The following is a 72089-nucleotide window of genomic DNA, read 5'->3' as shown; positions in this document are numbered from 1 at the left end:
GAGATTAATTGTCCACCAGGTACCAGGATTTTAAAAAGACTCAGCTTTCCCGTGGTTCAGATAGACTAACAGCTGTGCCTGTACTATGATGATTTGCACAGTATAAAAACCTAAATAGAACAATACTGAGAGCACCAGCAGAGCACAGGGAAGAAGTTCCTTTTTGACTCTTGCACAGAAAATACCAACAGCAATGAAGTTCGCACCTGCTTTCACCAGATCTGACTCTGACCCCATGCCTGTAGTAGCAGATGCTAGTAAACCTGGAATCCCAGACTCTCTTAGTTATGTTGCTACCCTCCTCCGCAAGGAAGAAGCGACATGGGGGCCCCAATGAGGTGATCATAACATGAGCCAGACGTTCCAGCTGCTTTTGAATAGCCGCAATAATGTTCATTTAAGGTAAATGGGTTACTCTGAAACGCAGCCATCTTCTATAATGTGCTGCTTGCACGGCTTTGCCTAGTCGCTGAGGCAGTGAAATGCTGAAACCAGGTGCAGGAGCTCTGCCAAAAAGCGATCTCTCCCACCGTTTTCAGACTCGCCCAGTGCGCCATTCAAGAGAAACGGTTTCATTGTTGGCTGCTTATCCACAAGTCAGCTGAAAGCCTTGTACATTTCTCCTTGGCATTTTTTTAGCACATCGCCGATATGTTCGATAAACACAAGGCAGCGACGACGGAGTCCAGCAGAATCCTTGGCTCCGTCGTTGCTGCCTTGCGGAGGGGGTGGCAGGCTCTGGAGTCTGGGTTTAAACGTCTTTAAAGCACACTGTTTTGTTCACCAAATGTATTGGTGCACCACTGGCAGACTGACGCGGGTTGCTTTTAATAGCTGGCCCTCGCTTTAGGACCTCTTTTAACAGCATCCCTCTCAGCTTGCTTAGCCTGCCCTCTAACCAGCTGTTATTTAGAGTCCTGTAAAAGTATTGGCTGGCTCGCAGGCGGCCAGTCAGAGGGCAGCACCATAGCTAAATCTACTCCAGAGCTGGCTTCAGTCTAGCCTTCTCCTGTCTCCTTTCTTTCCCCAGTTTTTCTGGTTACCCAGCAGAGAAGATGGCATTTTGAAAGCCCTTGGCTGCCCCATCATCCTATTGAGCCTTGGAACAGCCTAACTATAGTCAGTAAGTTAGTATACCTTGGAAACGCTTAAATTGTATTGCTTCCCCTCCCGCCTCTGCTCCGTGGCAGGGCCATGTCTCTGTTCAAGGAGTGGGCATGTTCCTGTCAAGGAAGGAATAACGTGGCTCAGCATGCGGATACCAGTGGCATGGCATAGACATAGATGTTGCTGTCTGAATCAAAGCAGAAGGAAGCCCTCTTTCCTTAGCTGCTGGTGCTGCTCCTCTGTTGATCAGCGGGGGTGCCTGCATTGCTTGTGAAGAAGCAGAACCTAAACTTTGGGCTGGATCATGTGAGTGCTGAAGGTGTCTCCTCATAGCTGTGCACTACCCAGAGTTACCCCCTTTCCCTTCTTTGTGTGTGTGTGTGTGTGTTTTGCAGTGAACAAACTCCCTGAGAGAAATCGTCCCAGGGCATGAGAGTGCTTCCTTCAGAGAAAGACTGCTGGTTCTGTGGAGATGGGAGGAGCTTGGTTTTGTGTGTGGACAGGAGGCAAGTAGAAGTAGACCGGGTGCTTGCGCCAGAACAGCCTGAGGGAATTGCCCCCTGTGACTTGTCAATCTGGTTTAGCGTCCCTGCCATAAGTGCTACCGCTAGTGCTGTTTGCCAGGCCAGTTGGTGGAGTTTCACAGTGTCCCCAGTGTGTCACTCTCCACTCCCTCACGTGAAAACAATGGGCACCTGGATGCTGATATGCATGCCACCTCTGTCAGGTAGTAGCGTGTTTATTGCTCTGAACAGAACTGGCTCGGAAATGGAGTTCTGCCTGTCTGCTCCCATGCCCCTCAGAAAACCACAGCTAATAAATAACTGGCTGCCTTGAGGTATAAGTAGTGATTTCTCCCTCTTCCACAGACTTTGCAGCCTGCTGTCCTTTAAGCAAAGTCTGTTCTGTCTCCTTTTATCACGCTTACTCTGCCCGTATCTCTCAGATGAAAATGACAGTGTCTCTATTTCCCACCTACAGTATGAACAGACCCCAGCCCTAGATCACAGCTCTTGGCCAGGGTTAAAGTATCTCCATTAGAACAGTTGCTTTGTCATCAGTGTGCACGTTTACAGTAGTTATGAAGCAGAGTTTCCAGCCTTGCTCTGAAATACTGGGGGAAATGCCGGTCTTGCGGTATGTTCCTTGTGGGATTTTTGACTTGGACAAAACCGTTCAGGATGCTCAAAAATCTGGAGAGAGAGTTCATTCTCATGAGATTTCAAGCTCCATTTGCAGCGGTGTGCCTTTCAGCTTTCCATTTGCAGGCAGGGAAGAAAGCCCTCTGAACTAGGCTGTAAGAACCATGTTCCTCTTTCCACAGTGGCAAGAAAAATGGTATTAAGCCACTGATACCCCTAAGTTCGGTAAGGACACAGGTCTTGAAGTGTAGATAGATCCATAATGCTGTGTCTTTCCCGCTTACCTACATAGGACCAAATTCATTGGTACACCGAGCATTGGAGGTGCTGTCGGGGCCAGTTTGGACCTGGTGCAGCATGGAGCAGCCTTTGGGTTGCTCCAACTTGCACCTGAGTGCCCATGGCCTCTCTGGTCTATTCCAGAACCCAGGAGTTGTCCCTGGCATGTCCCCAATTTGCCTCTTGCACTGGTGTTCCTGTAAGGGTCGGCAAAGAGCTGGTTTTGCCAATTGTGCATAGGCCCTCTATGTGTGGGGGAATTCTCCAGGGAGTCCTTTGTGCAGAACTGGCCTACGAGGGGCATGAGGCACCATGATTAACCCAGTGCCTCCAGTTGCAGGACCCCTGCTATCAAAACAAGTACTTCTCAGTCCTCCCTTTCTTCTCCAGAATAGAAAAGCAGCTTCGCCAGGAGTTTTCAAGCATTAAATGGGTCAAAAAATATCACAAGAAAAATACGCTGAGGCTGTTGTTGTTTCAGCAGGTAACTGGGATTTGCTCTCACATGCTGGCCGCAGAGCTACAGCTGCCCACCCATGTGGAAAGGTGCCAAACCACACAACATGAGCAGAGGGTGGGGTTCCTGCTTCTCTCCCCTATTGCTCCTGCTGAGGTGCTGTTAAAGGCCACTCTCCTCCTTTACGGGGGGTACATATGATGGGAAATGAAAATCATGGGCCTGCTGACTCCCCTGCATTCACCTCTCCCCTAGTTTGCCTGTTTCCTAGTTGCTGCTGTTTGTAGCAGGCCTCTTCGCATTTTATTCTGCACTGCTATGGTGATGTCACATCAGATGAGATGAACAATTCTTATCTGCTGATGTCAGCACTAAAGGAAGAGAAGGAAATGGTCTTTTTGCCTAAACTATTGTAAATCAGGCCCAGTAAACCAGACTATACATTATGCTTTTCTACACTGAGAGTTAAATTACAAGGAAATGAATGGTGCATAATAATTCCCTGTGTCACTGATTTCCCTGCTTCTCAGCAAAATGTTCTCTCCCACAAACAGGTTTACAGTACTGGCCTTATCACTGTGGAAGAGGCGCTATCTAGTGGCTATGATCTGCAAAAGAACTGCTGGGTGTGGGGGGGAGGAACAGCTAGAAATGGATAGATGTAAATGGGAGTAGGGTATTATGAAGGGAAGATATGTTCAGATGGGGCATATTACCTCAGTCCTAGATTTATTATTGTGTTAAAGGCAACATAATGTGCTCTGAAGACAACTCAGGGCCTGACTTTTCTGACACATCAGTTTTATACTGGTGTAATGCCATGGCCATTCCTATGCCATGGCGCCCCAGGCAAGAAGTGTCCTATTTTTTTTTTATTGCATTTGTAGCCCATTTCATGCCTTTGATGCACGATTTGCATGCATGATTTATCCTTGTCATATAAGACGATAACTTTGCACACTATAATCTGTAAATCTGTATTTATTCATGCCATGTATAAGCAAAATGTAATTCTCAGAAAATCTGGAAGGTTCCATGAGATTCTACAAAGGTCCAGAAAACACTAGGAGGTTAGTGAAAAATGAAACCACATATGGAACACCTGAAACATTTTAGTTCAGACTTTCTATCTTCCCTTTTATCACTAACAACCTAAACAGCACCCCAAGTTCAGAACACCCCACCCCCCCGCAACCTGGCACCCTAGGCCATTGCCTGGGTCGCCTGCCCCTAAATCCTGCTGTGTGTAATACTATTGAGATCAATGGAGTTACTTCTGATTTAGAGTGATCTAAGTAATAGGAGACTCGTGCTAAATATCTCTCCTATTTATTTAATACATTATTAACCTTAAAATAAGCTCTCATGTATGTTAAGTTTTTTACAGCTGTATTCCAGCTGGGATCAAGTACTAGCCAGTAATTCCATTTGTGAGGGGTAATGTTACATTCATTTAATCTTCCGCTTGCATCAAGTGATTCAAATAAACATGTAGAAGCATCAATTCTTTTAGAGCCCCATTTTCTTCAGCAGGGCTTGATGATTTGAAGATTGCAGAATTAATTTGTATAGCCAGTTGCCTACTGGATCTTTAACAGATGAAATTGAATAATGAACTAAAACAAAGCACTGTAATACACTGCTTGAAGTAAACCAGTAAACACTCTACGTTCAAGCACCACATGTCCATGTCTGTTTGTATCAACATGTACACACACACACACACACACACACACACACACACACACACACACACACACACACACACACACACACACACACAGATGTAAGCAAACATATCCTCTATGCCAGAATTTGTCAATGGACATGCCCATAATTCAGTGCAGATTTATGGGGATCTTTATCTGAATACTGATCCTTGAGGTTATCTAATAGTAAATGTCATGAGACAATAGCTGAGCCCAGCAGGTGAGGCTTGGTCTACACTAAACCCCCAAATCGAACTAAGGTACGCAACTTCAGCTACATGAATAACGTAGCTGAAGTCGACGTACCTTAGTTCGAACTTACCGCCGTCCAGACCCGGCAGGCAGGCTCCCCCGTCAACTCCGCGTACTCCTCACGGCGAGCAGGATTACCGGAGTCGACGGGGAGCACTTCTGAGTTCGATTTATCGCGTCCAGCCTAGACGCGATAAATCGAACCCAGAAGTTCGATTGCCTGCCGCCGAACCAGCGCGGTAAGTATAGACAAGCCCTGAGAGGGGGAAGAGATGCTCTGTGCATGGTTCTCCCTCCTTCAATGCAGAAAGAGCACTCAGCCAGTGTCAGGCCTCACTTCAGGTCCAGGGCCTGTGCTGGGCAAGGAGAGAGAAACTGGCCTGCTGGAGGAAGGAGTGAGCAGACTGAGCAGAGCTAAGGGGGGAGGATACATATTGTTCCCTTTTCAATTTACAGAGCTTAGTCCAAAGAGGCCGACTAGGGTCTGGGGATGTATTATCTTTTTCTGTGGAAACCCCTTCTCATATATTGGTCCTGAAGGGCAGTGGGGCCAGGGGGATGAGGGGAGCAGGGGGAAACTCCCTGTACTGCCAGGGACTTGGGGGAAGGGGGAGGAGGAGTTCTGTTGGACAGAGCTAATGTAAAGGCCTTGTGCTTCTACATGGATGGCCCTAGCATCCTGCATCTTGCCTAGGATCTGTCAGGCTTCGGGCTAGCCCTCGTGGCGTCTTTGTGGGTGGGAAGAGACAACCCCATATGGGTTTGTGTATTGTGATCTGGGCAAGAGGATCCCTCACCCACCCACCCACCCCCTGCCCCCTGGATTTTGCTGCATGGAGGACGATCTGGTTTGCAGCATCTCCTCAATATAGGGTGAAGTCCTTCAGCCCCACTGCAGTCAATGGGGTCCCAATGCTCACAGCGGAGAGCAGAATTTAGCCCTCTGTATGTGACAAGGGGATTCCTAGGAGGACTATCATAGCAGATCACACTGTTAGGGGTGAAGCTGCTCAGGGCAGAGTGGAAACACCTTGATCTCTCATGGATCCTTCCAGTGTCCCACCATTTTGAGGAGAGATCAAAGTTAGACTGGTTGTTCCCCTCGGTGCCATCTCATTGTAACTGAATGTGTCCTGTCACAAGGGTCTGGTGAAACAATTTATATATGCAAGCTAAGAAAAAGGGGAAACAATTGAAAGTTTGGGAACACTATTTCCATAGGAAAACAAGAGACAATGGAAATAATAAACACTAATATTTTAGGAAAATGTGACTGCACTTCTACCTTTGTCTAAGTAACTGCTTGAGCAAAGAGATTAACTCTTCATTTTCTCCATACCAAGTCAACAGTGAGCGCTAGCCCTCTCCCCTTCTCCTACTCTCCTTCTATCACATCGGTGAATGCTAAACTTCACTCTGTTACGAAGCTCCTTCCATGAGTTCCAAGCCCCAAAACACAATTCTACCTCCACCTTTTGAGCTGTAAGCACACGCAGTTGCTCTGGTTTGTCTTATCTCTGGACATCCCATCATTTAAAACTCCTGCAGAACTTCACACCAGTGGAACACTTTGTTGTTACATACCTACAGCAATCATAGGTCATCAGCAAGGTTTGAACCTGAAAAACTAGCTGTAAGAAACTGGCAATTAGAGCTGCAAGGCCCAACTACTTGAGTCACCTGATCCCAAGCATTAGACCAGTGGATTATACCTGCATCCTGGTGTTATACCTTAATAAGCCCATAATGTCAGTTTTCTAGAAAAGCCCTGCTTTGTAGATTTTTAATTGCAAGCCACTAATAACAGCACAGGAAAAAAATCAGCCTACCTATGGGGGAGGGAGGGGGTGCATGTCTCTTAGCACCTTCCTGGCAGTATAAAATCTCTCAAATCTATTATTTTCATTGTACAGAGATGTATACTTTGATACTAAATAAACACCTGGGAGGAAATGAGAGGAGAAGAGATGCTGCTGTAGAAAGAACTGAATGTCCAAGCTTCAAAACAGAGAGAGATGGCTCTTCATTTGAAAACATTTTTTCCTCTTATAAACACTGCAAAAGATCATTTCATAATTACAAACTAATGTATGTGGCTTTTTTAACCAAAAAAAAAAAACATTGTTTCTCAGAGGCACCATATGTATCACATGCTGCAGTTGCTATGGTAATTACTCGTGTTTTATTGAATAGCACTGCAAGGGGTTATACAGAAATGAACTAAATGGCCCAAATGCTTGTTAGAATGAATATGCCCAGTTATTTATAAAAGGTGCCATGAAGCACTCAAAGAAAATAAGAGGAAGGGAGGGGAAGGAAGCACTTTTATAAAGCCAAGACTGCCATTGTTCAGCCATTTTCCCTTTATTGGAGGAGGCATTCTGTGACCCTTGCAGTTAAAAGGAAAGCTAGTATGTCCGTCTGGGGCTGGTAGAAGTGTATTTCATGTTTTTGCTTTGCTGGACCATACCAAGTGGAGCCAATTATAAATAAATGAATTGGAGAAGAGCCAAAATTAGGACCCTTAATCTTCCCTTCAGATTTCAAGGGGTAGGTTAAAATCGCCAGATCTGAATATGCTCCGACCATTTGAGTTCCAAGCTGGATCAAAGAACAGAAGGGGCCTGTTTCCCTGTTCAAATCTGGTTTTGGCCAGATCTCTCAAGCAGAGCAATTTGCTTGAGATGGCAGAAATCTCGTGAGAGCAACTCACTTGTGAGCTTGCAGCTCCCAGGATTTCTGTGCTGGCCAGCGCTGATTTGGCCTCAGCTCCTGGCCTAAACATGATCTGCATCTGAACACTGCCTCCTTGGCACATTTTTGAAACCGAATATAGCAATTAGCAAAGCTATCCATCCAAGGAATGTTTCTATGCAGTGTAAATAAATTAACAGGAATTAATTAATTCAGCTAATTAATTTGATTGCGGCAAATTGATAAAATTTTACCAAATGCACAACATAAATTATTTGTCTGTATGTTATCTGTATGGAGATCATTAGTTCTTTATGATATCCAGGTCACAGATGAAATCCAAGACCTCACTGTTCTGTGAAATAAAGGGAAATATACTTTTCCAATGACCTATGACATGGTGACCTTCAATGCCAAATAGTTTAGGAGTTTATGTAGTTCAGCATTCAGAATGACCAAATTGTATAGAGTGAATATACTTCACTTAATTGGGAAGAATAGTCATGGATGTGTTGGGTCTGGCCCTTTAATTAAGTTTGACACCTTTGCTGAATGGGGCCAAATGAGATTCTATCATGATTTGGCAGGCTGGGCCCCTTCAAAGTAAATGGAACTCAGCATGGGAAACAAGGTTCCCACGCCCAGGGGATTCTGTCAGGTCTCTGTTAATGATTTCTAGCATAGAAGAGAGAGAGAGAGAGAGTGTGTGTGTGTGTGTGTGTGTGTGTGTGTGTGTGTGTGTGTGTGTGTAAAAATAAGGTTGCAGCTATGGATTGTTACTTTACTTGTAAGCTCTTTGGGTAAGGATCATCCTTTTGTTCTGTGTTTGTACAGCTCCGAGTACAATGGGATCCTGGTCCATGACTAGAGATCTTAGGCTCTTCTGCAATACAAATAATAATACCTTATTTTGTCTAATTGTGCACCCACTCAAACTTCCTAGGTATGAAACTTGACTCAGACTCTGTTATTGGGTTTACTCTTCTCCTAGGAGAGACGCTGGCAAAAGAAGAGAGAAAAAAATCCATAAGTGAAAAATGGAGGTCTGAGCAGGGGAGAGACTCATTGAAAAATGGTGCGTGTATGCTGAATAGAGGGCACTATATTGGGCCACCCTAGCTCTTGAGGAATTATAAGGGCTTTCGTCTAACTAACAAGATGGAGTTGTTTTTAAATTGAATCTGACTGAAAAGAACCACATTGCTTAATGACAGATTATAAAATTGTGCAAACTCATTGGTATAGCAAACGCTTTGTCTTGACTATTGGGCTGAGAGGTCCACACACTGTCAAACCTCACAAGGTCAACCCATCCCTAGCTCTCATTTTGGTGTCCTGGCACCTCCCAGATCCACAGATGCAGGGGCCCTTTGGTGCAGGGATCTCTCAGTCCTGTGCAGAAATAGAGGGGTCAGTTGCCCTTGCAGCACCTACCCTGAACCCAGCTAAGGCCTCTCCTTGGCTGTGATGATCCACCCTAGTTAAGTAAGCAGCAGGCTTAGGAGAAATGGACAGGCTGAGTGGAGGGAACACAGCACCACAAAGCTGCCAAAGAAAAAGAAAAAGACCCAGCCTGGGTCTATAACCTTTTTGCAAAGTTCTCTTTGGGGTGGAGGGGGACCCCAGGAATATTTCAGGGAATCTCAAGTAGCCTAGCTCCATTGGAAGGAGGTCTCTGGGGGCCAGAGTCCATGCAAAGGAATAAGAGCCTCCGAGGGGTCCCTGTGGTACTGTGGTGATTCTAGGGAGGTTCTGCAGTGGGACAGACTCTAACTCCCTCTGGTGAAGCGATGGGTGGGAATCTCTGTGAAGAACCACTCTGCTGTGGGTTTTCCCAGGAGAGAGAGTGATCCATCTCATGCTTGGGCTCCATCCACACGGGCTAGCCACACTGCATCAGAACTTGATCTGATCACCACGGTGGTTAATATGCAGAGCAGTCCAGTTAGCCAGGCTGCCTGAAAGGACTATAGAGATGGAACTTTATTGGGATGTCTCCCAGGGAACAGATTTAGCTCGATGACAGTGAACCGACTCTTCTCTTAATCAGCAAAGTTGCTTTAACGAGCTGTCCACGGGGGTGCCTCAATTAAGAGGGCTCTCCTGGATGAAGCGTTTGTACTCAGTTAGGTTTGATTTCACAGTGATTTCCTTCCCCTGTTTGTTAAGCACTTCCCTTTTGTGCTGTGGAAGACGTGTTTTGTCTGGTCTGGGGATTTGGTCTGCCACCTCGGAGTTGCATCCTCTAACCAGATGGAAGCGGGACACTGTCTCCAGCCCCTGCAGTCAGAAACAGCGATGCTTTTTAGCTGGCAAGCAAGCAGCTTCTTTTGCATGGAAGGCTGTGTCCATCTCTCCACCAACTCACACTAATTATGTCAGCTTGATTTTTTTCACCCAACCTCCACTTGCTTCTTTTTCTATGCCCACATCTGTGACTACCAATTAACACAGCAGTGAGTTGCTGCAGCACCCCCGAGCAGACCAGCCTAGCCTTAATGGTTTTCAAATACTGTTTTGACCTGAATGGATTCCCTTTGTTGGACAATTATAGCCTTATATAGGCTATAATTACAATGGGAGGCTAGGCCTGTAGATACCAGTGAGCAGTGATGTATTGAGAACAAACAGTATTACAAGCCTGTCAATATGCCCAAATACTCTCATTTAGATCATTTTAAAATGTTTAAGAAATCATTAGAGCTCAAACCAAATGCACGAAGTGTGATTATCTACTCGCTGCTAACAGGAAAGCTTGTCACTTCTGTTATGCGAAGCAGACAGCACAGCAGCCGAATTTATTTTTAAGCCGCGTGTGACATAAATAGCAATCTTAAAGGGTTTTGCCATTAAAAACACCACCGGAGACTCAGCTGCAGTCCAAAGGACTTTGAGAAGCAATGTTTCGAGAAGAGATTGCAGTGGAACCCATAAAATATTTAGCTGAGGCTCTAAAGACATTGTGCTTGGCTTCCCAGAACGACACCAGGGCACCCGCCAATGCATTATTAACAGCTTGAGAGTTGAGCCGTGGGAGGGGAGTGCAGCGACAGAGACGGATGTGGGGCAACAACAGTTTGTAGGAATCACTCCAAAGCCTAGCCATTACCCTACCGGTGGAGAGTACCTGGTGGTAGTTACTCATGTATGCTGAGGGCTGTCAAGAGAAAAGGATGCATGAGAGATCAAGTGATTGAAGGAATTAGAAGTAGGGAACATCACACTGCTTGTTGCAACCAAGTAATTATTACCCCAAGAAGGCAGTTCGGGGGCTTATGGTGGGTTTGGTCCATTTCCTAATATTCACATTCGAAATATCAGCAGAGAGGCCAGAGACTAAGGGCTTGTTGGGGCTAGAGGCTGGCCCTAATCCAGAAAAGAACTTAAGCACACACTTAAAATTAAGCAGGTGAGTTGTCCCATCGACGTCAGTGGAATGACTCACTTGCATAAAGCTAAACACGTTTAAGTGCATCGCTAGACTGGGATCAGAATGCTCAGCCTGTTGTAAGATCAAGCCCTGAATAGGGTTGGAGATGGAGTTACCTAGGCCCCCCGAGCGGTATAAGGATTGAAGCATGGAGGAGACTTGCACTGCCACTTTGGATCCAGTACCTATGCTGAGGATGGAGGACGTCTGTCTCCAGGGCTGTCAACCCAGCAGCTTTTGTGAACACTTAATATACTTTTAAAGATAAATCTATATCCTTATTTCCTAAGTCTGTCTGAATTAATGTCCCAGAAAGATTGCATGAGTTTTATGTGTTGGTATCATGTGAAAGCCATTGACCTGGAGACATGCAATATCTTTTTGATTAGGTAAATGTGTGATCAGCTGACCTCTAAAATCAAAATGGCAAAAATACCTTCTCCAGGCTTTTAAAGGGAAACGCAAAAGTTTAATTGATTTAAAGTTCATCGCACATGTAAACTTAGCCTAGAGGTAAATCATTAACTTCCCCCTGAAAGAGCATAATTGCATGGGTACATGTTCATGAAAGCGAAGTGCAGAATGGAGAGAAATTCTGCTTGTCACTGGATAGCCTATATGCACGACATTTAGACTAGATGCAAAATTTGAATCCAGAATTCAAAGTTGTTTGCATGCAGGTTTTTGGCTGCATCCACACTACAAAATGACAGTGGGACTTAGGCTCTGACCCACCTCTTAGGACCTAGGTCCAGAGTGATTACTTATGGGAATCAGACAGATTCGTATGTGCATGGGAGAGGGGCTTTGGCCCAAGCTTGGTGTGCAGTGTAGGGATACACACAGTGAGCTCTGCGTCAAAGATTATGCCCAAGTTACAGGCCTGACTGACAGGATGTTGAGTCCACAGCGATCAAGAAAGGAGATAGCAGCGAGGTCTTGGAGTGGGAGATTAAGATCTGTGTTTTAGCCACATTGAGCTTGAGCTGATGGCTAGATATCCGTGACTAGATGTCAGAAAGAAAGGCTGAGATTCTAGTCTGGGCAGCAGGTCTGTTGAGGTAGATCTGTGAGCCATCAACATTGAAAAGGTAGTTTAATTACTGTTTGAGGACCAGATTGCCCAGAGATAAGGTGTAGAGGGAGAAGAGAAAGGGACCCAGAGCCCTTTGGGAATCTCCTCCCCCCCAACAGAAAGTTAGAGGGGGGAAAGAGCAGGATCCTCCAAAAGACCCACCGAAGGAGCCTTTAGAGAGGTAGGAGGAGAACCACAAGAGGATGGAGTTCTGGTTGCCAAGATTTCAAGAAGAAGAACCTGGTCGATGCTGTCAATAGCAGCTGACAGGTGAAGGAGGATGAGGATGAAGTACTGCTTCTGAGCTTTGGCCAGGAAGAGGTCCTTAGAAACTCTGGTGAGAGTGGTTTCAGGGGAGTGGAAGATGGATTGGAAAGGGTCTAGGATGGAGTTGGAGGAGTGGAACTCCAGACAGCAGTTGTAAACAGCGGGTGTAATGAGTTTAAAGAAGAGAGGGAGAAAGGAGATGGGGCAGCATTTGGAGAGGCAAGTGGGGTCAAGGGTGGATTTTTGTTAGGATGGAAGCGACTACACCATGTTTGCAATGTGATGGGGAAGAGCAAGAGACGACTGAGAGGTTAAGCAGAAGACTGCGGGAAGGGATGAGAATGGGTGCCAGGGAGATAGGATGGGATGGGGTCACTGGGGCAAGTGGAGGGGTTAGAGGAGGAGAGAAGATGAGAAACTTCTGCATCTGTGACAGGAGAGAGGGAGGAGAGAGTTGTAGGAGTGGAAAGAGGCTAAGGGGAAGATGAAGTCCCTGTCCTCCCAGAAGCCTGCCCCTTTCTCCTCATTGCTCCTACCCTACCACACTCACCAGAAGTCACTTGTGCCCCTGTCCTTCCCTTTTCCAGAAATAACAATTTGTTTGCTCCCTGTTTTCCCTCTCGGCCTTCCTCCCACCCAGGGCCGGCTCCAGGCACCAGCTGAGCAAGCTGGTGCTTGGGGCAGCAGATTGTTGGAGGTGGCATTCTGCCCAATCCTAGGGCGGCACGGCCGCTTTTTTTATTTATTTATTTTATTTGTGTTCTTGTTCCGCTCTGGCTGCCCTGTAGGGGGCGGCGGCGCGGAGAACCAGAGCACCCTGCAGGGCAGTCCTCTTCCTTCCCTCCCCGCTGACCGGAGCGGAGCCCTTGCGGCAGGCGGCAAGTGGCGGCGCAGTGGGAGGGGCCGCGTGGCAGCGCTCCTGCTGTAGCGCTGGCCGCCCCCTTCTCTCTCTCTCTCTCCAGCCCACTCCACCCCCCCCCCCAGCCTCCACCCCCCCCCCAGCCGGTCTCCCTGCACCCACGCTCCGGCCGCGCCGCAGGTGGGTTTTTTTTTTTTTTTTTTTTTGCTTGGGGCGGCCAAAAAGCCAGAGCTGGCCCTGCTCCCACCGCAAAAATTTCTGTCTTTGGCTTAAACATTTCCTGGTGCCTCTGTGCATCTACATTACACTTATCAATGAGTTCTTGTGTCTGGCTTCCCAACCTGCTCCAACTCTGTGGTGTGGGACCAGTAAGATAGTTTCTCAAAAGGTTTTTAAACTTCCCATCCAGTTGAATCTCTTCCCCTTTCAGATTTCAAGGCTTCATGATAGCAAACTCACCCTTGCTCCCAGAATACTTTTTCTGCTGGTGCTTCTCTTCCTGGTGTTGTTTTATGTCAGTTATCCTGAAGGTTTACACTGCTTACAATGAACTGAGCTGTGCTTCCATCTTCTGCCCGTTATATTCAGACAAAGAAGGGCAGGGGGATATGGTTCATGAATGGTGTGTGAGCCAGGGTTCAAAGGACAAGAGCTTAGTTACTTAAAACTCCTCTCCCATGGTCTGTCTCTCACCTATATATTTAAATGCAGTCTGCAATCCTTGATTGCGAGATTTAGTTTTAGAAGAAGTTTCTTCTGAAAGTAATAAGGGAAATGTAAATCAGTTGTTTGTTTTTTGTTTATGCTCCTGGACAGTAAGAACATAGGCAATTGTTATTCCAAGTATTTCACGGAATATATAAACTCTTGCTTTTCAGAGAGGATTTGTTTAACTAAAGATTATCCAGCTTGCAAAGAATTATTTTGTAGGAAATGAAATCTCTGTAGCTCTTTCAGTTCATGCCAATGCTTGCCAGCTGCCCAACCCAGCTCCCTCTCCCTAGTCACAATGCCCATAAATATCTGGGAAACTGTCCATTATAGCCAAAGTTTCCATCCGATACTTGAAACCAGAGGAAAAACACATGTTTGCTGTGGGGAATCTGTTCACGTCCATTATCTCTGACGGTCCCTGATAAACATGTGGTACCGTGCTAGCAGAAGCGTGCTGCACACAATGGAAATATTGCCTGCTTTCAGAAATTACGATTCCCCAGATGGAGGCCTTTGAAAGTAATTTAGTGTTGCCCGACTCCCTGCTTTCAACAGTGTGTACAATCTGGTACCATCTTGCCACTATGTCTGACTGGGAGCGAGGATCCCATTATAAATGCCTAACAAAAGGATCTCCCCGTCCTCGCTCTGTTTTTACTAAACTAATTACTTCATTTTTGAAAGGGGAAAAGGGTTCTCGCTGCATCAGTCAGCACTCACCCTCCCACCCCCCTTTGCTGATTTGATCCTAAAGTGCATCATGCTTCTATGGTGAACAAGAAGGTAATATTTTTCTTTTGCTTTCCAGTTGTAATTTGAAGCTGGATTTTCAGACTGAGCAAACATTCGTCCTTTGCCACCAGTGGAGAGTCAAATGGCATTGGGTGAAAGTGAGAAAACTTAACAAAAAAAAAAAATCAATGCAGCAATACTGTTTGAAGCACTGTTATAATCAGGGACTGGTAGTGCCCACTGCAGTTAGGTCTGAAAATTCTGGATATAGTCTCCTGATAGGGAAAGCATCATATAATCATCTGATGCAACACTTGATCATTGCAATATTTGTATCATTGTGCACTGTTATCATCATGGATTTTGGACACCTTAATGCTCCTGACAGCTGGCACAGATTGTCCCCTCACCACTGGGACTACCCTAAGGAAGCTTGCAGCCCAATATGGGTTTTTTCCCCCTTTAAAAATAACAGTGTCTCTGATCTTGTTGAGGCGTCTGCAGGTCTTCCTCGCACCACTGCCTGGCTTACCAATGACCTCATCTGGTGCAGGAGAGAGGAACATCTTCTTACGTTGTTCCCAGAAGAGCTGCCTCTCTGAGACAATATTCTAAGGAATAAAACAACAGGAGCAGCAGCAGTCGACTCAGTGATGGCTTATGCACCAGTGTTGTTTCTGGAAAGCACTGCATCTTCTCGAACCAATGTGTGTGTCCTTTGTGTATGGTATCCAGCCCGGCTTGAATTAAGGGAGAATTTAGGATAGAGGGTGTGGGGGAGAAAGCAATCCCCGTCATTTGAATAAAAATCTGAAATCTTAGGTAACAAACAAATACAGTAAATCACATTTTCTTAACATCAAAGCAAACATTTTAATAACAATTCATATGTTGGCCCAAACCTGACGGAACTTGGGGATGTGCTTGGAGTCCAAACCCAGATCTGGATTTCGTGGCTTGTCCATTTCTTTAGAATGGGCTGAATCAAACCTCTAGATGCTAACACCCTGGACTTTGGGAGTTATGTTTTGAAAACCAGTTCATTTGCTGTCACACCCTCTTTCTAATAACAAAGGGCTCTGTGTCTTTTAGACGTGCTTGAACAATCTGGATTACATTTACACCATGAGGCAGGTCTGTCACAAAAAGGAACAGATGTTCAGGATGTATTATAAATGCACAAACTATGTCCCACCCATAATTTGTCATCATTTTACCCACAATGGTCTGATCTTGCAATTATTGTTATTTTTTAAACCTCTCACTGGACTAGGAGTTTTGAGCATGCAGTGACTGCAGGGTGAGGTCCCGAAATGTTGACTCTGCACATTCCCCAGTTACTGCCGCTTTTAAAACTGTGACTAAAGGTAGTATCCTTTGACACAGCATCCTTTGATGAACAAACAGCTACTTGATAATGCTCAGAAAATGTATTTACTGAGCTCCATTTTGCAGCCAAACAGATATCCTTTATTGTTCCTTTTGGCACTCTGCCCACAATGTTGATCCATTCTCAGCCTTAACCCTGATAGACCGCGCTCCCCCCCCCACACACACTTTATATACTTCATCAACACAGCTGGATATCCATCTAGCTACTATACCCTTTGCTGTCTTCTTTCTGCCCTTTCTTCCTTGGACCGCATAAACCCAGTCTGTCAGAAGCTCTAAAATTACTTGTTCTGTGAAGTTAAATCTTCAAAGTCCTTTGGAAATCTAGTGTTTGAAAACTCGGTCCCTTTATCACATTTAGGATTAGCACAAAAAAAATGGCAACACAGTTTTTGCAGTCCTAAGAAAATTGCTATTAACCTTCAGAATAAAAGCAGGGACTGTCATAATGGTTAACTTCCCCAAGGAAGGTGGAAGCCAGGACAAAGCAGAGACCTCACCAGCAAGTCTCAGAGAAGCAATGGCTACAAAAAGAAAGAAAGAAAGCTCCTCTGTACTTAGAAAGGAGAGTATTAAGGTTGGACCTGAAGCAGAATTCCAGCTTCAAACATCTCCCTATTTTGGATGCATCATAATTCCAAAACTGGATCTGTAATTTGCAAATGGCCCCTAACTTTATCATGGGCTAAACCAAAATTCCAGTTCTAGAGCTTCAGGGTTCACCATCTGCTTCCAAATGTTGTGGCTTAAATCCATGTCTAAGTGAAACAGATACTCATGGCCTGAAAAGTGATTGAAGCTTCAAGATGCTAGTGATTAGCCTTTGGAATAAAAGTGTATTGTAGGCCTTAACTTTGCTGTATTTATACATTTCAGAACACGGTTGGGCTGCTTAGAAGTCTCAAGAGGCCAAAAGTAGATGGCAATAAAATAACAGATTATTTGTTTGCATAACAATAACATACCTTGTCTGGGTACTTTGAAAATCTCAGCGGGGATGCTCACATTGGGGGGAGAAAAAACCTTTGCATTTCTAGAATTGAGTGTCTGTTCCCTGAGCCTCTTTACTCCCGGTGCATAGACAATTCATGGGAAATAGTGAAAATAATAAATGTAATGTTTGTCAAAAATCACCCAACCATTGTACATCACCATGAGATTTATTTACCTCATCTTATGCCTCTATAGCACTAATTATTGAAAGCTGTGAGTGTGACTTATAACTTAGTGAAGCTTTTAGATTATTAACTCGTCAAAGATGAACTCACATATCAATGTCTTACTTCTTTTATCTTACAATGTGATTGATTAAGCTCTTGCCAAACCACTCAGCCATCCAGCCTCTTTTCTGACCAAGAGGCTGAAATCAGGCATTACAGGCCCCAGTCTTGCAACCCTTTGAAGTTACTTTACTCCTGTGAACTTTCTATGGGATTACTCACATGATTAAAGTTACTCAGATGTTTTAAGTGTTTGCAGGATTGAGTTCCTGGTCAGTTTATTTTGGCCCTTGTCCTGCTCCCACTAGAGATAATGGTAAAACTCCTATTGACTTTACTGGTGCAGGATTTGAGCCCATGTTCCCTTAACTGATTAACATAAAGTATTAGGCATGTTCGACAGACACCTGTCAACGTGCTGACCGTGGTATGTTCCCATCTTTCCATGAGGAAACACACTACCAGAAGAGAGAGACTCTCTCGAGCGGCTGAGAAAGGGTGAAACCTTAGCAAAGCTGGAAGGAAATTAAATTTTTTCAATCATCCCTAATGGCTGTGTAAAATGCCCCATCATGTTAGTAAATGTGAAAACAGGGCCGCTCTTCCATTGCAATCTGTATCACCCTTTTCAGGGGATTCATTTAGTACAATTAGGCTGGAGATGCATTTTGTTTTGAGTCAATACAGGGCCACACAGACGCACTTACATATTTATCAGTTTTCATTAGCCTAGTTGTGGATTTAAATGACATATTTGCATCCATCTGCATGGGAACACGACACACATCCTAAGTTACACAGCCAAACTGCTCCCAATGCGCTGAGCCATACAGGAGAGCTTACTGTAGGTTTCTGCAGAAACTGTTATGTGATGATCTGTGTACCTCCTGGCTGACTTCAGTTAAGCGACTTGACAGCTCGGGTGGAATGAAAAACATGGTCAGCGGGGGCCGTGTTCCCTACACTCTGATTTTCCAGCAGACCAAAGAATGACAAATGATTTTGTCATTCCTGTTGATGAGGACATCACAGAAACTGCCCACTGATGTGCATTTTTTCCAAGACAAGGGGGAGGAGAGAGTGTTTTGAAATCAGAGTGTTTCATGTTTCCCTTTGCTTTCATCTGTCCACAACTGTCATTCACCACTTTAGAGAAAAGCCGAAATCAGTGCCGTCCCTGAGCAGCTTGGGTATATGCGTGCATGATGAGATCATACGATACTTGCTACTGCAGCCTGGACATGTTTTGCTTAACTAAGGGGCAGTCCCAAAGGGTATCTGGGTTGTTAAAATGACAGCCCCTAAAATGTGTATTAACACCCACAATGACTCCTCTTGGGCAGTAAACTGAATGGGATCCTAACTCAACAGTCTATCTGTGTACCCCAGAAAAACACACACACAGAGGCAAGCTCTTGGGTGTATGTAGACAAAATACCTGCTGGGTCCCAAGAGGCCTGGGGCAGCTAGCTTGTGGCCACACTATCCAAATAATGTATCTAATTCTTCAATTCTCAACCTGAAGATTCCACCCCCCAGGTTGGTTGTGACCAGGTTTCAGGGGGTTGACCCCTGCTGGTCTATATTTATGGTTAGAGAGAAGAGGGGTCCTGAAGCTTTGGTAACATGAGGTCACAGTATGGGAAAGGCTGAGAACCACTGATTCACTCTAGTCTATTTAGGTAAAAATATTTACATGTCCCTTAGCACCATAGCATTTGGCCAAGGCCAAAACCCCATTTTCCAGTCAGGTCTGCCAGGTTTGGAAGCAGACAGCAAAGGGTTAAGTGTCTGGGGAGTGGATGCAGCTGGAGTTTGTTAACCTATGAGGCCCAGCTGACATGTATAAAAAGAGGAAGAGGAAAGGCAGGGGCTCTTGGTGGAAAGGCTGTGTGCAGTGCAGGAAGGTACTTTGATGGCCTGCCGAGCAGTGAGAACTTTTATTAGGAAACCTGTTTATATCCCAGCAAGGCAGGACTCTTATTTGGACCCCAGGAAGGAAAGGAATTAGGCCCTTTTGTCTTCTGTTCTGGGAGTGGGCTATTTCCATGATTGGGGAGGGGGAGTCCATGCAGCCACAGTTCACTTTGATTCTTCCATATTGCTGTAGCAGCTTGTACCTAGCCCTATGCAAGACCATCTATGCTCATAGTTGTGGGTAAAGTCTAGAACAGGGCATCTGTGATTTGCCAGTTAACTTAACCCCTTCAAGTGGAATATTGTATGAGAAACTTTTGAATAAGATGAGTTCGGAGTCAACCTTCATGCACCTTCGAGGATGCTGGAGAGAGACCAGCCAAAAGAAGAATTTGTGATGGCTGCTCACTTGGAGTGTGATTGCCCAGGCTCCATGTGGCAGACAGAACAAAGGGCGGGGGCTGCTCCTGCTCGGTAGTAGTATCCAGGGTCTCAAACCCTTCTGAGAACGTACAGCTGCTCCCTTGTCTCATCACCTTCCTGAATCCTTGCACAAAATGCTCCTGCTGCAGCATGTGCTGCCACCTCTACCCTGTTGCAAGCTCTCTCCCTTCTCTTTTCAGGGGAGGCTAGCAGCCCTTTCCTATCATGTAGATGTAGGTGATACGGTTCTCTCTCCCCTCTGGTTCTTGGCTTGGGGATAGACTGTGATATCTTCTCCACTGCCGCGAGAACCCAGTACCTCCCCCGGCGAAGCCCTTCTGCTACATGTATCCATACATCGGCTGGAATTTGGGGGCTTCTCTTGAACTTTTGCCCCAGAAATAGCTAAGCCAGTAGGCAGCAGGGACTTCTGGCATCGTCTCTCTTGTTTGTTTATATCTTGGTATAAAAAAATCCTCCAACCTGCAAACTGTGCATGTAGCCAGTCTGCATAACCACACCTTCCTGTCACCGAGACACTCATCCCCCCTCCCCTCTCTATTTGTTCCATCAGTTTGTTGTTTTGGCTTAATTTAAATTGTAAGGTCTTTGGACCAGGCCTGCCTCTCACTATGTGCGTGTACAGTGCCTAGCACACGGCCTCTTCATCTGGGTGTAGGGTGACCAGACAGTAAATGTGAAAAATCGGGACAGAGGGTGGACGGTAATATGAGCCTATATAAGAAAAAGACCCCAAAATCAGGACGGTCCCTATAAAATCGGGACATCTGGTCACCCTATCTGGGTGCTCCTGTAATGAAAAGGATCCAGTCTGAAGGTTTGCAGGGTGGCAACTGAAAGAGCATCAGCCTGTCAGAAGCTGTCATGCCATCTGGTGCACGACTCTTAAGGAAGTCCCAGAGCATAGCTACGTTTGGGCAGAGACTCTGCCGTGATGCCGAGAGATTGGCAAGTCAGAGACCTGGGTTCAATTCCTGCCTCTGCCACAGACTTCTTCTGTGACCCTGGGCAAGTCATTACATCTGTGCCTCGCTCTGTGAAATGGAGACAGTAATCTTTCTTTCTCCCACCCCTTGTCTATTTTGCCCGGTAGCTCTTTGAGTCAGGGAGTGTCTCTTGTTATATGAACAGCACCTCGTACAGTGGGGTCCCAGATCTCAGTTGGGGTCTCTAGGTGTTAGCATAATACTACTACTAATAATAATTAGTAATGCAGGGGACTATTGCTACTGGAGATGATAGGAGAATCAATCCACCCCGCGTTACCTTCCCTGCCCCCCAGGATAAGACCTGCCATTGGAGGAGTGTGGGGCTGCCAAACTTCCTCTGAAAACAAGACCCACAGGCAGAAGTTCGATGAAAGGAAAGAAGCGACCATCAGAATCTGCCCACTTCCCCTGGAGGTGAGTGAGTAGCTGAACTTGAAGATAGGCTCAGTGTGGGGATGGGTGAAGATCTAGGATGGGCCTTTTGCCAGAAATGGTTTGCCCATCCTCCTCCATGTGTCTCTGAATACTGTGGCAATAGATGGCTGAATACTGCTAAAAAGTGCCAGCGAATGTTCATCTGAACATCACCCAGTCAATTCACTGTGCAGGCATTTGTGGTTCTTTTTATTCACTTTCCATGCATGCCCGAGCAAACTTTTGTTTGCAAGAATGTCCACACAAAGAGGGGACGTCTTGAATATTTAGCCAAATATGTATTTACATAGGAAGTTCTTAGTGGCCAACATAATGGATTGGGAGTCGGCTAGTAAAGAAGAAATACCACATGACATCAGTGACCAATCACACAGCATGAATAATGAATGTTTTAAGCACTAGCTGTGGCAAACAATTTGCAAGCTAACACATGGGCTGAAATATGTTTGCATAACCAATTTGGTAAATAATTTCAAACAAATTAAGAAAGTCTAAATCTATGTAGTCATTTCCAAATAAGAAAAGGGACTAAATTCATCAAATAAATTGCTTGCTGCAAGTACCTCACACAACATTAAAATTGTTGATTTGAAGCTGCTAATAAATTTAGCTATGTTGATATCGCCATTGTATACAGGCCAGTCTGTAGAAATCCACCTAAGAGTCAACCCATCAAAGGGCTTAGAAATTGCAACCAAAAATATGGAGCAGTTTTCGATACTTCAGTATTCTTCACAATACGCAATAGTTGCATTTGTTCATTCCCTCTGAGACTTGGGGAACGATGTGCAATTAAAGTAACATTTCCATAGCTAGACCTGTAAGATCCGGAAGAAAAAGATCCATGGGAATTCCCCTCCTTTGTTCTAGCCAAATATATTTGCTCAGGCCTGCTCTTCTGATCTGCTCCTCTCTTTCCACTCCAATGGGCTCACCTAAATATCTCCACCACTTGGCAAATGCAGATTTATGGCCCTGATTCTCAGCTCCCTGCCAAGGAAAGCAGCTCACCTTTGCACTTGTCCCAATCCCAGAGCCTCTCGGTTCCTGGCTCCCCTGCACAGGGTGCAGCAGGACTTGTGATTGAACCCTTCAGGAGTTATGAATTAAACTAATCTCTCATGGGGCCTATTCTGCCTCATTGCAATCAGGGCTGGCTCCAGGGTTTTTGCCCCCCCAAGCGGCGGGGGGGAAGCCACTTCGGCGGCAGCTCCACCGCGCCGCTTTCTACTTCGGCAGCACTTCACCGGCAGATCCTTCCCTCCGAGAGGGACCGAGGGACCCGCCACCGAAGAGCCGGACGTGCTGCCCCTTCCCCTTGGCCGCCCCAAGCACCTGCTTGCTGCGCTGGTGCCTGGAGCCAGCCCTGATTGCAATCAGCAGGAGTTTTGCCCTTAACTTCAGTGGCAGCAGAGTCTAGCAGTTTAGTATTTTATTATTTACCATGTCAGCTTTATCTCTGAATTACGTGCTGGTATGCTAATATTCGAATATTCTTTCCTTGAGCTCAGCATCTTGAGTTATAACATAGTACAATTTTCTAATCCAAACAGCCTACCTTCTGGAAAAGTATTTCCCCCAAATCACTGCAATTTGAAGATAATTTTGAAATTCTTTCTCCTGCCCGTCAATTGCTTTTTTCATGGCATTCGCTTCTTCTGGAAGGGAGTTGCGCATGTTTATTTGTTTCTCTCTCTTGGTCGCTTTTTTTGGCTTGCATTTCCCATTGTGATTATCCATGTACATTTCTAATTAGTTTTCAAGCACTGTTTATATTTGTCTTGATCTGTAGATATCTGCTCATGCATGTTCATAGCATTGTCTTGGTTTGTGTATCTGGCAGCTTTTCCACCAAGCTTCTATTAGCAATAGTCATCCTTGAGTAGGAAAGATAAGGTTAGCGGTTAAGGAAAGGGGTTTTTGGATGGTTCCTGGAAGACATGCTTGGTACGTCTTTCAGTATGGTTCTGTTTTTCTTTGTTTTGTTGCTTGCTTCTCTATAGACCTCTCCCTATGAAACCTTCTTTTTTCTTTTTCCAGGACACTTGTGCAAAACATTGTCTGATATTCCAGACACAGATCTGTGAATGGCTGCCAGCCACAGCCCAGGGTATTGACTTGGCTTCTCTGTGTGATCTGAAAAACAAATATGAAACTATTAACAGGAAAATAGGAAATGTTCTCACTACTTTCAGTATCCCGGAGGGGTTCTGTTTGGCATTTGACTACCTCCCAGTGGTCCCTTTTTCTGGATTCTAATTTCCCTCTGTCCCACAAAGGCCTGTTTTTGGCACAGGAACACACATTTAACTCCAAAATTGAGATACAAATTTTTAGTCCCATAAAATATTTTACTTAAAAAACAGAATTTGCCTCTTACACACTCCACACCTTCTTCCAACTCTCTTTTTCATTGTCACTGATCGGTGGCTCTATATTTGACTTGCAGGGAGTGGGGCCTAGTTGACAGCATCTTAGCTTGCTCTTAGCTTCTATTCCCAGCTCTGCCATTGGCCTGTTGGTGACACATCATTTCAGTAATCGGTGCCTCAGTTTCTTGAGCTGCAAAGTGGTAATTACCTCCTTTGGCAGTCTCTCAGAGCGCTACTGATAAAAAAAAGCACCTTATTTTAGAGCTATGAGGTAGTGTTGTTATTTATTATAATAATTATGCTGAGCGGGTTACACTCCAGTGATTGTAGAATTCTACACAAACTATAAAGACCATTTTACATTGTTGTTTTGTTTGTTTCCTAGTGACAGCTGGAAGGTTTTGTATTTTGTAGGGCTGGTTGAAAATTTTGGGCCATAAATTTTATCCATGATAAATTGGGTTTTCAACTAAATGACAATTTTCAAGGAAAATGGCTTCTTTGGTCAAAAATTTGTGACTTTTCCTCAGAAAACCCAAACTTTCAGCGAGGCTAGTGGTCATTCTTATTTTGTCTGGCTCCAACCCCTGTGAAGTTATGTTTCCCACAATATCCGCACCACCTCCGTCGTCCCACACTGTCATTGTTCTGGTGGAACAATGCTGGTAAGGGAGGGATATGGTCATGAGAGGAGTCAATCTCTGCAGTAGCCAGGTCAAATTCCATACAGGTCTTTGAAAATAAGGACAGAGACCTTGAACTCCCTGTGCTCAATAATATAGAGAGCAGTGAATAGGGGTGACATGTTCCCAGTGACCTGTGTTACTGGGTTGCTGCATTCTGAACTATCTGGAGCCTTTTCAGGGCATGGGGCTTCATTTCTAGATATATGTAGAGAATTGCAGTAGCCAAGCCTAGATGTTACAAATGCATGGACCTTTGTGACCAGATCTGAGTCCAACAGATTTGAGTGCCATCTTCTAGCCAGCCACAGATGGGAATGAACATTTTCTTTTTTGCCACTAAAGCACACTTGTCTGCGTGCACTGCAGTCTGTTAAATTAGTTAGAAGTCTTGGGGTCCTCAATCTGAGGGCAGGTCTTGCCAATAGATGGGGTTTTAGGGAGAAGATTTATTCAAAACACTTCCGTCTTCCTACCAGCATCACTTCAGTCTTGTCCCGGATCCAGCTTCCTCAGGCACTGATCTCAGCTAGGCATGAGAGCAGCTGTGAGATGGTACTTCTATTGCAGGATGAAAAGGAGAAGTCTAGCTGAATGTCATCTGCGTACTGCTGGCACTTCAGCCCTTGCTGTCTCACCAGAGCTTCCAATGCCTCCATATAAATGTTGAATGAGGAGGGGAGAGAACTGACCCTGTAAATGCAGGCACAGTTGTCCATAATGCTTTTTTGTTTCTGTCTGAGAGGAAGGAGTGGAGCCATTTCAGAGGCTTTTTCCATAGATAGGCCAAGTTTATTAGGTGTCAATTCAGTCTATAGTACTGAATTGTTCATCAGCAGTTATTTGTGCTTTGCTGTGTGGATCAGATATAAAACCTGCTGTATTTCTTCCTGGAACATCCCAAGATAGTAAACAAGGAAAAGCAGATGCGAGGCCTTTCCTGTGCAGCACTGGCTGCAGCGTCTGTGGTTTCTCACTTCTTCGTACATTCTTACCCTTGACCCCGGTGTGCTATCCAGTTCCCTCTGTGTCAGAGTCTCCTGAAAGTTGTGATTTCCTCTCCTGACAGGCAGCAGGAAGAAGAGAAAGCTGTTGGGCAACCTTTGCTCTGGGAGGACTGGAGGGTTATTAACAAAGGCACGGGCGTGACAGGCAGGGTTTGGGAAATACAGATAAGATCAGGAAGAGGGAGGAAAGCAAACAAGCCAGTAGCTAAGGGCATACGGACCATTCTGAAATTGACCCAGACACACAACTTTAAAATTTGCCCTTTCCCTTCATTGTCACATCCATAAAATGGGCACTGCAGACTGGATCACATCATTTCCATTAGCAGCGGATATGGACCCCAAGCCCTTCAGTGCGGATCCAGATCTGAGTTTGTCAAAAGTGTTTGGATTCAGGTTCTTGGTTCAGAAAATAATAATACCAAGCTCTTTCCATCCATAGATCTCAAAGCATCTCCATTATTTCTATAGATGGGCAAACTGAAGCACAGAGGGGAGAAGTGACTTGCCACATATTATGCAATAGGTTAATAGCAAAGCCAGGAATGGGAACCCATGCTACCCAATTCCAGTCTAATGATCTATCCACCAGACCACACTGCCTCTGGGAAGTCAGCCATGACATTCAGCTGGGGACCTTAACTTCCCCACAGCTCTGAGCTGTTCACAGCTAGGATTTTGATGTGGGCTATTTCTCATTATCAGTGACTGGCAGATCCAGGACAAGATCAGGGGTTTTTTTTGTTTTCATTTGGGGTTTTTTTGTTTTTTGCTTTCTTCTTCTTCTTTCTTCCCATCACACCAGTTATCAGATCTAATTTCCAATGCATCCCCAAATCAAAATACCAAAGTGGAATGTCACAGTCACATTTTCCTAGTGTCCTGATAAAATAACCCTCTTGCAACATCTCTCTACTAAGAGGGAGGCTTTTCTCGTCTTAATGTAACATGACAATGGCACCTCCATAAGGCTTGGTGTTGAGATTATATCTCTTACATCCCTGCAGTAACTGTTGTTTAGTATGGCTTGTCAGCCTGTCAGATAAAGGCACACAGCTTTCTATAAGGAATTATTAATGAAGATTCAGCTAGTTTTTCAGCTGGAAACGGATCACTTCATTCTTCATCTCACTGACTTTTTACATTAGAAAACTAAAAATAGCCCTGGGTTTATACAGAAAGACCTTCAATATCTGGCAGTTTTTGCCTTGCCGTTCAGTTTCTCGGGAGTGAGGCTAAGTACGCAAACCCTTTTTCTAACTGTAGACGGCTGAACATACCTGCACCATAAACATATATACAAGGTTATATCCCTGCATGCCGAGCACGTTCAATCCACCAACACCTTCCTTCACCCAAAGGCACAAAACTCTTATAAGTCACATTTTTGAAAAATGGATGAAGCAAGTGAAGTGCTAATAACACCAGCTAGAAATAAGTTCACTGCTGCCAAGAGCTGTGCAAATTTCCCTATTCTGCCTAGTTAAGGCCCCTCCGTCCATTTCTACAACAGGCCTGCTATTCCAGTGCCGGTCCTCTCCTGAGCAGAAGCTTACAACACAACGTATGGTGGTGTTATAAGCAGGGCCGATGTGGCGGGGGGTGGCGGAGGCCGGTACAAATTACCAGGGCTCGGCAGTCCGGAAGGGGGCCCAGGGCCCGGCTTCCCTCCACCCTCGTTGGCCCTGTTTAGCTGGTTGGCCCTTGCTGGGGGGCCCGAAAAAATTCCTGGCCCAGCTTCCCCGGCTTCCCCTCCACCCCCCGTCAGCCCTGTTTAGCTGGTCCGCCCTTGCTGGGGGGCCCGAAAATTTTTTTTTCACCGGAGCCCAATCCCGCTCTTGGCAGCCCTGGTTATAAGGTGGGCAGGTAAGGTTTGTGAGGTGGGCAATTGTCCACTAGTTGCTAGGTTGAGGCTAACAAACTCAGCTCTGCTGGTAACCCAGGCAGAGTTTGGATTCAGGTTTTTAGAGATGAAAGTAGGCCCGGTTGAAAGCAAGAAAGGTGACTCCAGGCCTGAAGTCAGGTTTATGAACTGACTCGGCCCCCAGAAGTTCTGGGTTTCAGATGCTGAGAGATGGAGTCTGAGCAGTGTCTGGTGGTAACTTTTTGTCAAGATAGTGGCCAGCTACTCAACTGGTGTCAATGAACTATCAAAGTCAGTGGAGTTACAACAATTTACATCACCTGAGGGTCTGGCCCAGTATATTACTAATTTTAATGAAGCAGATCAGTGGGTTTCCCCTTTCAACACGCACACAGTCATGTTCCCATTTCAAAGGCCATGTCTGAAATGCCCAGATGCTTGTTCTAAGGTTTCCCCTTAGTTTGTTAATGACATTTTGCTGAACTCATTTCCCCCATTCTCCCCTGGAGTATGTCGTAAGATTTGTGTTCAGTGAGCACACGTCTCAGATGTGGTTCTGCATTGCTCTACCTGCGGCTTCACTGGAATAATGGTTGCTGCTCTAGAAAGTCAAGAAAGGGAAAGCAGGCCAACCTCCAGTTCCTGCCAAAGAGCCTGAACGTGGTTCCACATGATTTAACAGAACTAACCGATTCTTTGGAGTTGTCAGGGCTGCACTTTACATTAAGTGCTTTCCAAAACCAAACCGAGACCACTGGTTTCTCTGCAGTATGAAGCAAAACAAAAACACACAAAAGTTCATGTGTTGTCACCAGACAAAAATTTGCTAAGAACCAGCAGAAATGAGGAGTTAATGGGTCCCATATGTGGCAGCTAACCTGGGTTTTATGAGGTTTTCAAGAGATTTCTGAAAAGATTTCTGTAGCAGCAAATGAGATCAAAAACCCATTTTCCTGTCAAACAGGACAACTAACATTCCAGGACAACTAACATTCAGGTCACATTTTCTCCCATATTTATGTCTATAAACACTGGAGAAAAACTTGGATATGATTCCCACTCTGTAAAGAGTAGATCTTAATATTTAGTGCCCCTCAGCAGTAATATATTTGAAGATTTAAACAGTTTCCTCTGAGGAAGATTAGGCCATGGCTTTAGATACTACTTAAATTTGAAAAAAAAAAAAACCCCCACCATTGTTTTTGCTGATATAGACTAACACGGCTACTACTCTGATACTTACATTTGAGTGCATCTTGGAGAGGTCTAAATGTTAACTGTCTGGTGAGATATTTGCCTATTCCAGAAACACTGTACCTTTCAAATAATATCTCATACCTAGCTTCTAGCACATCAATTGTTCAGATCAACTCAATTAACTTGAGTGGTGATGCAGTCACCAGACATTCCAGTTTCACCACTGCACCAGGATTTCAAAATGGTTACTGGCAGTGGATACACATGATATCTGGCCATCTAACCACACACAGAGTGAAGAGAGCTGTTATTTTCTTTATAACTGTGTTCTGAACACCAGGGACAAGAAACATCACTATTTTCATTTTCTGGCATTGCTTCTCTGAGAAAGGTCAAACCACTGGAATGCTAGTTAGCATTGTTGGAGAGAGTAAAAAAAACAGCCAAGAATGCATTTTGTATGGGTTCTCTGGGGTGCTGATGCGAAGTCAGGTTTTTCTAGCTTGGATAGAAAAGATTAGGGGCCCTTATCCTTGTGGGAGTAGTATTTAGAGAATTTGAGTTGGCTCTCATGTCACCAGACATGCAGTATAAAGGATTCAGTAGCATAGAATCAAGCTCTCTGAAGGACCATCTCTCTTTCAGAATCCTCAAGGCAGCTACCACTAATGGAACTCAAGGGAGCTGGAGTACAGAGCCGTTTCATTAGAGTGTTGTACCCACTAAAGAGATCTCTGTCCCAAAGAAGATTAGGAAGGGTCCTGCCCTGTCCACCTTCAGACCTCATTGCAAAACTCACCTCTTCAATAAAACTTTCCCCAAGAAAATCCAGCAGTGCGCTCCAGTGTAGGACCCAACAACGAAATCAAAGAGCAAGACAGATAATTGCTCTCCTTTTGGGACAGATCCCACTGTCCTCTTTCAGCTTTTCGTGGCACCCAGATACTATAAGGGATAGGTACTTTGGAAATACTAATAGATAATTTGTCACTTAGTCATCCTCATTCAATTTCCCCATCTCACAGGGATACTGGGAGGCTCAATTCATTGTTTATAATGCACTTTGTGATCTTCTGATGGAAGTGCTATAGAAATGCAAAGTATCATTAATATTAAGGTAGAGAAGGACAACGGAGAGGATGGGAATCCGGTAAGAAGCAGAGGAAGGTGGGAGGGCAAAGCATTGCAGGTGCATATGTGGGAAAACAGAATGACACTGCCAAACCATTTATCTAGCCAATTATGCGGAAACGGACAAAATTTCCTTTTCCCTGTGTCAAGGGTGAACTGTCCCTTTAAAAATGTTGGGGCTCAACTGTGTCTGTGCCAGACTATGGGGTTAGCTGCATGAACAGGTTGCAGCAAACTGAGGTGTGCATCTAACCCACACTAGCCTGCTGCAGACCGTCTGCATGGACCCTGCTGACGCAAATTAACAGTTCATCAGTGTGCTTTGATCGAGTCCTCTTTGAAAGTGCATTAATGAAATCTTAAAGTGTGTCAGCAGGAGCCACACAGACAGTTAGTCCAAGGCAGGCTAGCGAGGGGTAGAGTCACATTGCAGCTGCCATGAACTAAATGCTTGTGTAGATAATCACTTAGCTTACCTCTCCAGGTTTAGACATGAGCGACAAAGGGTCAGGTGACTAGGAACAGGCTGCTGGAAGAATCAGAGCAGCCTGTAATTCAGTAAGGGAGAGATGAACAGGTACAGAGGAGTTCTAGGAGGAAGAGAAGACCTGGGAGACTTCAGGGAGAGGAGACCTGGGCAGCCAGGAGGGCTGGAAGTAGCAAGGGCAGGGATTTGGGGCTTCAAGGGCTGGGAAGGGAACCAGTGAAGAAGGTGGGCATGGGATCCCTCTATACTGCCACATAGTTAGGGGGTGCAGGAAACCCTGTAGCTCTTCTGTGAAGGAGAAAACAGAGACTGTTTAGGCTGCTAGCTAGTGAAGTGATGCAGGAACCCCTCTGAATGAGGGGAGGGTGAAAACACTGACAAGAGCCCAGAAGAGGGGCAGTCTTGGAAGACTGTGTTGTGGAAGAGCAGATAGACTCTTGGGAAAGAAAACTTGTCTTGTGTTTATGTTTGGATTTGGTTTCTACTCTAAAAGAGGGGGGACTTTTTGTGACTTGGCCAGAGGACCAAGTCACCTCAGTGACCTAGGCCACTGGATGCCAGTGACTGACTGGAGAGAGGGAAAGTGTGGTGTAATAATGAGAGGGAAACTGAGGCACTGGACGGGCCCAGAGCCAGACTGGGTAGACGTGCTGCTCCCCAATAATTGGCCAACACACAAGGATCATCACTTCTAAGAGAATAGTGCCAGTAAACTGGGACATCTAGACCCCTAAAGGAGAGGCTACGACTGTTGATCTTTGACCCTTCTTTATTCTGCTTTTACTACATAATTATGCTCTTGCCAAATCTGTTGCCTCCTCATTTACAGTAACTCTAAAATACATCCTTTCCTTCCTGATCCCGACTGCTGAAGCCCTGGTTCATGGCTCGGTCAACTTACCCTTCATTCTTCTCCTATTGCTCATTCCATCACCTCTGTAGATGTCTTGCCTTCAGTACGACACTTCAGTACTACCCGAAGGCCTCTCCTTTCTAGTCTGTCCAAAACGCCATAGCTAACATCATCTTCCATCCTGGCTGAGTCTAACAATCTCTCCTGCTTCCCAAGAGCCTTCACTGGGTCCTTCTGCATCAAATCCAAAATCTTCCTCCTCCTCTTCAAGGCACTACACACAACTCTGCCCCCGTCTACATCTCAGCTCAGCTAGCATGATGTCGAGCATGATATAAACACCTAGACAGACAGATCAGTGGATTTCATCTTCAACTCCCATTAGCAAGATCTAGGGCTGGTCTACACTGGGGTGGGGGGATCGATCTAAGATACAAAGTCAAAGTATCTTAGATCGAATTACCTGGGGTCCACACGGTGCGGGATCGACGGCCGCGGCTCCCCCGTCGACTGCGTTACCGCCGCTCACTCTGGTGGAGTTCCAGAGTCGACGGTGAGCGCGTTCCGGGATTGATATATCGCGTCTTAATGAGACGCGATATATCGATCCCGGATAAATCGATTGCTACCCGCCGATACGGTGGGTAGTGAAGACGTACCCCTAGACTCGGAACTGTAGAATTCTAGCTAATTTTAAAAGCCTCAATCCTTCAAGATGCTGAGGAGCCTCAACTCCCATTCAGTGGAATGGAAATTGAGGAAGGTCAGTGCTTTGAAGAAAGTGCTCAGCATCGAGCTATTAAGGAATTAAGAATACAGGCAAAACTCCGTTCAGTCAGAGGCATGAAGTCAGCGGCGTTGTCTGTGTGTAACCGAGTGTCTATTTAACAGTGGAGATGCTTGAGAAATGGAGAAAATCTGCTCCATTCAAAACAAAGCCTCGTGTGCTCCCAGGCTGGCACACTGCCAATGAATCAGGACCAGTCAAGCTCAAGTTCCGGAGCAGCCTGAGGCCAGCTGGGGAAGAGGTTGACATGGAGGACGTGTGAAGAGTCAGCATGATCCAAGGTAGTAATGGAGAGTTCCGTCAGGAAAAGATAAGGGTCTGGCTAGGAGGGGAGACAGTAATTGATTTTAGCATAACAGATAAGAGATTAGGCCTCCCTTTTGCAATCTGCCACGCTAGAAACAGTAGCTTCCTGTGCCAATGCTAAATATTTAAATTGAAGAATGTAACTGTCCAACCTCTCTCCGCCGTCCATCCCTTGGGGGAAGGGCTGAATTTCCTCTCAGCGTAATTTAATTTTGAACTTAGAGACGTAGACAGTGACAATTTTGCCTTCTTCATCTGATCATTTCTACATAGACTGGCCGAGAACACCCCCCCCACCACCACCACCCCATATGGAGTATTCAGAGGCACGTCAGGCAATGAACGCCTGTGGAAAACTCACTCATTTGCCCTCCTTGGGGGTTCATCGTTGCATTATAAGGCATGCCTGGTGGGCTCTTCTTAATCCTCCCACACACTGGGGCAGACACAAAAGGGAGACAGGAGGGCAGATTACGGAGTTTCCTCTCTCTGGGAGACAAGCTTTGCTGTTGATTTGTTTATCTCCCCTGAAGCGCTATTACCAAGCAGGGGTTCAGAAGCACTGTTTGGCTCCCATTAAAGTTCTATTTGCAGTGTGGAAGGAGAGAGGTTGTAGGTATTAAATGAAAGCTAGTTTGTTTTTTTTCCAGGGGAAGCAAAGTACCAGGCCTTTTGTGTATCTTTACATCCACCTGATGAGTGGACCTGGTGACCTGGGACATATTAACCTCCCCCCAGGCTCTTCGACCCCCCCCCCACCTCACCCCAAACAACAAACACACCAACATGTACACCAGAATCAATACTCAAATGAGGCACAGAATTGAGTTATCTTTTCTATAGGAGGTGGATTTATTTCGTTTCCCCTGCTCCCCACAAGCATCCGCACCACTTTCACACACACCCCTCTCCACAGGCCCCTAACACTTATACACTGGAAAAACAGTAGTAACTAACATTTGTGCCTTTGGCAATAAAACCACAGGCCTCACAAACCCCAAATGGCAAAAAGACATTTCCATTCCAATCCCAGTTTTAAATTAAACTGTAATGAAAAATCAGCAGTGGCAGCTGGGACCAGAGACACTGATTGTGTCTAGGAACAAAAAGGGGGGAAAGGGAGAGCGACTGCAAGGGAAGCTTGGTCTGGTAATAAAGCAGCTGGTAAACCTTCAAGTAAAAAGAAATTAGAAAAACAAATCTAGTAGAGAGACAAGCAAAGATGCCTGCTCTTCCTCACGATCACAGAGAGGCCACAAATCAGCTTCTACTTTATGAATGGGTGCTGGGGGAGGGGAAGATATTATATAGTCCTGTGCTGACATCTGGATGAGAGAGATGGGACTATTGGGCCAAATCCATCTCTGATGTAACTCCATTGACTTCTGCAGAGTTACACTGAGGATGAGTTTTGCCTCCCCCCCCCTTTCTGCTGTGTTAGCATTTGATTTTTACTCATCCACAGTGGAAGTGGCTTCCCTAGAATTCTGGAAGGGGGAGATGAGGGAAATATTGATCCCACCCCTGGCCTTATCCTGCTGGCACATCCGGTCTGGCCAGCAAACACAGGCAGAGGTAAGCAGGAGAGCTGGTCAGAAATCTTTTTTTTTTTTTTCATTGAAAAACTGAACATTTTCAACTAGAAACAAGTCTTTTGTCTTTTGGCAGAAAAGTTTTTAGGCTTCAGTTTTTGGACAAGAAGTCCACATTTTCCATGGAAAGCTGACACTTTGTGCAGAAAAAATGTTTTGGCAAAACATTTTTGCCCCAGTAGGAAGTAACGAAAAAAGACCGCACATCTTTGAAAAACGAGAGGTCTGGGTCTAATGTGAATCTGTTTTTGTTTCTACACTGATTCAGTAAAAAAGAAGCACCTTTCCTTTGCGGTAGCCCTTCCTTGGGACACTTTAAAAATACAGTTATGTAAACTGCTCCAGTTAATCCTCTTTGACCAATAATTAATGTATACAACAGCCCAGCCCCATAGATCATATTTCAATCTTTCTTTTCTCCCACCCATAGTATTATTTAGTTTTATTATAAAAGCACCTAAATGATATTGGGGTACCAGTGTGCTAGGCAATTAATACCAGAGAATTCCTGTCCTGAGGAGTTTACAATGTAAATAGACAAGAAACACATAGCAGTACAGAAGGGAAGTGGCTTGCCTAACATCACCCAGCAGATCAGGGGAAGATCCAGGTGCCAGAACCCAGCTCTTTCAAGTCCTAGTCCAATGCCTTATCTACTGGATCACACAGATTCTCCTTGGCCTTAGCCACCAGGAAGAACAAATGGACCTTGCAGTGTTGGGTCATCTATGGTGACGTTTTACAACGCGTGTGTGTGTGTTATTGCATGTACGCAAATACATATATAACTGAGTGGCTAATTCACCTTAACAGCCATGATTGTACATGCTAACAGCAACAAACTTCTCATTTGCATGTGGAATTTCCCAGTTTGCATGCACAAATGCAGCAATCATGCATTCATTTTAGAGGTGGAAATGCACAACTGCATGCACACATTTTAGTAAATCAAGCCCACTTCGTAATAGACTGAATGTGGTCTTGGTGACAAAATACCGTTGTCGACAATAATTAGTGGTTCTTTGAGATGAAAATCATAAAAGTATTATTATTTACATGCAATATCTGATTTAAACAAATTCGTTATTTTTGTTTGCCCTGTGTTTTTATTTAACTTTCAGTGGTATCAAAAAGAGAACTGAGTTGTAGAAGTTTGCTGAATGCTCACTTTGGATTGCTTGTAAATTGTGTGATCAAAAAAGCTGCTTAAATTTAGGGCTGTGTCCATATTTAAGCACCCAAACAGCTGGCCTGACTTTGAAACTGCCCAGAACAGTTTACTTTGAAGTCTGGCAGATTCTCCTTCCTCAGCATATTTGAAAACTAGCCCAATTATTTAGGCGTTTAAATATGAATTTAGAAGCTTTATGTTTAGGCACTCGCATCTGAAAATCTCAGCCTGTATCTATGTCTCAGTTAGGTTATAAGGTTTTTGGTTTGGGTTTCAGTACATTTTTATAAAAACTCCACGCAGTCAAAATCTATTTGGCTACTGTATATAACTGTATGACTGTATATAAATGTTTTGTTTAGTTCCACATCTAAAATATTTTTACTTTTTGTGATTTATTGCTTTGGGAAAAGCTCCTGGGCATACTTGATTTGTCAAAGCAGCCAAGGGAGTTAGATGTCCAACTTCCATTGAATTTCAATGCACCTAACTTCCTTAGACGGATTTGAAAATCCCAGCCAAAAAAGAGACAGGGGAATTTTCAAAAGTGCCCAAGTGTCAAGTCAATGGGACTAGTCACTTAGATGCTTTTGAAAATTCCACTCATAGATCTACACTTGATACCTTGCCCTGCAGTCTAGATTTTAAGGAAGCTTCACACACACAACACCTCTGCTCTTCTCTTCCGTCTCCTTCATTCCTCCCACACATTCGTGCATACAGTAGTTTAATGGTTCCAAAAAAAAGTCCTTAAATGAGGCCCTGAGCACCAATCATCTTTCTATTGCGTTGATAGGTTTATAACAGATGTTTTAATTAGCCATGGTTGAACCCCTAAAGGTTCAGCGATTCAGGTTGGATGAGCACCCAATAGTTCAGGATGCTTATCTGAACTTTATCCAAATGATCCACCCCTCTTGCTCTGGCAAAACTGGGTAGTGCATTCTCAGGAGCATGCTTTCTCGCTGGATTTCTAGGGCGGGTACTTGCTATTTCTGAATTTCAGAGGAAGTTTTGACTCTGGTTGCTTCTTACTTTACCCAAGCCCATTGCGCCTTCACTAATTTTATTGTCACCGAGTCCAGAGATCAGGTTTTTTTTAAAGATTCAGCCAAGAGCAGAGAAATATTCCACAGCTGGGTTTCCCTCTTCAACACCCCCCCACCCCTCACTCCCCGGTTTTGTTTTTTTTGATAAGGCATGTTGGGATATTTGCATGACAATGTGCTTCATAAGTTGCTGCTGGATTGCACTGGGTCCTTTTGTTTGTACAGTTATTTGCTGCCTTTCACGCTTGTCTACTGGCTAAGGGCCAAATTCTGCCATCTATTGTGTGCCAGCAGCTTCCGTTGATTTCAAGACAATACTAGGAGCCAATGGGAGTTTCCGATGGCTTTGTGCATCTGGGGGCAGATCGTAAACCTCAATCAGTGACTCGCTAATTCTATACAGAGCTTCAAGCAATGTGCTTTCAGAAATCAAAATAAACTCATGCAAGCATTTCAGACTGATACAATCTGCACCGTGAACCTTTACTTTTCAGACCGAGTTGTTTGGATGGGTTAGGTTTAAAATGACTCAGGGAGACCACAACTAGCTCCTTTATAATTATTTTTGATTGTGTAACCTTTTGTTGAATATACAACTCTCTGTGCAATGTTTGTGAAGGGTTTACCGACTCTGAACCATAGCAAAGAAGTTTCTCAGTTTGCTTTACTGAGTTATTTAAATTATAGGAGGACATGTCTGTGTACATTACTTAAAAGATCTAGAGGGCAAAGTCTTTCATGCTGTGGAAACAACCCAGTGCACACACAAACATCCTCCCAGCTTTTGATCTGCGTACACCATTCAGACAGCAGGGCTCCTGTGAACTAAGAGTATGTGGAATATTAATATAACAGGATCTGATCCGGTTTCCATTGAGGTCAATAGCAAAAGTCCCACAGACTTCATTGAAAGCAGGTTCAGGCCTCAAAGGAGAACCCCATATGTCCTGCTTTGCTGCACATTTCTCATGTCCAGTGCTGTTGAGGAAGGGTGGTTCACTGGACTATGACTTGGAAGATCTAGGTCCAGTACCTGGCTCTGCCAAAGACTCCCTGCACCATCTTGGGCGAGTCATTTAATCTCTCAGTGCCTCAGTTTCCCATCTGTAAAATGGGGTTTATTGTACTTCCCTTCTTCCACCACCTTTTGTCCATTTAGACTGTAAGTTCTTTGGGACAGGAACTCTCTGTCACTGTGCGGATGTGCAGTGCCTAAAACGGTGGGGGCTGAGCTTTGGTTTGGGCATGTCAGTGCTACCGTAGTACACAACAATACTGTAACAAATAGCTTTTAAAACTGAAGCAAGGAATATTTGCGTATTTGACCAATTCTTAGCCCTTACTTTTCACCTTCAAAGCACTTTAAGACATTAACTGTTCAATCCTCACAATACTGCTGTGAGATAGGTAAGCGTTTTATCTACCAAGGCCATGGGGGGTAGGCGGGATGGGGGTCGGTATTAGAAGTGAGTTTTGATGACAGAGTTCCTGAATCCCTGGACTGCACCCAGATTAAATGGACTATGTCTTTCAAGACACTTTAGATTTTCCTGGCATAGGGGAATCCTTTATGTGGTATGGAACTGAGCACCCAGCTCCTATGCCACAAACATGTCCAGCACCCAGCATTGGCCTGTATCCATTGTATAGCCAAAGCACTGTGGCATTCCAGCCTTCCCCAGCCTCCGAACCAGCCTTCTAGGGCCATAGATATCTGGTGTAGTTTAAAGCAACCCTGAGGCTTCTGTTTAAACACACACACACATACACACACACACGCCCCAGTCCAGCTGATCAGAATTCTTTCCTGCCCATGGAAAAAACTGATTTTTCATTAGAAAAACAAAAGCCCCCCAAACCAAACATTTAACTCTCAAAAACTTCTAGCTGAAATTTGGCCAAAACTTTTAGGTTTTCGAATTTTCTGATTGGAAAATAGATATTTTTGTTGTGTTTGAGAAAAGCCGACAATTTCCACAAAAGTGTTAGTTTCACTGAAAACTCAACTTTACCCACACACAAAAAAAGGACAGTTTTCACCCGGCCCTAGAGTCAATGCTGGCGTAGGACTGGCCCAACTCCTTTGTGGCTACTGACCCCACCTAGCTGTGCCCTGTGCTTATTGGATGCAGTGGAGAACTGAGCCAATTACCTCAGAAGCAGGTACAGCACTAAGGCAACGATTTAGGAGCTTGGCAATAACTGCACACTCTTGCAAATCTGTTAGACAAAGGACTCCAGCTTGCCCAGTGCCATTCAAACACCTCTGGGTTCATGAACAGGAGAATTTGAAAGTCTAAAACACTACATATGAAACCCACCAAAACCTTTGTTGCTGTTCTGTTTCCTTAACTCATTTAATATTGTAAATTAGCAGACCAGAAGTACGTGGTATATCATTGGAGAGAGTGCGCTGTTACTGGTCAATTAAGGAACTGGCAGTCAGGACTCCTGGGTACTGTTACCAGCTCTGTCAGGCTTTCATACTCTTATTGCTGAGCAGCTATCACTTCAGTAGACCCATTGAACTAAATGGCCTACTTGTGAATAATCAGAATGAGTAAGAGGTTCAGAATTATGCCCCGGAGCCAATTTGGACCTAGCTGATCAGACAATGCAGTGGGGATAATAAAACGTACCCATCTCTCATGTAGTTGTGAGAATTAATTGATTCCTGAATGTGTACAAAATGCTTTGAGATCTTTGAATAAAAGGTATTTATGGAAGTTGAAAGTGTTAATAGTTTAATTAATCTCCTGCAGCAAGTTCCTTATTAAGATAAAATTGTATTCATTCTATAAAAACAGATCTTCTTTCCGTCTCAAAACTTACAATGGGTTAAAATCTCTTACATTCTTCCTTACGGCTCAAGAAATTCAGCCCCGTGTTTCTGAAGCAACATAAAGGTAACAACAACAAAACTCATCATTTTCTTGCTTTCTCTGCTTTTAGCAGCAGAAAATATAAGTCTCAGCTTTTACTGTTCTTGATCCTCTACTTCACAAGTCATTTCAAGTTCATTTTGAAAACTGACTCACTAGTGGGTTTTTTAAAGCTATAATTACAATGCATCTGTTTCATTCCCATTGGACGGAGTGGCCATCATTTAGCCGTTTTCTGTATTGGGAGGGGGGGGGGAATAATTTAACAGAAGCTGTAATCTGTTTGAGGAAGCCAGGGGCTGTTTGATATTAACACAGAGAAGATTAATCAAAGTTAGAGTGGTCAACCAGCAATAAATAAGGGCCGAGGTCTTTGGCGGGGCGAAACAGAGAAACAAGCATTGCCTAAAAATATATATATCAAGGTCATAGATAAATGGGGGAATGTTTGGAGTTTTCAGTCATATCATCTTACAGAGACATGGCCAGCATCACAAAACCTAAAACATATGGGCTAGCCCCTCAGCTGGTATGAAAGGAGGTGGGTGTTAGCATTATTAGATAATATTTAATATCTATTGAGCACCAAGTGTGCCTGGTTCTGCACAATTGCTCCAAAGAGCTCACTTAGAGATCGCAGCAGAGTCATAAATACGCCAGTTGGTCGAAGATGCTGCAGGGGTTTTTAGGATGTGGTTTTATGGTGGAGTATTGCTTCTGTGTTGGCTTGACAGAAGAAATGTGTGATTTGAATGATGAAGCTGCGCATTGGACAAGCATGGAGATGGGATAAGGCATAAGAGATAGCACAACAAGGAGAGCAGGAGAAGACTGTGTAGGGTGCAATTAGGTGGGAGGATTGGGTGGAACAAAGGAAGTGCCCTTGACAGCTGATTTTCCTTGAAGAACAAAGGTTTAGGATTACCTGATTTTTTTCATCTTACAAAACCTTACCAGTGCTAGCTGGGGGCAGTGAATTGTTATATGCATGGAAACATCTGATGGAGGGAGTTAGCATTTGCTCAGCATTCTCCAACTGGACAGTAGATACAGTCAGGACTCCTGAGTGCTGGGGTAGAGGAAATAAGCAGTCGCTGTTGTTTTTCAAGCACAGTTATTTAAAATCCTTTATCCATGCTCAGTCAGCATTCGCCACTCACATAAGCTGGGTTGGCAACCTGAGTGATCTGACCGGTTACTAGTTGTGTTCAGAGTTTACCACCCAGGGTCAGAAGCCATTTAGTTCACTGATAGATTAGGGACCTGAACCCTTCTCTCTCTTGGAGTCAATAGGATGTGACTTCAAAGGTTCCAGTCCTGCAGCTTAGATCTGTCCAGGTACTGAAGTCTGCACAAGGGCAGGAATCCACCCGCATGGATCTAGTTGCAGGACTGGGGAAAGGCAGGTAAACCATAAGCTACAACAGGGTGTGCATTAGCAGGCGACTGATGTATTCCTCAGATGTGTTACACTTGCAAGGCAAGGACTGAATGCTTCCAACTATCCAAGAAGCTCCCCAACATATATTAAATACAAAGCTAACTAAATTTGTAATAAAAAATCCCTACAAGTCAAACCAATGAGCAGCAATTGTTCTGTCTATTTTTAGTGTTGCCTCTTGCTTAAATCTCAGGGGCGTGACACAGCTTAGATGTGTGATAAAGGCAGGCCGCAAGAACGCTACCGTTCTTTGGTAGGGCTGTTTTTTGGTCAGCACTTTCCCCTGTGTCATCGGCACCTGAGGGTTTGAACCGTTTGTGGGAAAGTAGTTAAAATGCATTTCACAAAGAAGACTAGCTGAATACTTGAACTTAGCAGGCTTTTGATTTCTTTCCACGCTCTAGGAACCATTTTTAGTTCTAACGTGGGTGTAGTTTGGGAGTGTCCCCAGCATAGCAAGATGGATTCCTGGACTCTAGAGACGAGTCAAGAGGTTTAGCCTGTACTCCCACACAGTTGGTTTGAGATTAGACAAAGAGCCCAACCTGTCTGAGACTTTTATGTTTTTGGGAGGCGGAGATTTGCCAGTGCCTGTCTGCCTGCTGGCAGGCCTGGATTAACCAGTGTGCACTCGCTGCATTTGCGCAGGGCCCCTATCTCATGAGTCTGCCTCCAATCAGCAGAAAACCAAACAAACAACAAACCATGAGTGGCGCTGCAACTTGGCATGCCAGGTCACTGAGCCTCTCGTACGTGTGTAGCCTGGCCAACCCTCTGTTATGATGCGGGACGGCCAGGCCAAACCTGAGTGTGTGGCACTGTGATCTGGTGCTTGCCCCCCCCCCACTTCCACCATAACCACTGAACCATCAGAAGGCTCACCATGCTCTCCCCTCCCCCCCCCCAAAAAAAGTCTGATGCTTTCCCCAGGGGGTGCGTCCCTCTTTGCCCCTGGTGGAGGACCTCTCCTCTGGGTGGTAGGAGGAGGGCAGCACACTGAAGATGTACCTAGGGTGGCAGATTCTCTTGTATATCACATGCTCTGTCTAGTTCAAGGAAGGTCTTGGGAGAGGGATGGGGGAGAATTTTCATAGTCCACAGGGCCCACAATTTTTTAATTTGGGCCTGCCTGCTGGTCAGAGGCAGCAAGGTGCACAGGAGCAAAGGGCTCTCAGCATCCCCACCCCCTGAGGAGCTCAGCTCCTGGCAGGATCAGGCCTAAAACCAGCAGCCATGACCTAGGAGCACAAACTGGCACTCCTCTCCTCCATACAGGGGAGTAAATACCAGCCCACCTCTTCTACCAGTGCAGGATGATGCATGAAGTTTCCTTCCCCAGCCTTTCCTTGATTCCAGTAGGAGAGGAGAGATCTCGTGTCCACTGAGCTTCTGGTTCTCCTCTCCCCAACCCCTTTTTCCCCCCACCAACAAGCCCCAGGCTTTCACCACTGATGTATTCTGGGAGAGGGTGTCAGCAACCTATTCCCTTTCCCAGCTTCTATCTGTAAGGAGGCTGGCAAAGAGGCCAACCACCCCCTCCATCACAGGAAGCTATTCTGACAGCTGGCAGGAAGCCTGCCCAGGAACCCTTTATCTGGCAGCTGCTGGACTGGGGAAACACTCTTCCTGGTCGTGCTGCACTCTTGGTCAGTGCTATGCTAACCATAGTCCCCTGACGTAAGGGGAAAGCCTGAGCAGGCCCTTTCAGCCCTCATCTTAGGAGCAGGGAAACTCTCCCAAACTCAGCAAACCTTTTGCTTCTGGCCACACCTTGGTTGATGGTTTTGCCTTAACCCGGGGTGCTATGGGCAAGGCCCTGTGTACTCTGTGGGAAACTGGACCTAAACTGTGTGACAAGGTTGTCCGAATCCTCTGGCACCTTCAAGCGAATTAAAGGACATGGTGGTATGACTAGTGTGTCCGGTCCAGGGCAGCATCCTTCTACTGTTATGGGCTGTTGAACTGAATGTATTAGGCTCCCCCAAATGCTGGATGTTCCATTTGCCCTGTTGAAAAGTTGAGAGCCGGATAGGGTTGCCAACTTTCTAATTCCAGAAAACTGAACACCCTTGCTCCACTCCCTGCCTCGAGGCCCCGCCTCCTGCTTACTCCATCCCCCCTTCCTCTGTTGCTTGGTCATCCTAGCTACAGGGGCTGCAGCGCTGCTGTGCCCGGCATGAAGGTTGGGCCCCAGAGCGAAGGGGCCAGAGACTGGCCACCTGGCACTGAGGGGGCTCTGCTTTGCCTGGGCCCCAGGCTGCTGGCTCAGTTTCATTGTCTGGTTTTATTGCCTTTTTATTTTCTCTCTCTGATTATGATGGTGCCCGGGAGGACTCCACTCTTCCAAGGGCTGCCTAAATCACCCAGCTGGGAAGGGAGGAGGGTGGGCTGGAGGGGAAAAGAAGGGGAGGGGAGGTGGAGGAGAGAGGATGGGGAGGGAAAGAGGCCAAGGATGAGAGCAGGGTGGGCTGAGAGGGGGCAGTGGAGGAGAGAGGAGGGGGTATGTGGGGTGCATGGAGATGAAGTGATGGGGGTAAGGGTGCGGTGGGGTTGGGACGGAGAGGGATGCAGTGACGGGCGTGCGGGCCTGGCGAGGGAGGAGTTGCCCAGACTCTGGGCTGCTGGGGCCAGCAGCGGACTCAGAAGGAGTGTCCCAGGCTGGGGGGGGGGGGGGGGGGAGTTGCTGCTGGGGCAGAGGCAGTGCTGGGGTGCTGCTGCTGGGCCAGGCCCGCCCCCGACTCCCTGAGGTGGCCGGGCACTGGGTTCGTCTTGTTCTCCTCTCCTCCCCTCCCCTCCAGCACCCCTTTTTCCAGCACTCAGAGACAGGGATACATACCCCGAATTCCTGGGTGCCGGCGATGGGGCGACAGACCGTGGGGTCGCCCTAGGGGCACGCGCCGCAGCTTGAGCCCAGCCACAGGAGGCGCGCGAGGAGGAGAAGAGGGCTGGCAGCAGTGGGAGAGGCACAACTGCCTGCTGAATGCTCATGAGTCGCGCTAGTTCGTCTTTGGCCTGACCCGGCCAATGGGAGGTGCCCCTGCGGGCAGGGCAGCACGTGGACCCCCTGGCCGCTCCTAAGCCTAGGAGCTGGACAAGCCGGCTGCTTGGCACAGAGGCTAGCAGAGAGCCTAGAGCCGGACACTGTGGAAATGGGTGAGGGGACAAATGGGGCTTTTGGTGCCCTGGAAGTCAGGTGAGGCGTTTGACGCTGGAGAGAAGATACTCTCTTTTTCCTTCTGCTCTCTGGATAGATGTGACTTGATATGTTTTGAAAGGGGCTTGAATTCCACTCAAAGAACCCTTGAAGCAATCAACCCTATGACTCCAGAGTCTGCTAGAGCTGTTGTAGGAAGGAAGGTCAATATTGTGATATAGAAGACGAAGTACTGGGAGTTAGGAGACCTTAATTCTGTTCCAAGTCCTGCCATGGGCTTTCAGGGTGACTTTGAGCAAGTCACTTAAGGCCTGATTTTAAAAATTGCATGTGAGCAAAAAGGTGTGTGCAGTCATGGCGGATAGGTCCATCAATGACTAATAGCCAAGATGATCAGGGATGCAACTCCCATGCCAGGGCTGCCCGTGTGTGTGTGTGTGGCAAGTGGGGCAAATTGTCCCAGGCCCCCACGAGAGTTTTTCGGGGCCCCTGGAGCGGGGTCCTTCACTCGCTTCGTGGGCCCCGGAAAACTCTTGCGGGGCCCGGGCCCCTGGAACTTCTTCCGCTCCAGGTCTTCGGCGGCAGTTCGGCGGCGGGGGGTCCTTCCGCTCCGGGTCCCGCTGCCGAAGTGCCGGGTTTTCGGCGGCAAAGCCTCTCACTGCCATATGCTGGGACTAGATGACGGGGATGGATCATAATTGCCCTGTTCCGTTCTTTCCCTTTGAAGCATCTGGCATTGGCCACTGTCGGAAGACAGGATACTGGACTAAATGGACGATTGGTCTGACCCAGTGTGGCCATTCTTATGTTATGTGCCTAAATCACAGACTCAGTTACTGCCATCAGGCTTCCGAGAACAAATGGCCAGTCCCACCATCACTGTCCATTTTCATATGCAAACACCTAATTTGTGCTTGCAATCACAGCTGTGCTATTCATGCAACTATGTGTGCCCAGTTTTGGAACCCAGGCACTTGGGAAAAAAAACTTTGTGACTCAGTTTCCTCATGTGTAAAATAGAGATAATATTCCCCAGTTTCACAGGGGAGCCATGAGGCTTAATTCCTTGATATTTGTAAATTACCTTTAGCTTGCTGAAGGGAAAGTGCTATCAACACATACAGTGTTGTTATGACCTATACTAGTTAAAAGTAGCACTATCTGAGTATATGATGTACTTGAAAATACTGTTAGTGTTATAATGGCATCAGCCAGGGTAGCTGTGAAGAATTTGTTTTTATGTCTCTGCCTTTAATTTCATCAAGATTTTAAAAAATCCCCAGAGCGTGTTGCAGCTGCTCCCGCATTAACAGCCTTGAAATAGAATGTGTTACTTAGCAAAATGCAGCTGCACAGGAAAAAAAAATTGAATTGATTAATCCACCAAGATGGTGATTCGTATTTTAAATTCATATTGTTTAAACTCAAATATGTTTGCCTCCCAGCCATTTTTTAGTTATGTTCTTCCTAAAGTGGTGACAATTTTCAAGATCTGCATTAAAAATGAACACCGTCCAAGCCGCTCAACATCTCCTGCCGCTTGTCGGCTTCTGCTTGTTTCAGTGTCACAAGCTGTGCTTCTGAGATTGCTCCTTTGAGGCTCTTTATCCAGTATGATGTAAATAACTATTCCTAGCCTTAGGTTCTTCCACCATCTTTGATCATGTCATCATGAAACTGGCCCTTGCAATGAACAAGGGACTTCATACTAACGTTATTAGAGTGTGGCGGAACACATGGTATATTTGAGCACGTCAAGGAATACAAGCCCTGGGAGAGTAATAAGAGAAGTTCAAAAGTTTCCCAATTGATTATTGCCAGCTCAGACGCTGCCATTAAAGAGTATATTCCTGGTCCTTTGCCCTTGTAGTGTTGTAAAGTCATTGCTGCATCATGAATCTAAGCTGCTGAGTTCCTCGCGCTATGGCTCAGACATTAAAAAGCCAGTCTTGGCACTCAGATGGATGCATGCTACTCCCACTGATTTCACTGAGCCTCCAGTAAGGACAAAAGGGCCTTTCCAAATGCTGTCATTGGAGAAAGGGTTTGGCAAGGCTGCACTAAATGTTGTTTTGATTTGAACGGACATAACTATTTAAAATTCAAATTTTCTATCCACTGTCACTGCTGAGCCCAGGGCAAAGGGACAGACAGGCACACAGCCCCAGGATCAGTGGCGCATCCCCTTTCCATCCCCTATTTCTCAGTTGCACTCAGTGTTCCCCGGCCATAGCTGAGGGGCTGGCCCTGTACCTGTACCTCATGTATTCTGTTCCTGGTCCTAGCTATCAGCAGACTCGAATCAAGGCACTTAGGGCCAGATCTTCCCTTCAATATATTTTCCTGTGGAGGGCATGGAAACCAGCCCTTGCTGGAAGGGAGCCAATTTGGCATTCTCCCCCACATCTGACTCCCCGCAAGCCCTGATATGTGATCTCTGTGTTGTTTTAGTGGCTGGGAGGCAGATGGACCTAGGAGGAGACATTCTTAGTGGCATAGTCCCCTTTCAGACCTGCATGGATTTCCCTGCAGTATTATCTTATGAGGAATCTCACTTCATAACTCCCAACGTGCCAGGCAACCTGACTCCTGAGAGGCCTGTCCTGCCATAGGGGTGTGCTTGGGAGAGTAGCATGGATGCACTAGGCCACCAAGTCATTGCCCCAGCCCTCGTGCTCTGACATCCGTGTGATTCCCCCACACCTATTGACATATTCATGGATATGGAGGGCTAATACCTCCTTCCTGCTCCATGGGACTGAATGTCTAATTCATAGGAAACATAGGAAATTCATGGCAGGGCCACCCAGAGGATTCCGGGGGCCTGGGGTCTTCGGCGGCGGGTCCCGGAGCGTAAGGACCCCCCGCCGCAGGTCTTCGGGGCACTTCGGCAGTGGGTCCCGGAGCGGAGGGACCCCCCACCACCGAATTGCCGCCGAAGACCCGGAGCAGAAGAAGCTCCGGGGGCTGGGCCCCGCGAGAGTTTTCCGGGACCCCTGGAGCGAGTGAAGGACCCTGCTCCAGGGACCCCGAAAAACTCTTGTGGGGGCCTGGGGCAAATTGCCCCACTTCCCCCCCCCTCTGGGCGGTCCTGATTCATGGAGTTTCCGGACCCTCTCGCGGGTTTTTCCTGCTGCTGGAGTGATCTGACCTTATGATTTAGAGAGAGATCCACCTTTTGGTCAACTTATTGTAATGCAGCGTTTAAGGCTATTTACATCACTGACTCATACACACAGAAGCTGTTTGACACATCCACCCAAGTGGCTTTTCCCTCTGTTCCACCACTCACAGAAAACCCACTAGATTAATATTCTATTTCTCATTTTAAAAGAATGGCACAGGGCTATCTTATCCTGTCACCCACTGTTTTTCCCTCCCCCTAAATAATTTCCTCACCTTCACGTTGTTTCAACTTTTTATTTAGCGGCTCCCTTTTCTGCTCCTGCTAATTTATTCCCTGAAATGCTTCCTAAATCCTTTTAGTTTGTCTGCCCCTTGCTGATGACATTCTTGAGCCCGAGCTCAAGTGGGTCACAGCAACTTCGTTTCCTCTCTCAAAATCTTCACTGTACCTTAAGAAGGCCTTAATCTCCTGTTTTTGTAAAGAATACAGATTTGGTTTACCTAACCTTTCTAAAAATTGACGGGTGTCTGAGTCCTTTTTATTGCCCTCTGGTTCTGTCTCTAGTTCTGTAGTATCCTCTTTTATAAGTGACCAGAACTGCATTGAGACTGCCAAATGTGGCCTCCCAAGTACTTACCCAATGCTATAATAATTTCCTGAGACTTATATTTGATACCTCTATATTCATGTTTCCCAGGATTTTGCAGTGCATGGCCACTGAGGTTACATTCCTTTTCCTAGTTTGTTTTTTTTTCATCTCCCTAGTTTGGAGCTCCCACATATTGACCTACTTCCCCTACATGGAACTGCATAAACCAACTGTCTCCTTATACAAGTTTAGGCAAGACATTCTGAAGTACATTCCCTTCTCATCCTTTTGTATTGACTGGCCAATGGCCCCTCTTAGACATGTATCACTGATTGTGTCATGTGAAACTGTCAGGTTTGGGACATCAAAACTGATGTTAAGATTTTAAGTGGGACTAAAGTCCTACGTAGCGTATCTGCAGTCAAGTCAATTTCACTCACGTTGATTCTACACACATACAGTGTGAGCTAAAATGGTTTTGGTTTAATAGCTGGAGTTATTAGTTGTTTGTAACTGTTCCTGGAGTACCTCGGGCTGATCCAACTCCCACTGATTTAAAATGGGAGCCGGTCGGCCCATTGAGAAGGAATTCTGCAGGGTTATCCAGTAAGGGAAAGGAGTGAGATTTTAGCGAGTTTTGTTCAGGAGTTTACTAGCTGGTCTGGAAAGGAAACTGAAGGATGATGCTTTTCCCAAGAGTGTGTGTGGAATTCCTGTCCGTTCTTTGGCTACAAAATACATCAGAGTTTTTCAAATCTCTTTCCTTCTTCAAAGCCTCAAAAAACAGTGCTTTAAAAATACACAGTCAGAATCGACAAACCATTAATATTCCCTTTCCCAGCTTTTACAGTTCAAAATCAGGAGCTGATAGCACCCTAGGACTTGAAGGCAGATCTGAAATCTGGAGAAAGGGAATCTCCTTCAAGTTTATTGCACACATTGAGTTAGACTGAAGACTTTAGCCTCTGAGGGAATGTCTATATTGCAGTTAGACACCCGCGGCTGGCCCATGCCAGCTGACTTGGGCCACCTCACAGGGTCCTAGAGCCTAGGCTGCAGCCCAAGCCCAGATGTCTACATACAATTAAACAGCCCTGCAGCCCAAGCCCTGTGAGCCTGAGTCGGCTGGCATGGGCCAGCTGTGGGTTTTTAACTGCAGTGTAGACATACCCAGAGTGCTATTACCTACAAAGGGGGTCTGTGAGCACATAATAAGCCTTTCTAACCCTTACCCACACTACGTTACATAACATATATAAATGCAATTTGCATTGCCTTGCTATTGTCTTACAATGGTCTCCTAGAGTAATTCACTGTAACAGGGATGTCTCCCGCCTTATAAAGAGCGCACTGACTGGCTGGTTCCAGATCTATTAAGGTTTTGTTCTCATACAGTCTGTGCCATTGCATGGCAACAAGTCACAGAGCAACAGCACATATACAGGTGAAAATACGATTGTGAGTGGTGTGATCACAGCTCTGGGTCCATAATTGCTTCATCCCCATGTGCAATTGTTGAGGTGGGTGGACAAAGATACAGCATAGTGGACATTGTAGGTGTATGTATACAAGTCAGCTGGCCCTATTCAAAAGTCAGTAAGGATCACTCACTAATTAATTCCTTTGGAATGCCATGTTGATCTTATACTCAGATGATCAATCCAAGCCACCCAAATATATCAGTAGTAAGATAGGATGTGAATGAATCATATACTTCCTACTGTCTTAGACACTTCTAGCTATTTACTCGGGTGTCCCATGTCACCACAATATCTGAGCACCTCATCATTAATGGATTTTATCCTCACAGAGGCAGTATTATCAGGGGAACTGAGGCACCAGATAAATTAAATGACCTATCTAAAGTTACAGTAGAAGTCTATCGTTGAGCCAGGATTTGAAACCCATTCTGAATCCCAGTCCCAGTGGCCTGGCCGTGAGACTACGCAACTTACCCCTCCTTTCTAGGAAAGTGTGAACCTTGTGCAGTTCAATGCTTTGTGAACTTCTTGAACTGCTGTTTGGCTTTGCACAAGCAATTTGAGTTCGTGAACCTCTCGCCAATGGAAGTTGGTCCAATAAAGAAGCTGGGAATGAGCGACAGAGGATGGATCACTTGATGATTACCTGTTCTGTTCATTTCCTCTGGGGTACCTGGCACTGGCCACTGATGGAAGACAGGATACTGGGCTGGATGGACCCCTTGGTCTGACCCAGTAGGGCCATTCTTATGTTCTTATGTACCTCACCCACCTTGTCTCTAACATCCTGGCACAAACACAGCTACAACCGTGCTGCATAGCGCTCTTTCTATGATTTAGCCTCATGCTGTTGAGTTTTGTTCAAAGATTACTTGAGTTAGAAACACGTCTCCCTGACTATACACCAGGGAATAGAAGACTCACCCCCAAAAGCATGACTGGCACAAGTGGATGCCTTGTATACTGGGCCAGATCCTCAGCTGGAGTAAATTGGCAAAGCTCCAGTTACGTTGAAGGAGCGACGTGGATTTGCACCAGCTGAAGATTTGGATCACTCTGTACCAACTGTTTTGTTGTGATTTTTTTCCTCTTTCCCTCTTCTCTGCTTGTTTTTCACACACACTCTGTATTTGTTGCTCACCCTTCCCACAGGCTGGAGCATTTGCCAGCCAGGCCTTTCATTGGATTTCTTTGGCCACCTCCTTTCTTGGTGTCAGTCCTTGTGGTTCCATTGATTTCAGTTCAGTTTACGCATTAGAGTTGTAAAAGTCAATTGACTTCAGTTCAGTGGAGCTGTGCCCATTTATTCTAGCTGAGGATCTGGCCCTCTCTCTCCCCATCTCTTTTCTCACACTGTCTCTCTCCTTAGCACATATTTGAACATTCAAACACTATGATGTTCGCCCGCCACATATCCTCACAATTCACTAGTAGGTATTGTGAATGAGTGCCCTGTATTTGGCAAAGCCTAGAATTTACCAAACTGGCTTGGCCTACCCCATCCTGTCATTGGGCAAAATGTGACAGAGTTAAAACCCTCCATTTTTTCTACATTTCACCTCTTTCAGCCTTGCATGAGGATGGCTGTGTGTGATTTCTTAGCTCCTTTATGTAAGTGCTCTCATTTGAGTCTTAAAATAGCTTTTTTTAATTAAAGTTCTGGTTTTCATGAGAAATTAAAGGAATATTATCTTTTTAGCACCAAATCAGTATTTTAAAAGTCTAATAAGTGAATGTACTATTTCAAAATTAAATACAATATTTCATCTCTCTGACTACTAAGCTCATTAACTATTGAATCTAATTCCAAGCCCAGCTTTATTGTTGTCGGCATGGTGGAGGTGAAGGTGAATAGCACTGTGACGGGTTTGGTCACAGAGACTCCTTGGGACTGTCACCTTATGTGCTGAAACTACCTCTGAGCCCGTTTTCTTTGATGACTTGGGACTCCAGAACCCTGCCTTGTTGAACCAGACACACTAGCCTGCGGCAACACCCCCAAAGCTGCAGACTTAACCAAAACAGCTCAGCAAGTACTCCTGTCTCCAGCACCCAGACACCCAGCTCCCAATGGGATCCAAACTCCAAATAAATCTGGTTTACTCTGTATAAAGCTTATAGAGGGTAAACTCATAAACTGTCTGCCCTCTATAACACTGATAGAGAGATCTTCACAGCTCCCCCAGGTATTCATCACTTACTCTGGGTTAATTAATAAACAAAAGTGATTTTATTAAATATAAAAAGTAGGCTTTAAGTGGTTTCAAGTAATAACAGACAGAACAAAGTAAGTCACCAAGCAAAATAAAGCAAAAACACACAAGTCTAAGCCTAATACATTAAGAAACTGATACAGGTAATATCTCACCCTCAGAGATGTTCCAATAAGCTTCTTTCACAGACTAGACTCCTTCCTAGTCTGGGCCCAATCTTTTTCTCTGGTACAGTCCTTGTTAGTCCCAGCAGACAGCTTAGGTGGAAAGCAGGGGTATTCTCATGACTGCAGCCTCTTTTGTTCTGTTCCACCACCTTTTATAGCTTTGGCCCAAGGCAGGACTCTTTTGTCTCTCTGGGTCCCCACCTCTCCTTCTAAATGGAAAAGCACCAGGTTTAAGATGGATTCCAGTATCATGTGACATGGTCACATGTCACTATAAGATCTCATTCTTCATTACCCATGTCAGGTACACAGGAAGGCTTGCAGGTAAATAGACCCATTCACAACCAATTGTCCTAGTCAATGGGAGCCATCAAGATTCCAAGCCACCATTAATGGTCCCCACTCTTTGCATAATTACAATAGGACTTCAGAGTAATACTTCATATTTCTAGCTTCAGACACAAGAATGATACATTCACACAAATAGGTTGAACACACTCAGAAGATTATAAGCTTTATAATGGTCCCTTACAAGAGACCTTTTGCATAAAGCATATTCCAGTTACATTATATTCACACTCACAAGCATATTTCCATAAACATATGGAGTGCAACCTCACAAGCACACCTACCACTGTGCCTGGGAGCAGGGGACACTGTACTCAGAGCCCTAGGGCAGGGCAGTTTCAGAATTCCATCAGGCCCCCATAGGTTTGGTCTTGCCTTACCTCTAGCCAGCCCTATGCAGTCCCTGCAGGTGGAGTAAGGGTCGTGGACAGCCTTTGCCACTGTAGCACCTCTTTGGGTGAATGCTCTGTCTCCAGAGGTCTGCAGGCTGGGTTGACCCAATGAGTGAATCTGCTTTCTTTTTCCTGTTATGAGGAGTTGTTTTGTGCAGACAGTAGCCATGATTCTCAGTCACTGTACTCCTGCGCACAGGGCAAGAATGGAGGCTCTTGGGTGGTTCTCAATCACATTGGCACATTCCCCATATTCTGGGGCTGTTCAGAGCTTTGCCTGGCCTCGGGTGTAAGTCACAGCAGCCTTTGAGCTGGTCTAATTTATGCTCTGCCTCCTGTGGGCATTGGCAAGCAGAGAGTATCCACAGTCCAATGCATTCTGCCATGTGCCCTCTCCACCACTAGCAGACCCACTATGCCAGAGGCGGGAAGCAGGGCTGGTTTAGAGACCAAGCCAGTTCCATATCAGAAAGGGAAAGGCTGGTATTCTCAAGGGACCCTATGTGGCCCCTTTATGCTGCTAGGTTAGCATTTAAGGGGCCTTCGGGTAAGTGACCCTCAGACCCAGTATTTCTCTGTTGCATGTGTATCATCTGTCCAGCTCTGGGACCTGGACCACTGATGCAGTTAGCCATTTATTTCTATTAGCCGTTGTTCATTATCTAAACACCTTGCCCATGCTTAACAAATACGAAATAAAAATGATGGCTGCTCGTCAGAATGATGACGGCCATCTAGAGAAAGTAACAGAAACAGAATGAGATGCTAAATCATACAGCAGCTTGTGAGCTCACCTTCCACCTCTGGCAGCCTGGCTTTAATAGAAATCCATGGGGGGTGGGGTGGGAAATGTGACTTAAATCCCCCCCCCTTCGGAGTTCTGCACACACCTCCCGGCAATTGGCAGTCTGCTTTAGTGAGGGAGACACAGCTGAAAAGAACTGGTAAGCTCTTGCAGGTGTTGCAGCTTGCATAATGCTGCTCTTTATCAAGCATATAATATCCGTGCCTCCTGACCTCCAGGAATCCCAAACACAGCATTGGGCCTTCCAGGCACAGCTTCTGGGAAGGTGGGATACAAAGTCCTACCACCTGGTGGAAACTCCTGGAGGCCCGGTGTCTGAGTGGGGCCCCTTCCCCACCCTTTGACAGGATGCAGCAGGCACCTATATGCACAGACCAGCTCTGCTTTCCCAGTCTGTTTGGGGAGCTTACCGCCACCGTGGGCCTTAACCTCCTGCAGTCCTGCCACTTGGGGAGCAGATTCTGATTGTGCGAGACTAATGTGCAAAAGAACAAGGGAGGGAGGCTCCAGGGATCCTCTTTCCCACCCACCGCTTTACATCTGCACAGGCCTGGGTGCAATCTTGCCTTTATTGTTTATTTTCCATAGAACACACATGAGCGTAATGACTTTTATGAGCAGAAAAGCTTCTCTCCAGCCGTTGTTGCAGTGTCTGTCCTGCACGTTAAGAGACAGAACATACCAGTTACTTTCACTGAAACGGTGTTAGCGGATACACGGAACAAGCTTCCCCCACCCATGCATTATAAACCCACACACACAGCAGCAGCAACGGCAGCAGATGCTTTTGACTCATTGCTTGACACCATTTCCTCCACCCCATCTCTTTCTGTCATTCTCTAGTCATAGGTCCCTTTGTCAGATCGAGCCTGAAACATTGGCATCTCCCTCCCCTCTGCCAGCCTCGCTCTCCCATGCTCTCTCTTGGCTACCACTTGATCATTGCTTGTTTGGCCTGTCAGCTCTCCTTGTAGCCAAGTGACCTGCCCACAATCATTTCATGTTTTTTATTGTCTAACTCACATTGTTCTCCTGAGTGTATGGCCCAACTGCAAGAGGTGCTCTCTCTTTCAGCCTGAGTTATTCCAAGTATCAATCACTCCACAAGCACCTCTACTGCCATTAACCTTCTTCCTGTCTTCCAAATCAAAACCCATTTCTCACTTGCATATGTCAACACCAGCAACAAGCATCGATTAAATGTCTATCATTTTTAAAGCACACAGTCCTGCTCCTCCTGCTTGTATCTTAATGCCTCCCATATGCTCCTCATCAGAGTCTACATTTCCCTGTTTGCTTCCCCTGGAATGTCATTCTTCATTATAATAAGTTGCCCTAAGTAAATTTATTCATCATCTTTTTCTATGACAGCCACGTTCTTCCACTACGGGAAATTGAACACTCTACCATATGGTCAGGGCAGCAAACTTTAGTGCTTGCTTGCTCAATTGCTTTAACACATTGCCGCCTTCATACAACATTCTGTTTGCCACTAGTGTGTCGGGCTTCCACCGACATATGCATTAGACATGTTAATAGAAGGAGGAAATTAAGTGAAGCTGACAACATGAGGAAAGAGCAGTATGATCCCATTAAGTTCTACAGTTCACAATTTTTACTATTTTGCAAGGGGTGGAGAACCTGAAATTAATTCATCAGAACATGCTACATCATTAGCCTGCAGAGCCTCCATCTGACACCTTTCAAAACCGTAACCATGCAAGAATTCAGAAGTGTGAGGCCTGCAACTACAACTGCCACAGCTCTGCTCTGCTTGCGTGCTGCTGGTATCATTGTTAGCTCACCTCTCATACTGTGATCATTCCTAAGCCTGTGCTGGGTCTTGTCTAATTAATGCCGGACCATCAGCTGCTGTGAGAGGTTTAATTTTCTCTGTATCTGTATTAATAGCTCACTCTGCCAACCGAACCTCCTTGATACATTGAGCAAATTGCATTCAATAATCTGGGAGGAACCTAGTATTTCCTTGTCTGGAATCTCTTCCTATTTTGACTTCTTGCACATCCCCTGACATATATGGATCCCTTTTCATAAGACAGTTGATAGTTTATATATCCACTGTATCTATGGGTTGAAGTGCAGTGTCTTCATACAGTGTGTTGTTTCCACATTGTTTCCCTTGCCTGCAGTGATATGTAGTTCTTTCCTCCTGGTCACTGTTTGACTCCTTGGGCCAAATTCAAACCTGGTACAAACAGGTGCAACCCCACTGAAGTCAGTAGGATTGCATTTGTTTACAACAGGGCTGGATTTGGCCCCTTCTGTCCAAGTTTTCTTCTGTTCATTTACTTCTGTTGGGCCTACCTATATTCTCATTTTTAGGCTAGATTTACACCAGTGCACCTGATTTACATTGGATTATGGTCAGAATCAGACCCCTCTTTCACAGAATCACAGAATCATAGAACTGGAAGGGACCTTGAGAGGTCATCTAGTCCAATCCCCTGCACTCATGGCAGGACTAGACCATCCCTGACAGGTGTTTGTCTAACCTGCTCTTAAAAATCTCCAATGATGGCGATTCCACAACCTCCCTAGGCAATTTATTCCAGTGCTTAACCACTCTGACAGTTAGGATGTTTTTCCTAATTTCCAACTTAAATCGCCCTTGCTGCAATTTAAGCCCATTGCTTCTTATCCTAGCCTCAGAGGTTAAGAAGAACATTTTTTCTCCCTTCTCCTTGTAACAACCTTTTATGTACTTGAAAACTGTTACCATGTCCCCTCTCAGTCTTCTCTTTTCCAGACTAAATAAACCCAATTTTTTCAATCTTCCCTCATAGGTCATGTTTTCTAGACCTTTAATAATTTTTGTTGCTCTTCTCTGGACTTTCTGCAATTTAGCCACATCTTTTCTAAAATGCAGCACCCAGAAATGGACACAATACTCCAGTTGAGGCCTAATCAGCGCAGAATAGAGCAGAGGAATTACTTCTCATGTCTTGCTTACAACACTCCTGCTAATACATACCAGAATGATGTTTGCTTTTTTTGCAACGGTGTTACGCTGTTGACTCATATTTAGCTTATGGTCCACTATGAGCCCCAAATCCCTTTCCGCAGGACTCCTTCCTTGGCAGTTTAGGACTCTTCCATTGTTTGAACATGATTCTTCGGTCACTTACACCAGTATAAATTGGGAGCATTTCTGCTGAGGTCAGTGGGGTTACGCGGGTGGAGGGGAGAATTAGACTGATTGGAATCAGGGCCGGCTCCAGGCACCAGCTGAGCAAGCAGGTGCTTGGGGCGGCCAAGGGGAAGGGGCGGCACGTCGTGCTCTTTGGCGGCAATTCAGCGGAGGGTCCCTGTCCCTCTCGGAGGGAAGCACCTGCCGCCAAATTGCCGCCGAAGAAGAAAGCGGCACGGTGGAGCTGCCACCAATCGCGATCATGGCTTTTTTTTTTTTTTCCCGCCGCTTGGGGTGGCAAAAACCCTGGAGCTGGCCCTGATTGGAATAACAACAAAGGGTGTGTTCTTGTGAGTTTGTTTCAGTGGGGTATAAATTTCTGCTGGGAGCTTTCTGGGTATGGTTGTGTAAGTGTGTGTTGTGTGTCTCTACACTAGGCCTGCTCCATAGAGGATGTGAGTCTGTTACAGGTTACAGATTCAGCTCTTTAACTCAAGCTGTAAGATACTTTTAGCTCTAAAGGTTCCCCGTTTCAGTCCCCATTGTGTCAGTCATAATGGTGGCTGTCAAACTTGCACCTGCTCTAGCATATCACCAATTATACTGTAACCCACAAAATGAAATTCACAAGAATACAGTGGCACTCTCTGGGGATTCAAATGATCTTGGAGTGGGAGACGATCACAATGTCAATATTGCTAACAGCTTCCACACGGCAGTGCTGGTTGGACTCTGCCAAAGCTCAAGCATGCATTTTTCATAACAAACAGTGTTTAGATCATTTAAACCCTCACCATTTCGAGCTTTTCAAAACTTTATTGATTTTTAACTCATAAGCCTGAAAAAATATTAGCCTTCCCCCAGCATTACTCATGCACCAGAGAACACAGATTCACAGTCTCTCCCCCTCTCTCTCAATTCAATGTCACTGGATGGAGCCCGAACTTGGTCGCACTAGGATTAGTGGTGGTGGTTGTTACGCATTAACAATGTGCTCAGTGGTTTAGTTACAGGGGAAGGGTGTAATAAAACACTAAAAGGATAGTTCACATCCAGCATGGGGCTAGGGAAGGAGCCTGTAAATAACCCATGGTTTTAAGGAAAAATCAATGACAATTTCTCAAAGCTAGAGATTGGTTTTCCAAGCTGTCACCACAGGGTAAAAGGCTACAGGCTTATGCCCTCATGCTGCAGTAACCTTCATGTGGATGCCAGAATCTTCTCAAATAGAATCCCATCGAGTCCGCTGGGGCTGTGAATAGGTAGAAGCATCTGGCCACACAGACCCCTTTGCAGCACTATGGCCACTCTCTTTTTATAATGAAATCTGAGACGCTCCTATACATCACTCGTTCCCCTAACTCAGAGCAGGGAGGCCCTGGGTCTAGTACTCGGCCATGTACGGTAGCCTCCAGTGTAATGAATTTGCCCTTCAAAAGTATTTCCTAAACGTCAAGTAGTCGTGGTTTGACCCAGTGAACAGCTCCTATGCACCAGCAATAGGGTTAGTCCATTGCACCTACTATTCCAAACGTAGAGTACCTCCAGTAGGAATGTAGCTGGATTTAAGAGCAGTCACTGCCCTGTAATTTCTGAGACAACCAGTTTCAGAAGACAGGAATGATGATATCAGCACTGAAATTAGTTGTGGGATAACATTATTTTCACCTGAGTGCTCTCCATGTGTAAGGGAAAAGCTACTAAAATGTACGGGTCATGCTATTATTTTCAAATATACAGGGCAATCACTTTCTGACTGGCTCTAACAGCCATGTACTGTCAGAAGAAAAATCTGTTCCTGACCTGGAGTATAGCTCATTCTTATAATGTTAAAATCAGCTGAGCATTACCATAAAGGATGCCAATTTTTACAGATGTTTATAAAGATTTTAGTTAGGGTGGTCGATGTGAACACATGTACGCTTGGAATTTAGCTAGAGTTCATCTCGCGTGGGCCATCAAACAGTCGATCAGATAATAATGATTCCCAGCTCAAAAGAAAGTCAAACTAGCATAGATAAAATACGAACTGACCCAAATCTGTTAACTAAAATGTAGTGAACCAAACCAAGACCTCTTTATCACGGGGGCTTGAAAATGTTTAATTCTTTAGAATATTTTTTTACCCATCTTTGCTTTTTTGTTTTAGCAAGGCCAGCGATAGAAACGGCAACATTCTCCTTGAAGGGGATTAAGCCAAAAGCAAACTGAGGCCACTTTACTTCTTAATGGGAGCATCCACACTGGGGACTAATGGGTTTTAACTAATGCACTTTAACTTCCCACCTTTACTTAATTCAGCCTAACTTTCCTGAGTGTCCCTGTGTAGACAAGCCCTGAGGTTCATCAGTCACGGTTTACTGCTGACATGGCTGAATCTGAACTAGTGAACTAAAGTGTTAGTATTCATTTTGTTTTGGTGTCTAGACGGCCCAATCAAAATCGGGGACTTATTGAGCTGGCCACTGTACAAACACATAGTAAGCAGGGCCGGCTCCAGGCACCCAAGCACATGCTTGGGGCGGCACCTGGTAAGGGGCGGCGGGGGGAGCGCGGCGCAGCATTCTGCGGGGGTGGGCGCTCCGGCGGCGCGGCGCTGCGCTCGGCGGGCTCCGGCGCTTGGGCGGCGCTCTGGGGGGGGTTCCGGCGGCGCTCGGCGGGCTCCGGCGGGGGTGGGGGGCAGCGCAGGGCTCGGTGCTGGGTGGGGGGTCCGGCGGCACTCGGCACGGCGGGGGGGCGGGCTCCTGCGCGCGGCGCTCCACGGGGGGGCGGCGCTCTGGGGGGGGTTCCGGCGGTGCTCAGCGGGGGGCGGGCTCCGGCGCGGGGGGGGGCAGCGCGGGGCTCGGCGCTGGGGGGGGGGTCCGGCGGCGCTCGGCTCGGCGGGGGGGCGGCGCTCTGGGGGGGTTTCCGGCGGCGCAGCGCTCGGTTGGGGGGGCTCGGGGGGCGGCGCTCTTTTTTGCTGCTTGGGGCAGCAAAAAAGCTAGAGCCGGCCCTGATAGTAAGAGAGAGTCTCTTCCCTGAAAGGCTTATAGTCTAAATAGACAGGATATACAAAGGGCGGGAGAAAGGAAATAGTATTATGCCCGTTTTACAGATGGGAAACTGAAACCTACAGAGAGAAGTGATTTGCCCAAGGTGTCACAAGAAGTCTGCAGCAGAGCTGGGAATGAAACCTACATCTCCTGACACCCACTCTGGCACCTTAGCCACAAGACAGGCCGCCTTCCCATGCAAGACTCCATCATCCATCTCCTGAGCTCACAAGAAAGATAATTTTGTATAGCCTATGTTAATGTGATGGATCTCACATGATGGAGTCTGCCATAGATGATGGTGATGTTTCATGAGCAGGCAGGTGTCAGGTTTATCAGGAGAGACAGCGAGGAATCTTTATTTACCACGTGAGTACTCAGCTTGCTCCGAGTCTACTCAGGCTTTAACGCTGAGTTCACAAAGGGCGTGCTCAGAGGCTTAATACAGGTATGAGTATCCTGACGTTGCATACTAAGATCACATCATCTCATTTCACTTGCACAGTCACTCCCCAGTTAATAACCTGGGACCCGATCCAGTTTCCATTGACTTTAATGGATGAGCTGAGTTCCTCTAGGGCTGTAGTAAAGCTTCAGAGAGAGGAGGGAGAGAGTCAGATGGAGGTTCTCATCAGGAGTGATGGAAGCTCTCTAAAAGTGCGGGGACCATGGTCCATCCCCTCACAATGCCCCTTTTCCTGGAGCTTCTGCCCTCATGCTGCCCCTTCCCCCAAGGCCACACTCCTGCACCACCTCTTCCCCTGAGGCCCCACCCCCCTTACTTGCTCCTCTCTGCCCCCTACCCCGCATTGCTTGCCCTTACAGCCGATAAAAAGTGGGAGAGCATAGTTCTCCCATATTTAAAAGTGATGGAGCCATGGCCTCCTGCCCACCACCCCCCTGGGCCTCAGTCTTTTATTTAAACAATAAAACTTGCTTTGCAGCAAAAGGTCTCTGGGGGGTGTCTCTGCCCTCAGATGGCTATTTGAGGTTTCTTCAGTTCAGCAGGGCCCCATCCTCTGTTCATTTTGGAGCTGTCAGCTTGAAGAACTACTGCGTGTGCGTAGGGTCTCCCCTGACCTCACCCCCGGTGCCTGAATGCAGTTTGCCTACCAACCTCTCAGACTCTGCTCCTAGGAAGGAGGAAGAGCTGAGCTGGGAATGTAAACTGCAGGCGGGTTCCTGCCTAGTGATCTCTGAAAGCCTTTGTAAACTTGGGGCGCTGGCGAACTGTGCTGCTGCCCAGGGCTCAACGATGGCCCAGAACTGGACTCATTGTCAAGAAAATCTGTCCAATTAGCACAGCAGGGCTCCCCCGAATCCATCTTCCTGCCACAAAGTATACAGACCCGAAACCTCCTGCATCTCTCCTCCTGTGGTTTTCCTATGCAGAGTCCTGCTTAGGCACGACATCCCATTTTTAATCTCAAAATATTCCAGTGTTTCATCACAATGTAGCCAGCCCTTCCAGTCTGCCCAAGGGGTCTCAAAGGAGCATTCCTGTGGGATTCTGGGTGTGCACTACGAAGAGGCCCCTTTCCTCAAGGAAAAAATGCACGACTTAATTCCAGCCGGAGAATGAGAAGGAAAAACAGCCACTGTTGGCTGCTAGACTGGAGCAGCAAGCTCCCAACCCCACAGCATGTGCTCACTCTCTCTCTTCCCTCCATTCCCCCTGACACCCAGAGTTTGTACAACAAAAACTAAACTCCTCTGTTAAGGTGCATACAATTTGGGAGGGAGCCAGACATTTTCACAGGCTTTTTCAGACTTGCAGTTTGCACAGTATTCCCTCTAAGCATAATTTGCATAGAGAGGAAATGAGTCTTGTGAAATAAGTCCTACTCTATTTAGACGCTAGTCATTTAACATCATTTGTGGTTTTGGAGAGGTGCGCAGAGGTAGGGATAACATTTGTAAAGAGCAACACGTCTTACTCATTCCATCCAGACAAAGCACTCATACCGTTTTTTGTACATGTGTATCCCTCATACGCTGTTTCTCCAGCCACAAATCTATTATTTTCTCTCTCTCTCGCTCTCTCTCTTTTTTTTTAAATGCCATATGTATGGCTTGAGGTTATATTGGAGCCCATAAATCTCCTGTGAGCAACAAAACATTAAGCCACTATTATCTTTATAATTTCATTATCTCCATTTCTACCCTAAAACATTTCAAACTAAATTGAACACCCGAGGTTTTCCTGTGAAGTTTATTTCCAAGACATTATTGAAGTACTGTTGATAAAGCCAAAACGTATAAACTCAGCACTTCCTAAAATGGCCTGATTTATTAAAGCAGAAATGGTTTTATGAATAGGATTGGAGTGTCAAATTGTTCTTATCTTTGTACATTTCCAGGCTGTGTATTCCTAGTCTGGTTTCCAAGAACAAATATTGAACTTTCATGAACTTGTTTCTATTATTTCCCATGTATTATCTCTTGAAGATGCTTGCCTGGTAGGTTTTTTTTTAACTAAGACTTTATATTGTATCTTTCCTTTGTCCTGATTTTCTATTTGGCCTCTCATGTTCTTGTTGTCACCGGCTGTCTCTGATACTCCATTTATACAGCTAATGGCTACCAAATGTTCTCATAGTAAAACAGATTGGTATATTACTATATAAAGTAATAAAATTGGAGGCATCTTATATTCTGGTTGAAATTCTATGGCCTGTGTTACATCAGAGGTCAGATGAGATTATCACGTGGTCCCTGTTGGCCTTAGAATCTGTAAATCTATGTTCTATTCAACTGATTTTCTTGAGGTGCAACTTCATAAATTTTTAAGGCCAGAAGGGACAATAATAATAATCTAGGCCCAAATCTTTTAAGATCAATGGGATTTTTGCTCGTAAATACCTAATTCACTTTCGAAAATGAGATTTAAACTCCTACATCATTTAGGCATTGTAATGCTGAGCACAGCAGCATCTAAATACACCTAAATCCTCTCATCCAACCTCCTGGATAATACAGGCCATAGAACTTCTCCGAGGTAATTCCTGTTTGAACTAGATACTGGTAGCTCTTTCGTGCTTTTTTTCTTTTGGTTTCTACCCTCCGACACGCTGTTAGATCATCTTGAATCACTGAGTTGGCCATTGCAGTGGTCTTCTGTTGGTGTTTATGTGTAATATAGGATTTTAAATTAAGAAAACAAAACTAAATTGGGTAAAGAAGGAGAACATGAGCATTTCCCCCTTTAAAAATAAATAGCTAATGGTTCCTGCTAACAGTACAGCATTTCCCCTTCCTTTATTAAAAACCAAAACATAAAATATTCTGTTTTCTCTTATAAAGCATTTAGGAACATTCATCCAAAACACTGGACTAACTAACCATTCATAGTGCAGCAATTCATCTATAATACGGTTTATGACCAGGCATAGCTCTGTACATAATCGAGCTAGAAGAGATGGTCCATTTGACAAGATAGCACAGCCTGCCTTCCAGTGGACAGCTGGCTATTATAAAAGCACCACTACAATTGGCAATAACTGTTCCCCTCGCGGGCAGGATTTAGCAGAGAGGTCAAGGAGTGACTGGACATGGAGATGGAAGTGATCCTTCCAAGTCCGGTTTGAAGTGCAGAGCAGGGGTAGTGCTTACACAGGACCCTTTCCTTGTATATGTAGTGAATGTTAGTCTCCACGGTTGTCTGCCTGGCACCATTCCCTAACACTAAACTCACTAATAGAAGAAAGGTCTCTATTCACTCCCATTTAAAACCCCCAGTTGTTTCTCACAGTCTTTACGCTCAATAAAAATAGTCTCTCGCAGCCCCTGCCTCCCTGGCCAATTTTCTTTCTCCAAAACTGTCAAAAGAACAAATCCAAGCACTTTATCCTGTGTTTGTCATTGTCACTCCCTTGCCCTAAGTCAATCAGCACCATGTGGCACTCGGCAGGCAGGAACAGGGGTCTAAGTCCTTGCATGGTAAGCAGAAAAATGAATTTAATATGAGGGAGAGGCAGGCAAAATGGCAGAGGAGTGGAAGGATTTTAATGTTTTTCATCAGTGGGTTTTTATTATTATTATTATTATTATTTTATTCAGAGATTAGGGATGGGGGCACTGAGCTGGGATGTGGGAAATAAAAGAAACTATACATGAAATTTAGGTCTGGAGCCAGTGCTGCATTGTATCCTACCAAATATTCTCCAGTGCGGTCTCCAACTGGCTCAAATGATGGGGTCTTCGCCACTTCCCTGGGGAGATGATTGCACAGACTAACAGAGCTCCTTGCGAAGGCATGGATCCTGGCAATCACCTAGGTGACCTCCATCCTGTTTCAATTGGAGGAGCTGGTCATCCTCAGAAAACCACAATGACAAGTGGTCCTAACTGTTGCCCTCAGTGAGACGATTCAGAAGAGAGGTCAAAGTGACGGGAGACGGAACTACTCTGTCCGCTCTAAAGGCGACCCCTCCAAGTTTGGTTTGAGGCTCAGTGGAGTAGTAGTGCAGGGTAACCCAGTCAGGGCCGGCTCCAGGCACCAGCTTCTCAAGCAGGTGCTTGGGGCGGCCGCTCCAGAGAGGGGCGGCAGGTCCAGGTATTCGGCGGCAATTCGGCGGACGGTCCCTCACTCCGCCTGGGAGCGAAGGACCTTCCGCTGAATTGCCACTGCAGATCGCGATCGTGGGGTTTTTTTTGTTGGCTGCTTGGGGCAGCCAAAACCCTGGAGCCGGCCCTGAACCCAGTCTAAAGATCAAATCTCTTATGCATTTATCCTGATTATTACCTGGGGCCAGATCCCCAGCTGGTGTAAAGCAGTGTATCTCTATTACAGTCAATGGAATGACACCAATTTACACCAGTTGAGACTCTGCCCTTGTTTTTTTTTCTTTTTCTCACTTCCAGTTGTAACCCCTTGGGCCACTTTGAACCTTTTCTTGGGTCTTTACTTACTCTGCTACTTTCATCCCTATGTCCTTAAAAAAACGTCCCCCACATGGTTAAACATTCCTTCCCCTTAATCACCGTTAAGCCAAATTTTTCATCCTGAGGTCTTTTAATCTCTCCTCATAAATCAATCTCTCCAGCTCATTAATCAGTTTTGTTGCTGTTCTTTGAATTCCTTCCAATTTGTTGACATCTGTCTGGCGTTAAAATGCCCAGAACAGAACACAGTATACTGGCTGCTTCTCTCAGTGGTATCATATAGAGAAGGACTGCGATAGGGTAACTTTGTGTATGGAAAACATGATTGTTATCAAGCACATGAGACAGTAAGAGAGATGAAGAATTTCCATTGGGGTTTACTGAGATGAAGTCTTAATTGTGTTAAAAGATTATTTATGATAGAAAACTAGTTGGAATGTATGATACACAAGTAAAACCACAAGAACAGTTTTTAAATAAGATATCGAGGGGTGGCTAATATGGGAATGGTACACTCAGAAGAAGGAAGCTATATTTTTAAAATGTAAATGGATAATTAGGGCCTGATCCTGGTTTTACATATTTGAAATCTTATGTTATGCATATGCAGCGGACGTCCATGCATGAGGTTCATGCTAGAAACATCCCTTCTAGAGCTCTGAGGAGGAGCAACTAAAGAGCCCATCCTTGAACAATCCATCCCAGTTTTATAATGAACTCAAGTGCATGCTCGGACAGGACAATCAGTGCTCTGTGCAGATGTAACCAACCTAGTGCACAGTCTGTGTACCCCACTAACCAGTCTCATAGCCTTGATTACATAAGAACATAAGAATGGCTGTACTGGGTCACACCAAAGGTCCATCTAGCCCAGTATCCTGTCTACCGACAGTGGCCAATGCCAGGTGCCCCAGAGGGAGTGAACCTAACAGGTAATGATCAAGTGATCTCTCTCCTTCCATCCATCTCCACCCTCTGACAAACAGAGGCTAGGGACACCATTCCTTACCCATCCTTGCTAATAGCCATTAATGGACTTAACCTCCATGAATTTATCCAGTTCTCTTTTAAATGCTGTTATAGTCCTAGCCTTCACAACCTCCTCAGGCAAGGAGTTCCACAAGTTGACTGTGCGCTGTGTGAAGAAGAACTTCCTTTTATTTGTTTTAAACCTGCTGCCCATTAATTTCATTTGGTGGCCCCTAGTTCTTGTATTATGGAAATAAGTAAATAACTTTTCCTTATCTACTTTCTCCACATCACTCATGATTTTATATACCTCTATCATATCCCCACTTAGTCTCCTCTTTTCCAAGCTGAAAAGTCCTAGCCTCTTTAATCTCTCCTCATATGGGACCCATTCCAAACCCCTAATCATTTTAGTTGCCCTTTTCTGAACCTTTTCTAATGCCAGTATATCTTTTCTGAGGGTACATCTACACTACAGGGGGGAGTCGATTTAAGATACGCAAATTCAGCTACGTGAATAGCGTAGCTGAATTCGACGTATCGCAGCCGACTTACCCCGCTGTGAGGACGGCGGCAAAATCGACTTCTGCGGCCTCCTGTCGACGGCGCTTACTCCCACCTCCGCTGGTGGAGTAAGAGCGTCGATTCGGGGATCGATTGTCGCGTCCCAACGGGACGCGATAAATCGATCTCCGAGAGGTCGATTTCTACCCGCCGATTGAGGCGGGTAGTGTAGACCTATAGATGAGGAGACCACATCTGTACGCAAGATGTGGACGTACCATCGATTTATATAAGGGCAATAAGATACTCTTTGTCTTATTCTCTATCTCCTTTTTAATGATTCCTAACATCCTGCTTGCTTTTTTGACTGCCACTGCACACTGCATGGACATCTTCAGAGAACCATCCACAATGACTCCAAGATCTTTTTCCTGATTTGTTGTAGCTAAATTAGCCCCCATCATATTGTATGTATAGTTGGGGTTATTTTTTCCAATGTGCATTACTTTACATTTATCCACATTAAATTTCATTTGCCATTTTGTTGCCCAATCACTTAGTTTTGTGAGATCTTTTTGAAGTTCGTCACAGTCTGCTTTGGTCTTAACTATCTTGAGCAGTTTAGTATCATCTGCAAACTTTGCCACCTCACTTTTTACCCCTTTCTCCTGATCATTTATGAATAAGTTGAATAGGATTGGTCCTAGGACTGAACCTTGGGGAACACCACTAGTTACCCCTCTCCATTCTGAGAATTTACCATTAATTCCTCCCTTTGTTCCCTGTCTTTTAACCAGTTCTCAGTCCATGAAAGGACCTTCCCTTTTATCCCATGACAACTTAATTTATGTAAGAGCCTTTGGTGAGGGACCTTGTCAAAGGCCTTCTGGAAATCTAAGTACACTATGTCCACTGGATCCCCCTTGTCCACATGTTTGTTGACCCCTTCAAAGAACTCTAATAGATTAGTAAAACACGATTTCCCTTTACAGAAACCATGTTGACTTTTGCCCAATAATTTATGTTCTTCTATGTGTCTGACAATTTTATTCTTTACTATTGTTTCAACTAATTTGTCCGGTAGACTTACCGGACTGTAATTGCCGGGATCACCTCTAGAGCCCTTTTCAAATATTGGCGTTACATTAGCTATCTTCCAGTCGCTGGGTACAGAAGCCGATTTAAAGACAGGTTACAAACCCTAGTTAATAGTTCCACAACTTCACATTTGAGTTCTTTCAGAACTCTTGGGTGAATGCCATCTGGTCCTGGTGACTTGCTACTGTTAAGTTTATTAATTAATTCCAAAATCTCCTCTAGTGACACTTTAATTTGTGACAATTCCTCAGATTTGTCACCTACAAAAGCCAGATCTTACCCAGTGCAGAGGAATAGAAGGTCTATAGTTGCTTTTTGCCACTGTCAACTCCTGTGGCTCCCTCCCAGCATAGAAGACATTCCTAGGGAAAAGGGGTGTGGCTAGAATGTCACTGTGCTCCAGCCTTCCTCAGCTGCCCAAATAGCTCCTTGGGGTCATGAGTATTTGGGCAGAATTTAAAGCAGTCCCGCAGCCACTCAGCTGGTTCCAGGATGAGGGAGTCACAAAGGTTGTTTGGAGCCAAATTGGTCACCACCACCACCCTCTCCTTCTCCCCAGCCATCACCGTTGTGCTGCCAGACACATCTGAGGATCTAGTCCATAGACATTTACAGTGACAACTTTTCAAAGGTTTTACCTTTATTCTATCTGTGTCACACTATCAGTTAAGGCTGGCTTGTTTGACGATGTGATTCAGTAAGCAGGCAGTCGGTTATGCTGGAGGTTAATTGGGTAGCTGGACTAGAGGTTCTGACCAATCAGTTTTCATGAAAGGGACTCCAGAACCTCAGCAGTGCAGTTGACAAAAGCCATTGTCAAAAGAGACGGTGTGTTCTTTTTCACCCTTCCTTTCGATGATGTAAGCCCTGGTGCTTTAGTAATGTTAGTAGTTGAACAGGGAACGCTCTTCCTGTAGTTACCATTTTGAGTGACAGATATTAATTAGTTTTACTTCGACAGCAGTTCTTCAGTAATCGTTCTTCAATAGCCATTCCTCTTTGACTGATTTATAACAGCTCTTTACCCTCAATTAGTAGATAAAATAAACTTAAACTTAAATCTTATTACTCATAATTGAGAGTTGAAAAAATGGTATGGACTTTACACTTTTTAATTTTAATCATGAGTGCATTTAATACTCATGAAAGTGATTGGTTTATTGCTCTGGTGTGAATAGACACAATGTAGGCACTGTACAAGTTTTGTCTTGTAGTTAGGCCAATACACCCCAATGTGGAACCCTGCTGGGCTCGTTGTGAGACGGGACAGCCGGTTTGCAAGTGTGTTGTAGAAGCTCCACAAACTGGGGGACAAGACTGGTATCACCAAATTCTTCTTTTGTATCCTAAAGCAGGCTTTCAGCCTTTATCTGCAGGAGGCCGCAGTTAATGTAATAACCCATTGTTCAACTAGAACTCTATTTCTTTTACAGCCAAATTGTAGTTAAAATCATGCACTTGCGTGTCAAATGAACCATTGTTATGTCAGTCTTATTTTTACTTTATTGTTTCTAATAACATTTTTATGGCTATTTACATTTTCAAATATTTTATGCCTCTTTCTGCATCAATATTCTACCAGACATATGTCAGTTCTTCACATTATTTATTTTGCCTGCATTTAATACCAGGTTCCCTTAGACGTGTTAATAACTTCCAGCTTGCAGTGCACGAAATTAATGGCCAGAGTATTGAAGAGCTTGCCGTAGATGTTAACAATCCTTTATTTGTGCTGTTTTTGTTACTTCCATCTGTTACCACCGGAAGGATGACTTCGTAATAAACCCTGATTATACCTTCACCACAAAAGAAGGGAGAGGAAATGAGATGTCAGCCCAAACTCTACTCGTGACACAATTATATTCAGCGATTATTCTCAGCAATTTAGAAATCTCTGAATAAACAAGAATCTCATACAGATTTTTTTTCACGTTTGTACCAATCTATTGCTATTTCTAAAGAGTCAGGGACAGTTGTAAATGGTTATATTCCCTCCAGCACAGCTGTCCATTAGGCCCCATCTACATTTAAATACAGTACTCCGCTGTGTCTGCTTAAGCCTTAATGTAATTTGGACCTGATCTTGGGCCCCCGTTGCAGTATGTTGCAATGCTGTAATCTCTCTGTACCCTTCATTTGAAAAATATTATTTAAATGGCATGTGGGATCATCAAAGGTGCACATTTACCTGGATTGTCCCAGTTTTGCAGTTTTGGTGGCTATGTTCAAACAAAATATTTGTCCCACTTTCAGTACAACCAGCCTGCTGGATGTCTGGGCCTCATATGCCAGCTTCGGGATCCATACTCTCCTTGACTACTCTCCATACCTTCATATAGCCTCTTAATCTCCAGCAGTCACCCAGCCTCCCTTCTTCCTGTCTTACACTCCTAAAGACTCGGCTGTATCTACTAAGTCCCAGAGCTGCAAAAACCGGTGACATCTAAATCGTGGCTGTATATGCACTAGCTACCGTAATGCATATACGATTGAAGATCCCAGAGCTCGCATGATGAAGCGAGGCAGGGATTGCTGATGGATTGCATTGAATTTGCTTGCTGGCATGTAGTACAGCAGCTGCTGGGCTTTGAGGACCTCTGCCGTGTGGAAGGTGCGCGTGACAGGATGGGGAGGGCGTTACCTGGAAACACGTTTTTTTGGGGAGATCTCCCACTGTTTCAGTTGCAACAGTGCAATTTAGACAGGGCCTGGGCATTCTTAGCACTTTGTTGTCTGGATCGGCTCTGGGCAGTGTTAGACAGCCCAGTGGTAAACATCTCTGTGCTCTGTTTACAGTATGGCTGCAGTGGTGGGAGCTCTCCCCAAAATATGAGCATGCACATAGCCTTGGGGGCCAGGCTGCACATGGGAAATGAATTTTCTCCCCTGCCATGTAGCAGGGCTGGAAGGGGCAGGAAATGGGTGATGCTGTGGCTCCGCCCCTCTGGCATGGTGGGCAGCATCTCTGTGCTGGGTGAAGTACACTGCCCCAGGGATAGACCCGATGCAATTTACTCCCTCTCCAGAGCAGCGAGAGAACCAGGAGGCAAATTGTGACAATAAAAGTCACAATCTCTGTACTGAGCTGCTTTCAGGGCAGGGCAACAACCTGCTGCCCCTTACTCAGAGGCCATAGCAAGTAAGCAGCTCTCTCAAGCATGGGGCTCTAATCCCATGAAATGATTTCGGTGACTATGGCCTTTTCAGGGACTCTCTGCTACCTTCCACCCCTTTTCACCACTGGGCTGGCTCTCAGTTCCTGCTGTGGCAGCTCAGCCCCTGCTCCCCGGGCTCATAATTCAGGGGTGTGAAGTTACGCCTGTGAACTATGAGATTCCGGTGCATCTAAATACAAGTCTGTATTATACTAATTGGAAGTGCATCTCAAACCAATGCCACTTACAGGGGCTACAGCTTTTTTATTTGTTTTCAAAAAGCTCCAAAATATCTTCTTAAAATATACCAGAACCCAAAGCAAAGATTGCCAGTGCCATCTTTCAAAGGTATTCTTTAAAAAATCATTTCCCATTAATGCGGAGAATGAACCCAGTGCATGGTTTATAGCTGGAGTCAGAATTTACCCAACAGGGTAGTTAAGACTACAAGCAAGTCCCACAACTCAAAGAACTGAAAGCTGCCCTAATGCCAAAGTGACTGCTAAACGAAACCAAGAGTGGGTTGGGGAAATGTGTTTGGCTGTGGTGAGAGCCATGTCTCAAAACACTGACGTGGGCAGGAAGTGAAGATGGATTGAAGATTGGCTCTGAAAGGAGAACAGTCACCTCCTTTCTAAACGGGACTATTAATGCATTCCAGCTTCATGGGAAGGAGGCAGAGAATATAACATATTTAGTCTTTTAGTTAAAAGCTTGGTACCAGCCTGTTTTCATTTCTTCTTCGAGATAAAGTTTGTAGTACGTCCAGCTCTTGTTCAACGACTGCCTCGAGACTTCACTATGTGGAATTTTACTCTGCTCTGAAATGCACGAGTCCCCTTTCCTCACAGTCTATTGTTTTTAGAAAATCTTTATCTACTGGAACAAGGTGTGTTTTCTCTGATCAAAATATAACTCTGTTAGGTTTCCCAATAATGCATTTGCCATTAGGCAGGAGCGTATCTAGGGGGTTGGTGGTGGCTGCCTTTAGAGATCACAGCCAGTCTCCCAGGTAACAGGGCCAGTAGACAATCTGAGAGCCAGGGATAAGGCAGGCGTTAAAAGGGAGGAAGCACATTCAGAGAGCTGGCAGCCCTGTCACAGGAAGGACATCCCTTCCGTGCTCAGAGGTAATGAAGGGTCCTGCTAGGAACCCCACGTGGGTAAGATCAGGGCCTACATGTTGCAGACAGTCTTTCCTACTCACTAAGTGGTCAAACAGCGCAGTTCTCCATGAGGTAAAGAGAAACTGGTCAAGCGCTTTCCTTTAAAAACCTCTTCAGCTGCTCTCCTCTATCCTCCTGGGATGGGACAAGCCCGCATCCTCCTGGCAGCAAACCTAACGAGCATCCTGCACTCAGGCAGTGACAATGAGGCACACCTGCAGAGCATGCACAACATGGAGAGGGCAGTTTAAAGAGGTGAAGCCAGCCACAGAGTAGGGGGGAAGTTTACCTTAGGGAAGAGGCTGCTGGGATGTCTAGACCAAGGCAGTCATCAGCCACCCTGCAGGCCTGAGAGGGGCTCTGGATGTCTGCTTTCTGTTGGTTCCCTGTAGCTGGATCTGAGAGGCAGCTCCACAATGACTGGAGGTAATTAGACCCAGAAAAGACCCTGGGAGTGAGCTCAACTCTTGCATGGAACAGTGAGCTTATCTAGGAGTGGGGATTTGGAGGTCACCCAGGGGCAAGAGCTGTAAAGGGCTAACCCCAGGCTCATAGCTGGCTGACTACACCTCCTTCTTCTACCCTGCTGAGCCACTCCAGGTGATGGCAGGCCCTTGCCCAGCCCCTAACACCACAGGGTAGTGTTTCCCCTTCTCTTGTGGTTCCACAAAGTCCTCCAGGGCAGCTTCATCTTTGCTGATGAGCCAGTATTCTAGCAGCAAGTTTATTACCAAGCCTGATGTCTTGTCATTTAACATTCTCCATATCAATCTTGATTATCTTCCTCATTCCTTTGGTTCTCACCTATATCATTCCTCATTATGCCTCTTTAATTTTACCTTGAGTTATCATTTTTCAGCAGCTCCTATAATTTCTTAGTATTCCTTATTTTTTATTAACTTTAACCCTTATTAATGTTCCCATTTATCCATTGCTTCAATTTCAAAAGTCTGTAGCCTTATTTTGTGAGCTTCTCAGTCAAAGGGAGTTGAGGGCACTGAATATCAGGATCACACCCAGGCATGCTCATGCTCTCTAGATGTATTAAACTAATTGCTTTACCTCCCCTATTCCAGTTGTGGGTTCAAATGCCAACAGCTGGGCATTGCCCTGAGAATTTCAAGGGGGATGACTGAGCACAGAAGAGTTTGGGAGCAGGATTCAGTTATTTTATTAGACCCAGTCATGCCTGGGTGAGGCGTGGAATGTTTCTTGACGTGGTATTTGGAGTGTAACAGGGTGGACTTTGGGACTTTTTGATCTGTGATCTCTCACTAATATTATCCCACTTTCTTAACAAAACAAACAAAAAAAAAAAAGGGGGAAAAATCTCTTACTAGGATTAGGTGGGAAATGTTATGCTGTATCCTGATAGGATCTTAGCTCTACCCTCAAAAGTATTGTATAATGTGCTTAGATAGATAAAACTTGCATTCGAGTGATTAAGTGTTTTGTCCACCCTGAACACCAGGTATCTTGATAAATAAGGAGTAAACATTTAACAGTGTTGGAACAACTTGTCACAGGTTGTGGTGGATTCTCCATCACTGACAATTTTTTAATCAAGATTTGCTGTTTTTTTTTTTCCCTAAAAGATCTGATTTAGGAATTATTTTGAGGAAGTTCTCTGGCCTGTGTTATACAGGATGTCAGACTCACTAGATGATCATAAATGGTCCCTTCTGGCCTTGGAATCTGTGAATCAATGCTTTTAACTCTGGATTGGGAGGTGGGCTTTTACATTTTGAACATCTTTAAGATTTAAGAGTTATGGCTTAGCAAGCCATTAAGAAAATAATAGTAGTAAAACTATGAATCAATTGTGAAAGAGCTTATAAAATACAGTTTTACTTTATAGATGCTTTCAGGTAGTAAAGTGTGATTATTGGGATAATTTAGGAAATCTCGACAATCTAGTTCT

The sequence above is a fragment of the Chrysemys picta genome, chromosome 11 (assembly GCF_011386835.1).
Source record: "Chrysemys picta bellii isolate R12L10 chromosome 11, ASM1138683v2, whole genome shotgun sequence".
Classification (NCBI taxonomy): domain Eukaryota; kingdom Metazoa; phylum Chordata; order Testudines; family Emydidae; genus Chrysemys; species Chrysemys picta.
Note: the sequence above shows the minus strand (reverse complement) of the source record.